Here is a 72,089-nt window from a genome sequence, read left to right on the forward strand (position 1 = left end):
TTCGCCTGGAAGGAGAGCCAGCCTGCAAGGCAGATGCTTACCATATCATGGCAGCAGTTGCCAGTTTGAAAGGACAGCCTGCTACATGAAAGGAGGTCTGGAAAAGAGATGTTGAATGGACATCTCCGAACAGGCCCCCAAAATATGGGAGTGTATCTTGTCCCAGTAGAATGGTCCAGAGTTCCCACTGTGGAGAAGGTCTAAGTATGCAGGTGAAAGATTGCCGGCCCTGTGCCTTCCCCTTCTCCCAGCCACCCTTGTTCAAAGGCCTCGGGAACAAAGTGGCCATGGTTGGAGGGATAGAGATAATGCATTGGCCCAACAGGGACTTCTCCTCACCTGAGGATGATTAATTTCCAGCAGCAGTGACCAACCCTGGGATTTGCTGTGATGCCACATCCTGGAGGGGAATTATAGTGGAGACTCATCCCTCATGGAGAGAGCAATACATAGTTTGTCCTCACTGTAATAACTACTCTTTCTGGATTTGGCTTCTCCAGGCCAGCAGCACCTTTCACTGTCTTGATCTCTGTCATTTATTTCCATGCAACAATGTTTCTCACCAGAGTTCAGTTACAGTGGTGTGAGTGAGCCAGTACACCTATGCTCATAGGATTTCTAGTCTTACCAAGTACCCCATCAGCTGAAACAAAAGGCCTTATGGCATGGCGGGACAGCCTATTAACACTCAATTACTGTGCCAGCAGGGAGGGAATTCCTTGAGGGGGTGAGATGCCTCTCTACTGGCTGCTGGGTGTGCTATGAACCAGCAACCAATACAAAGAGCAGTGTCTAATGCTCTTTATCCTGAAGTCAGAATAAAGGGACCAACAGGTGAAAGTGGGAGGGGTACCGGTTACCCCATCACCTCTAATTAAACAGGCACCATAATGGAACCCACTTTCTGGAAGAGTGGCAGCAGAAGCATCTGGCCTCAGGGGTCAGAAGGGACATGGCAGCATTCAGGGTACAAATCAGTGGTGCAAGCTGCAGTGTGTGTGCCCAGCAGAGGCTGCAGGGGGTCACTGTGGCTTATGGTTTCTATGGCGTCCTTAGTTGGACAGCCACCCAGACTAACTTTCTGGCCCTCTTGAACCCCTTGATATATTTTCTAATAAACCCCTTTTCTACTTAACTACCTAGAGTAGATTCTATTGGTTATAACTGGGAACGCTCTCCCACACACCTAGGTTACTGAAGCACACTCTTGCCATGCAGGCACTGGCCCTCTCGTTCTCGGTGAAGAGTCCCATATTTCGCATTTTCCCTTTTGCCCTATTTCCCAGGTTTCAATTTTATAGTCTTTGCTGCCCCTCCCCAAATGACCTTTAATGTTTGTTCTCTCAAAGACTTTGAATAATATAGTCTCTGTCATTCTGTGCCTAAGTTTTACTTGCAACTTCAGGAGAAAAAAGAAATGTGTGGGAGTGGACATCTTTGTGTATGTGACCAGGAGGCAGCAAATGGCAGGTAGAAAACGGCATTTCTTCATCGATTTGAATGACAGTGGTGGACATCATAAGAAGCTGTGGCTCTAATTATCTTGGTACCTCACAGAAGGAAATCATGGTTTCAGTTTCGGCTGAAATATCTTTAATATCAAATGCATAAAGCTTTTGGAGAATTTTCCAAAATTTGAGGATATCTTCCAGTTGGAATTTTTATAGTATTTTTTTTCCTTTGGCACAAGAACAATTAATATTTCTTGAACTAAATTAAAATGGTTCCTTAGAAGGGAACAAATAAATGCCTGTGGATCTGAGGGCAGTGAATCAAAGGGACACTCAAAAGAAAGTCATGCAAGAGACAGACATCAGCCAGGGGAGATCCCTGCTTTCTATGTCACCTAGAAAGCTAAGTCTCATTGGGGATTCAAAATATATTGATTTTCAAGAGGAACCTCTCACTTAGATACTAGGTAAATATGATTATTCAAGGAGTTATGCAAGAAAGCCTGTGGACTAAAATTAGGTGAGATCCAAGGTCTTCACAAAGATATCCAGGTAATTAAGAAATCTCCAGTGAGTACTTTTACACATGTTATACAAACACTCTTTTTCCAGTGCTTGTAGCTTTTTCAATTCTCTGATTCTTTCACTCATTCATTTACTCCTTTGTTCATTTAGCTATCAAACACTTACTGAGTACTTGTTATGTATCCAGCTCTGAGGGTGCTTATTGGTAAACTGGTCTTGCCCAAAATGTTCCTGTGACAGCTTTCTAGAAAGAGAGGTAAGCAGGGGGTGGGAGGGCACCAGCCAGAAGTCCAAGTTTATGATAGATAGGATTATTTCTGACCTCTGGAAATGGAGGAATGAAACCACGCTGTAAAAAAGCTTGACAAAGAGAGAAAGATAAACAGAGTTCAGGAAAATAGTTCAGAGAAAAAAGTAGGGATTTATTGGGTGTTTAAAGAAATAACTGAAAACTTGGCCTACGTACATGAAGAGCTTAGCTTTAAATCAGACAAGCTCATTCAAGAGAATCAGGAGATCTGAAGTATAATTTTGCCATCTGAATGCCACAATCACTTAATATTGTCAGTTTTCATCAAGTTCCTTCAGCAGTAATTGCCTTCTCAAGGGTGTAATAAATGAGAGCAATTACTCCCTGTCCCCTCCCTGCCTGCCCTCCTCTCTTTCACACATTATTTCTACTGTTTAGTTGTCATCTTTCTAGTTGCCCTTTTGTGACTCCTGCCCTTGAGATGTCTACACTATTTGAGATTGAGTTCACCTTAGACGAGTGGGCATATTAACCATATATTCTGTCAAAGAGCTCCAAACACCCAGTACCAGACTCTGTATTAACCTGAGAACCAAGGAAAATTAATTGCCTGGGCCAGAGGTTTTGGCTTTTTGTTTTTATCTAAGTCAGATTATATCAGTCTCCTGCTCAAAACCCTTCAATGACGTTCCATTTTACTCAGAACAAAACCCAAAGTCCTGATCTGGACCCTGGTACCCCTCTAATTTCATCTCTAACACTCTCCCTTTCACTCTGCCCCCTTGCTGACACTGGAATATGCAAAGTTCAGTCCCATCTCAGGCTTTGATATTTGCTGTCCCATCTCCCCTGGACATTTTCCCACATACCTATATTGTTCAGGCTCTCTGTTCAGATGTTCCCGTATTAGCAAGGCCATCCCTTGTCCTCCCTATCTAGATGAGCCACCCCTCACCCTTCACACCCTCTTCTCCTAGTCGTCCCTCTTTCTCTTTATAGAGCCTATCATCACCACAAACCACATGTTTGCTTATTGTCTGTCTCTCTGACATTACAATGACAGCTCTGGAGGAGAAAGGCTTTGTTGGTTTGCTCACTGGTTACCTACCCCCAGCACTGAAGTCAGTCTCTGGAACACACTAGGCGCTCAGTATAGATCTGATAAACAACCACATGCAAGTTATTTTTCATGGTCATCTGCCAGCCACGTGAACAAAGCCAGAAAGTTCCAGGATGCTAAACCAAGTTCCCCCTCACTTTGACCAAATTCATGTATTCAGTGTCACAAAGGAAAAAATTTTTTTCAACTGTTATTGCCTGAAGGAAGATTTTTTTCTTTTTCCTTTGTGACATTAGAATGTATGAAATCGTGCAGTACGGAACCAGTTGCTCAGTCGTTACTAGGTAAAAGCTTGACATTTTCTGTGACACCCTTCTCGATTATGTAGGTGTATCACAGACCCACAGGCTGATTGCTTTAAAAGTAATGAAATTGTACTAAATTTCATCTTAACCCGTTGCATTCTTCATTCATCTGGCTCCCTGCAGTAAGTGGTTTTTGGGGTTTTTTTTAACAAGTTTATGGAAAGCGGGCGTCCACATGTCCCATTCCACATAGCTGTACATGGCTCTCTGCCCATCAGCCTGCCTCACCCCAGCTCACCCTCTCCCTTCCTCTCACCTTTGCTTCAGCTCTCTTGAAAACCATTCCCCATTCCTGTGAACACTCTTTAAATTGTTACTTTATTTGGAAAATTCTTTGTTTAAGAACTGGCTCATCCTTTGAATCAATAATGAATTAATCACTTGTCTTATCTCCCCCAGATTACCTTTCACGGTTGATTTAGTTTCAATTCCTGAGTCCATTTTATTTGAGAAACATGTTGGCATGATAGTGATTTACTATAGTCACAGCAGAGGCATATAAAACAGAGGCTGAGGCTCCATCGACATGTTTGCAGGAATATAGATACTCAGATATGTCAACCTCAAAACCTACTTAGCTCATTTGCTAGAGAGTTAGCCGTCTTGCTAGAGACAGGCTGAAAGCTCTTGGGGTAATGCTGGGTCTTGGTGTCCTCCCTAGTTAACAGGGATGACAATCAGAGCCTCCATGTACCTCCCAAGGCTGTCTTGAGGTTTGGTTTGGTTTTGTTCTTAAGTCACTTGATAGCAACCAAACTCTTGAAGAGAAAATACAGAATGAAGTACTCTCCCTGATGCCTAATAAAAAACTGGGAAGAAGTTCTTGTCTTGACTGAACATCAGATGGCTTTATTACACTGTTTGTGGAACTTACATGCTATGTTTTTAAACATTAGTTCCTGTTCAACTTGGATAAAGAAAATGAAAATCTTATAGAGGTGTTCAAAATACTCCATGGGCTTCTTAAATGTGTGGTTATTGCCAAGGTCCCTGGAAAGCACAGCAGCTCATGAACATCTCCAGAGGATCAGAAGTGATGATGGAGTTTCAGGGCCACACATCCAGACAATCACAAAACAAGGACTAAAATTCAGGTGTCTCTGAGTTCCCATCCTATCTCCAACCACAAAGCCATCTAGCCAACTTTTTTAAATAATTGCTTTCATTTAATAATTTTCAAAAGCCACCGGGAATGCTTTTACAGGACAAAGTAAGGAGGACCTACCCACTTAAATATTAATCTTGGAGCAGCCCTAGTGATGTGGGAATTTCTCAAAATGCTCTGGACGAGGAGTGCCAAGAAGTTAATTAAAATTGCTGTCATACCTTTAGGCTACTGCAGAGTACAGGGTCTTCTGAAGGGCAGTCATGTAAGGAGAGGTTCTGTGCTTATAAAAATAGGTCTGGCATTCTTTACAGAATTACAAAGGGCAGTGTGTGCTCTGGCTTAGAAATACAGCAGCTTGATTAAAAACTGCAGAGCAGTAACTTCCAAGGGGAACCATGAAAAACACCGAGGAATGTGAACCTATCTAGATGTATAAAATTTTGAGAAATAAACTCAGATACGGTTAAAAATGCACTATTGGTGTTTGTGCTGGGTCTTGGGTAAATGACATACATCATTTACCCAAGAGATTGGAGAGAGTAGAAAGAGTAATAACTTTGAAGTGAGCAGGCCAGAATCTAAACCTTGGCTCTGCCAGTGAGTACCTTAGGGAAGGTTATTTAACCTCTAGGAGCCTTAGTTTCTCCATCTATAAAGTAGGAGTGTTTATAAAGAGCATCGCTTGGAATAGTCACAGAGGAAACGCTGAGTCAGTCCCTTTGGTGTCTCATCAATACCAAGAGACAGAACTACAAAGGATTTGAAAATCAGAGCTTTCTTTTCCATTTATTTGTATCTAACCTTTACAAGAATGAATGAGACCTAGGAATTCACTGGACTGGGACTGTAGCACCATCTTCTTAGACTCAAGTGCTTTAAAAGAGGGAGGTGGGTTTTGTTTTGGGGTTTTGTCGTTGTGTTATTTTTGTTTTTGTTTTGAGCTCCCAATAGAGTCCAGAATTAATAAATGGAAAACCAGAGGCTTGGGGAGAAATGAAAAGACCTTAACAATGAATGCAGTTCTCTGGATTCCTTTTGTATCCTTATGCTTAACAGCTTCAATTGCTGTGATGCGATATGATGTGAATTACGTGTGGGGAATGAGGTTGAAGCCCACTGAAGCCACAGCTGAGTCAAGTTTAGTTCAGGCATGGCCAGTTTCTAAAGCAAGTATTTATGTGCTTCTCACCTGACAGACAAAGCTATGGGAATAAAAATAAAAAGTTTTTTCTGATTCAAGAACTAAAGGTTCTGAGCTTCATGTCTGGTTGTGATTGTGAAGGAGCTACAGTGTTCAGGGATCACAGTCAATGAGTTCCAGGCCCTTCTTCTCAGGATCTAGCAGAGCCTCCAAGAACCCTTGCAATAGCAAGGCTTCCATGCATTTTCCAGAATTCCCAGAGGATGTCACTCCACATCTTTGCAGATAGTGAGTAAATTTACCTCTAAGATCCTGTGTAAATTTAGAACATTTCCTAAAGAACTTGAGGGTACTGTTCCCGCATCCTCACAACCCACACTCAAAAGGCATCATCAGAGTAGAATCATCCAAAATGAGTAGAACATGGGGCAGTGGTCTGTGCATTTTATGAATGTCATCAATGCCAGCCCTAAGACATGATTGGGGCTTAATGAATAGTTTACCTGGTGGGATTTAAGATGGGGGTGGCCAATGTGTGACATCTGCCTTTTCCATTCACCCACGATCATTATGTCCTTTCCCCCTGGGCCAGGACTGAAATCTCCCCAGTCACCATTAATTGACCAAGTTCACACTCACATTGAATCCTATTTGCCAATCCTGGTAGAGGTAGCTTCTGGAGAACAATTAGAAATCAAAGAGGGTGAAGCTGGCAGTTGGGTCAATTAGATAGAAGGAGCATGAGGGTCATTGGACCATAAACTACAGCTTTTTAATCCTGGGCTCCACTCAGCTAAGGATTAATGCCAACCTATGTGACACTGGATTTACCATGAAACTTAGCAGTTTTTCCTTTTTTTTTTTTTCAACTTATCTTATCCCCTCTTTGTTACAAGAACCATAGTATCCTTAGTTAATAACCTAACTGAAAGTTGCTCAGTTGTCATCTTTGATAATGTCCCTTCTTCCCCCACCCTCCATTCAATTTACCAGCAAGTCTTGGCAAGTCTGTCTCGTGAAGGAGACCAAAGATGGCGGAGTAGATAAACACTGTGTGTGTTTCCTTCGATGAACACATTAAAATTACAACTAAATTACAGAACAATCAACCTTGAAAACCGTCTGAAGCATGGCTGAACAGAAATGTTATAATTAAGGATATAAAGAAGAAGCCACATCAAGACTGGTAGGAAGGATGGAGACACGAAACATACTGGTCCCAAACCTACGTGTGGCCAATGAAAATTAAGAGGGATATCTCAGCCACGCAGGTTTCCCCCTGGAGGAGCAAAGGACCCCAGCCCTACTCCAGGCTCTGGTGCAGGGAAGAGGAGCCTCCACAATATCCGGCTGTGAAAAATAGTGGGGATTCCAACACTTCAGGTGGAATGGAAGGCTGCAGGAAACCTAGATGTCCTTTAAAAGGGCCCGTGCACAGACTCACTCGCTCACAGGCACTTACCTTGGGCTCCGGTGAAGGGACGGTGACTTGGGGAATGTCAGAGGCATACGGGGAGCAGACTGAGGTGTGTGGCTTCGAGGTCAGGGCTAGAGAATAGTCCCAATTTCCCTGTGAGCGATCCTACTACCGTGCAGCAGGCAGGCGGCTGCCATCTTTAATGTGTTGAGCCCTCCCCCTACGCTTACGGCCAAACCTCAATCTAATTGGTCTGGTGAGCTATGGGCTACTCCCTGCTGACTCTCTGGGACCCTGCCTCATCTTACTCCCTCAATGTCAGAGGCACTGTCTCCAAGGCAGCCAACCCTGCTGAATTGCTCTCTTTCTTGAAAAACTATTGGAATCTTCAGGACCCACATGAGCAGCAGCTGAACTCAAGGTGCTCTGAGACTTTTGCTGAGTAGCTCCAGGCTCAGCCCTGGCTCTGAACTACAGTCTATATTAAATCTGTTAACCACAACTCTTCCCACTCTAGTGACTCCCTGAGACCCTGCCTCACCCAACTCATGTACCACATGAGGCTTTATCAGAGGCTGAACCTTAAGGGAGCTGACAGGTGGCAGCAGGCCTCGGGGTGTCCTGGCTTTTTATGGAGCTACCCAGGCCCGGTACTGGCAGCCATACTCAGATCGCAGTGTGGCCTCTCCCACATACCTCCAGGGTTAGTGCAGACACCAAACAACCACAGATCGCTTTGTAGCTTCTACCAGGTAGTCCCCACCCAGTCACAGGCAGTGGGTGACATGGGCCTGCACTGGAGACCCTTCCAAGAGGCCCCTAAACCAACATACTTGAAGGGTGGCATTAGACCACAGCAGAGCAGCACCCAATTAGCCCCACAAGTGGCACACCAAAAGGGTGGTCTCAACAGGCACCAGAGCCCACTGGAGTGAATCCCACTCAGTGGGGTAAGCCCCCCACACAGCAGCCTGTAAGCTGTGAACATGGTGAAACCCCACAGCCAATCATCCTGAGAGTCAATCCCTCCCACTGATTTAGCCAATAGCAATCAAGACTCAACTATAACAGGAGGGTACTCACAGCCCACACAAGGGTCATTCCTGGAGCACCCAGAGCAGGTGACCAGGGAGACTGTGGCAGGGCCCCATAGGTCACCTACTACACAAGGCCACCTGGCCAAGACTGGAAGACATTGCAGATCTACCTCATACATAGAAACAAATAGAGAGGCAGCCAAAATGAAGAAACAAATACATCCCAAATGAAAGAACAGGAGCAAACTCCAGAAACAAACTAAATCAAGGCAAGAAACCTACCAGATACAGAGTTCAAAACAACGGTTATAAAGATGCTCAAGGAACTTAGTGAGAACTTCAACAAAGAGATAGTATACATAAAAAATAACAGAAATCATAAGAAAGAACCAGTCAGAAATGAAGAATACAATCACTGAAATGAAGAATGCACTAGAAGGAATCACCCGCAGACTAGACGAAAGCAGAGGATTGAATCAAAGATTTGGAAGATAAGTCAGCAGAAAACAATCAGAACAGCAAAAAGAAAAAAGAAAAAAAGTGAGGATAGTTTAAAAGATCTCTGGAAAAACATCAAGCATAACAACATTCGCATCATAGGAACACCAGAAGGAGAAGAGGGAAAGCAAGGGATTGAGAACCTGTTTGAAGAAAGAGTGACTGAAAACGTTCCTAATCTGGCAAAGGAAATAGAGAAGTCCAGGAAGTGCAGAGAGTCCTAAACAAATGAACCCAAATAGGCCAACACCAAGACACATTATAATTAAATTCCAAAGGTTAATGTACTGTATAGTGAATATAGTCAATAAAGTTGTGATTGCATAGTATGGTGTCAGGTTGTGCTGGACTTATCATGGTGATCACAGATATATAAATGTTGAATAACTATGGTGTACACCTGAAACTAATATAATATTGCATGTTAGCTATATTTTAATAAAAACCTTTAAAAAGTAAAATAAATTGAAAAAAAATAGTCTGTCTCCAAAATACATCCACCCACTTCTCTCCATCTTCATTGCCACCCTCTTGGTCCAGGCCACCAGCGTGTTGCCTGGACTCCTGTAACTCCCTCTTCCTTGACAGCTTCTCCACCTCCAGTCTTGGCTTCTTCCAATCCATTCTCTAACCAGCACAACACTGACATTCTTAAAGTGGAAATCAGATCATATCCCTGTCCTTCTTTAAATACTTCCATGCTTTCCATTGCCAAAATAAAACCTAGCCTCCTTACAGTGGTTAGCAAGGCTCTGCCTATCTCGGCAATCTCACCTGCTCCACTGCCCGCTTGCTCTCGCCACTCCGGCCCCACAGTCTCCTCTCAGTTCCTGTCTGCAGAGAGGCCCTAAAAGAGGACCTGAAAGAGGACTGTGTGTAGCCGAAGGCCTTGCACATAGCAGGACGTGTTTTATAGTACTAACATGCTAATGAGGGAGACATGGGAAATAAAGAACAGAAAATTATCGTATTTTATAGCCAACTAATTTGTTTTCCTCCAAGGAAGCTTCAAGAAGACATAATCTAATAGGTTTAGGGCAAGTAGAAATTGTGCTTGGAAGGCTGGCAAAATTTAGGTTGTACATGGAGAGGAGATATATTGGATAGCCATTTTCCCAGTATGCAATGGGGCGCCCTGAGCATCTTCAAGCATTGGTGGTTGCCCTGCAGCAAGGAGAACTTCCTCTTTCTGGTCAAAGGACAAGACCCTTGTGAAATTTAAATAATTCCATTGAAAAGGCTTCTTGGTCAGTATAGCTATTTGCATTTAAAGGAAGTCATTTTTGAAGCAGTCCTTTCAGAATTCTACTTAGAAATTTAAAACATACCCACACATAAATGAGAACACTTTAAATTGAGGTGTAAAACCATATTGAGGTTACTAACTTAATATTGTTTGAGCCATCAAATAAATGTTCCATAGTATTTAGTTCATAACACATTTCAAGTTATATCTGGGTTAGTTTGGGTTAATAGTCCCTTTAATTATTCTAATGAGGCGTACTTGCTGCCAAAGCTATATTCTTATCCCATTTAGCCTATTATACTACTGTATATTTTTTTATGGGCTCCCTAAAATTGGTGCTAAGGGAGTCAGTTCTGTCCAGGGAAGATGAGAGTTTATCTTTGTGACTCTGAATTCATGTTTTTATTCTGCAAAGATTTCTGAGCACCTACTGTTTTTCAGGGAGAAGCTTTGAGAACAAAACATGAGTAAGACAGAGTTTCCACCTTACAAGAGTGTTTGATCCAGGTAGGGGTGAACAGGTGATTAGCATGCAGAGTGTAACTGCGTGCTACACTCATGTCAGTAAAGGCGTTAAAGCAGTGTGGTATGCTTAAGGCAGGCTTCCAGGAGTGTTGTGCTGCAGCTGAGACACAAGGGAAAGTCAGCATGAGCCAGGCGGAGGAATGGGCGGGCCCAGCAGAGGAAACAGCCTGAGCAAAGAAAGCCATAGAGCGAGCAAGCAGCATCAGCATCCCACATACACTGGCCTCCACTGGGTCATTTCTCTTGACCTTGTGGCCTGAGTCTCCAGGATCCCAGGTTCCTCTTCATCCTTAACTCTGGTAACTGAGGCTTACCTGTGTAATACACCATTTTCATTCTCAGATTTAAGTTTTCGATGGGAAATCTTTAAAAGGCAAAAAAAGTTAGTAATGTACTTTTTATGTTTCTGAGGATAAATTCAAATAATAATGATATGAAGTAAAATCAGCCAATGAAAAGGTAATTCAAAAGAAACTTATTTTAAAAACTGCATCGAATTACTTTAATCTGGGATTTAGGAAATCATTTAGGGCTTGAAAGGACGACTTTAATTTTTTCACTTGTACTTTAGTGCATATTATCAGAATAAGCTTCACAAGGGCAAGAAACTTTGTTTTGTCTCATTGATGTTTCTCAAGTGCCTAGAATAGTGCTTGGCACATAGCAGGCATTCAATAAACATTTGTTAAAAGATAAAATGACTTTAATGGAGAAATTACATTCTACATAAGTTTCCTACATCCTGGACTCTTGACTATCAAGGGTCCATGTTGCTCCAAAGGAGGAGGTAGGGTTCGCTCAGCGTGGGCAGCAGTGGTTCTAACATTGCAAATAAACCAAGGACGACACTGTTAAAAGGCGGGGCCTGTGGGGCCTATAGTTATCTCACCAAGGTAGATGTCTTGTAAATGTCTATACATGGCAGACAAACGTGATTCTTGGTTTATAATCCCAGTTGTTCTGTAAATCCACTTTCTATTCAAAGTCCTATCTTGCAGGACGGGGAGGGGGAAGATTTACCCTCAGTTGTTATTGGGGACACATACACACAGTGTGTCAATGTCACTGGGCCTTCCAAGGGTCAGGCTGGCTACCACTGAGAATCTCATTATTCCAAGGCTGGTCCCTCCCAGCCCATTGGTTCTGCTATTCATGGTTGGCACATGAGAACTATTGTACCAAGGGCCCCAGTATCCTTGGAAATGCCACACAGCCATCCTCTCTGATACCTTCAGGGAGCACGTGGCTTGCCATCCTTTTTTCTTTCCAGTCTCTGTGCTTTTTCTTTCCCTTGAGCACTTATAACCCATAAAGTCAGTGCTCTGACCGCCCCCCCCCCCCTTTCTGGACCCTCTGCATCCTCACTTCAATGAGCTCAGCTACCTCTGCTTTCCGCCCTGCAGAAAACCTCTGAGGCAAAGAAATACAGGCTGGCTATAGGCATGTGGAGGTGGGACAGAGAGAACATAGGGAGAAAAACAAATTATCTCAATAAATTATTCTGCCCCACGCAGTACTGTATGGCCATTTCAGTCATTCTTTATTCATAAGCCAATTAAGAAAATATCCCTAAGAGAAGCCCCAGGGCTGGGGGCCAAATGCCCAGCTTTGGCAACATTTGCTCACTCTTACCTGACAGTAAACAGAAAGCAAGGAACCTTGGGCACGTAGCTCTTTGCTCTGAGCTCACTTTGGCTGGAAGGCAGAGGGACTCTGTTCTTGCCAGCACACATTTAAATCCTGACTGAACTTTTCCTGCTTCTGGGCAAATCTTTCTGGTGCATGAACCCTTCAACCTTCTGTCACTCCGAGGCTTTCTTCCATTCTCACCTCAAATCCCTAGGAAGCGTCTCAGAAACTTCAAAAGTCACTCACTCAGATGCTGCTTTGGTGGTTGGAATATAAATGTTCACGAGTCTTGACATCTTCTATGGGAATCTATAAGCAAGACTTCAAAGAAACAGTGCACCTGCTTTGAGAATTTCCCACATAAGTAATAAATAAAAATAATTGCCTCTTTCTGTATGTCTCTGATCTCATCCAAAGGGATGGGTTGAACAGCCCTGAAAGATTGCCAGGGATTATACCCACAGGCCTTGGCGAGAACTCGTGTGGTCTCTAGGATCATCTAACCTCTTCCAAAAGGCTCATGTGACAATATATGGACACTGTCACTTGGAAATCAGGCTTTATTTGGGAAGGGGATGTAGATGATCATTTTCCTTTTATGAGTACCAAATCAGTTCTTATAACGAAGAAAAAAATGTATCCTTTGCAAAATTAAACAGTGTACCTGCAACTTCTGGGTATGGCAACTTCCCCTATTTTAAAGAGCCTTTTTATCACACATTGTATATAGAATAGAGGATAATGTTGGAGCTAAAAGGAAAAGCTTAGAAATGAGCTGGTGCCCCCCCCACTCCTTCCACCACCACCCCGCCCCCCCATTTAAAGATAAGGAAACACAATGGAAGGATTTTAACTTCTGTCCTACATCCACACATAAGAAAAGGATTGAGAAGAAGAGGAAGCAAGCATTCTGAGTCTGATCCTCAGCTTGCTCATCAAGAAACTGGAATGATAGTATGTACCTACCTCAGATTGCTGCAACCAACGAGGATTAAATGAAATTATACCTGGAAAAAAACATGGCCCAGTTAGTGGCCCATAGTAAGAGCTAAAGCAGTGTCAGCTGCTAAGGAGACAACGGCGGCTCTGGCCAGAGCTGTGGCTTTCTGTCCCAGCTGCACATCAGAATTATCTGAGATGTTTTTCAGAAATACTCAAGCCCAGGCCCAGCCACAGACGTTCTGAGTCAGCTGGTCTGTGGTGGAGTCCAGTTCAGGTACAGCTGGAGAATCAGGTACAGCTGATTCTAAGGGGCAGCCAAGGTCGAACCCCACTGGCTCAGGAGGTCCAGGAAGAAGGGCAAACCATGTATCCTTATTACTGGCTAAACACCAGGGAGATGGTAAAGAGAGAGGGAGGGAAGGATGGAGGGAGGAAGAAGCGGAGACAGAAAGAGATTTAAAATACTAAGGTAAGATTGTAAAAGAAATTTGAAAATGACATCTTTTTTCAATACAAAGTGGGTGATTGCTACAAAAGATAAATAATAATGACTAACCCAATGGAAATGAAGCAATTAGTAAGGCTTAATCATAGTCTTATTAAAACAGGGTTCCGGTCTGTCCATATAGTCAGGGAGACCTGTTGCCACAGCTGAAACACAGGAAACACACACTCAGATTAACAAGAGGGCAGTCGTTTAATGCAGAAACCCAGTTAACAGAGAGACAGAGGTTGAACAACAGATAGGACTTCAAACAATACTGCATATTGTCATGGATTCGCTCTTACACGGTTGATCTGTTTTTCTTATGATCTTGATTCCAGTACAAAGACAGAGCAGAGACTTCAATTAAAACAATAAATAAATAAGGCAACAGAAGAAGAATCTTCCTGTGACGAGGAACATCCACAAGCACAAACATTTGGTGCCGACACAACGAGACCCCATTCGGACAAGTGCTGAAGATGCTGCATTAAAATTTAACAAGCATGGTACAATGACAAAAAAAAAAAAAAAAAAAATTATACTTGCTTTGTTAGGAATCCGTTTGCAAATAGAAATGACTCTCGGGTCATTGTTATATACAAACTTTCTGAAATAAATGGCAATCATACAAATTTTTTCCATTGCAATGTCTTCTTTTTTCTAAACCTAGAAATAAATGTTCCATGGCACTGCTTCCCTATTCCTCACAGTCGAAGCATAAATAGTCATTAAAGCACTTGAATCCACAGTAGTCTTGTCCTTAGAAAGGTATGGAGGTTTTGCATGAGTTTTATATCAGTCATCCAGGAAGGGCTGGCAGGCAACAGGTTGGAATGTCAAAGAGCGCTTTGTGCTTGGGATCCTGATGCAAACTCCAGTCTCTTCCCCTCAGGAGTCGTCCGCCCCATGGACGGGCCCCCGAGCAGTGAACTTGAGTGTGGACAGTCATACCGTGGAGTCCCTGCCAGACTTTAGATGTGCAATCTTGGTCCGGCTAATAAATGGATAAGCGATGCAGAGACCTCCAGCTGCCACAATAAAGCCTAAACTACACCAGGCGCAAAAGATAGACCAGCTGTAGCCATGTTCCACATCACCAGGCAGGCTATAAATTAGCTTCGGGAGCCGGTTCAAATCATAGGAGATGCTGGCAGCGTAAGTGCAGAGGGAAATGGTGCAAAATATTCCTATAAATAACGCAAAAGGACGGAATGATCAGTTACAGTTTTGCCTGCTACAGGGCAAATGCCAGGTCGGCCGTTGTGAAAATCAAATCAACCGATGAGGCAATCACTCCAAATTAATACAGGATCTCAAATTCTTTAATTGACTTGAATTACTTCAACAAACAGGGGCAAAACCTTTATGTGTCAGACCATACGTCAGGTACTGGAGATATAGGAATGAAGAACACGGGAAAATCCTGATAACTTTAATTATTCAGAATGATCTTGCTTGAATGGTATATATATTTAAATTTATATATATTTTTATTATTAAAAACAACTTAATAAAAATTCTAATTATTTTTAAGGGAAAATATCTGCTATAGTCACTCAAAGCTAATAAAATCTTTATTTCCCCTTGATCTATACCTGATTTGACACATTTTTATATTGTTGCAATCATACAAATTCTGCTTTTTAAAATTACCATTTATCATTAATATTTATCATGTTGCCTGTAAATAACATTTTGAATGAATTTTTACAAGCGCTAAATCATTTTTAAGGCACAGAGCCTGGCACATACTAGGACCTCAACAAATCATTGTGAGGTTTTTGTTTGTTTGTTTAATGGGTGAATAAAAGTTTTAAGTAATATAAATTAAATCCAGGAAATTAGAATTAATGTAAAATAGCTGAGTAAGGAGGTCATACATTTCAACCACTCAGAATGAATGACCTAAAGATTTGAGTGACATAAAGAAACTGGACAGACCCAAAATTTTACTTTTTTATACCAACATACGTATGCAATCCTTCCAGAACACTAAAATCAGGATTCTAATTTAAAAAATGAAAAAATGCCCCAAACACCGGATTTTTAGTACTCAACTGATTCGCCAAGGATGTAGATGCTTCTATTCCACCACAATGGACTCTCAAGGATGCTTTTTTCGGATGGGCAGGGGATCAGAACCAGGCTGCTGCTAAGCTGAAGATGGGTAAGAAAAACAGAACCTGGCCCCCAGTGACGTGTCAGAATGTCCAGTTCTGTTCTGAGTCCTACGACATCTCTTCTTCATACTTTGGTTTATCCCTGTGTGCAGTGGGGGTTGCAACTGTTTGCTGGAAAATTACTTTGGTGACCTTAGAGATCTGTGCAGCCTCTCCATAGGAAACAGAGACACAGATTTGGGAACTAAAGAGAGGGGACTAAACGAAATGGATTACCACCATCACCGTTGCTTTTTAATAGAGCTTTGGTGATCAGAAACACTACCAGAAAAACAAACTAAGAGCACATAGCAATTGGGAGAGAATGAAGATCACGTTAATGCCAAAATTTAAGAGCTGGAGTTCTGCCTCCACTCAAATCAAGTAAGAGCACATCGCCTGAATCCTTTCCCACATGTGCACTTAGAAGGGAAATGTTTTAAATTAAGAGGACACTTGATCGGAGATAATTTGATATTTCCTACTCTTTGCCTAATTCTGTTTTTAAGTTCTAAAGTGATTCTGTTTTTCTAAAAAGGATTAAAATCTTATCTTCCAATTTCTTGCTCCACATTAGAATGGCAAACATATCACTTTGAATTCTCTAAAGAAAGATCATGATGGAAACAATTGTTTTGTAAAGGAGGGAACCAGTCCAAAAAGATGACTCCTCTGCTCTTTTCAAACCTTGTGAAAAGCAAATGTTCTTACATCCACGTGAATGTTTCCACTGGCACCAAAATAAAGACAGTGTTTGTATATAACAAGGTCCTTCTAACGAACGTTGGAAATAGAACAACAAGGCAGTTAGAAAAAAAATTGATCTCTGGAGTATCAACAGGTACAATATAATAGTAGAAAATGGCCTGTTCGCAGAAAAAAAAAAACTCCATTCTGCATTTAACTGTCTGCACACAGCTGAATGCCTAAAAGCAAGGCTTTTTACAAGTAACGTGGTTTTAATGACCTCTGAAAGCCTGAGTTCAAACTGAGACTTTTAAGCATCCTTTGATGTCCAAATGCATTGGGCTGAGATGCAGAAAACGCGTATTCTGGTCCCCAGATCTACTACTAATCACTGTGTGACCTTGAAATTACCTAGCCTCGCTGAGCCTTGGTCTCTCCATCTAGGAAAAAAAAATGGGGGACCTAGTTACTGAAGTCCTGTACTACAGAATTCGATGTCAGAATTCTACGATTCTGTTATTCCAAAACATGGTATAGAGCAAGAACGTTTCCCAAAACTTCTTAGCGAATCTCGTACGTGGTATTATGCCACTAAATAAAAAATTGATGATCTTGGAATTTTTCTTTCTGTATATACTCCTTTTGATTTTATACTAAATGTTGATATTATTAGCATCTCTCCGCTGCCAACTCCATAAGATTGCTTTTGGTGAAATAAAGGTTAGCATAACACCACCAGTTCACACAGAATAGAAAAAGGAATATAAGAAACAATCTAACCTGAGGATTTAACCGGGAGGATGATTTTCTCTGCCCTCACTGGCATGCACGCTTGTGCTTACCTCATGGACATGGAGAATGATGTCACTAATAAAATGTCTTTCTTTGACCAAGTTGCCAGAAAACTAAAACTCCCTAAAGCTAAATCAGGGGCCCACCATGAGCAAAAGTCAGGGACTTCATGGCATGCTTTTTTTTTTTTTTGCTAATGTCACCCTTGGATCCATTTGCCTTGCAAACCTGATTGCTCCTTTGTCTTATTTTTATGACTTATTTGCATTTCTCTTATCATGAAATATATGCATCTCTGTGCCACTTAAGTTCTTTTTGGAATAAGGCATTCATCAAACCTTGGTGAAAACCTGCTTCATTTTCTTCTGCCTTTACTTACTCAGCTGAAAGAGGTGGAGAGGGTAATTAAATATGTACCCAGGATACCCTTCCCCTTTCCCACAAATGTCCCCACAGGCTGCCCTTCACTGGCTTTTTTATCCTCCTTCCAAGATGCTTTTGCAGTCATTCTGAGAGTAAAGAAAGATTAACAAAAGAGCATATCTAAGAGTCCCTCCTTTTCAGACCTTCACACCTCTAAGAAAGTTTGCAAATACTTAGCTGCCACAGCTATTATTTGTGGGATGGACAGGATTACAAGCAAATATACTGAGAGGAGACAAATCATTGTTTCCAATATTTCCAAAAAGCTTTTGTAAAAGAGGCCTAACCCACTCAAGACATTTTAAGAAGGGAAAAAAACAAAAACAAACAAAAAACACCTTCAAAGACACCAAGAAAAGGTGTTGGTTAAATGATGAAAACATCTTTGTTGTACCTGGATTATTAGCTCAATTTTGATACTGTGGAATTCCCTTTTAGTTACGTACGTATATCTTACAGTAGTCGTGTATGAGTCTGCTAGGGCTGCCTAACAAAGTACCACAGACAGGGTGGCTGAGACAGCAGAAATTTATTATCTCACAATCCTGGAAGTTAGACGTCTTAAATCAAGGTGTGGGCAGGGTTGCTTTCATCTAAGGCCTCTCTCCTTGGCTTGTAGACGGCTATCTTCTCCCTATGTCATCACATAGTCCTTCCTCTGTAACTGGGTCCAAATTTCCTCTTCTTACAAGGGCACGAGTCATATTGGATTAGGGCCCACCCTAATTACCTCATTTTAATTACCTCTTTAAAGATCTATCTCCAAATACAGTCACATTTTGAGGTGCTAGGGGTTAGAACTTCCACATATAAATTTGGGGGGCACATAATTCAGCCCATAACGTCATGTATGTGTGTGTCTGTGTGTGTCTGTGTGTCTGTGTTTGTGTTCAATGTGTGAAGCATATTTCTACCCCTTTTAGAGGCCTAAGCAAGATTTCATTATTTTAAATGTTAATCAGTTTTTCAAGAATTATTTATCAAGCCTCTACTATGTCCCAGACCCAATTCTGATTATCTTAGAGGTCGCTTAGTTGAATGAGTTCTTGATGGTCACTGCCATATTTGGTTTGACGTTGATGTGATTAGGACCTCAAGTGTTCTTTCCACTCCACTTTCCAGCACGTATTTCAGGGAAAGGTAGCAGAGATCTGTCAGACTTCCTGTAAGTTCCACTCAGAGTCTAACAGAGCTGAGTACATGAAGTCAACAAAACCTGCGGAACAAAACCAAGTTCTGCAACACACTGAGTTCTTCCAACCTAAGAACCAGTTCATCCCAGATTGACCCATGTAGGTCTTATCCATATAGCAAATGATTTCAAATAATGCTGCATTGTTGTCAGTAGGAATTTAGTTAATGCAAGGTATGGGACGGGGGCATGAAAGATAAGGTACCACCGCTGCATTCAAAAGTTTCAAATCCAATGGTCCTTCCTAAAAATCCATGAGGGGGGAAGTCACCTCTGCCCCATTCTTCCAATGACTTTTCCTTCCCTTCCACTTCTCCCCTGACCAGCTAGGAGTTACCTGTGGTTACACTGATACTCTTCAGCCCAGATGGTGGCGCCCAGGGAGAGAGGTTCTTGACTCCCAAGCTAGGTCCTGGCTATTGCTGGTAGCACCTTCAAAAGGGTGAATAACAACTCGTTCTGAAAAGCACTGTATGCAGCTATTTTCCTTATAAAATATTAAAAGGTTTTTTTCCAATATTCTTAATTAGAAGATACCGTGACATTATAGAATTTTAGGGACAGAAGGGATATTTTCAGATCAAAACAGAAGAAAAATTATGCTGCCATTCCAGACCATCAACCTAATTTCCTTCCCTAAAACCTTCCTGGTGCCTGTGGTCGGCTGGTAACATGTAATTAGGGTAACTGGCCCCACTCTTTGGACCATCCTCTTTTGATGTGCTTGAAAGGCTGAAAGAAGTGGAAGTTACTTCACCCTGGTTAGCCTGCTTGATAAATAGCATAACTGCAACGCCCTAAGGCATAAACATTGATTTTTTTTTTCACTCCTTCAAATGGTGAGCTGCCCATTATTCTGATCTGTTTGCAATTATAAAAAAGAAAAGAAAAAACTCATGCTACTTTTCACACAGATCACTCAAAAAATCATTCCTAAGTTGTCTTAACTAAATGACTGGGCAGAATAATAGAGATAGGCAAAACTTTACAAAAAATAAACAAATAAAAGACCCACAATCTGCAGTTATGAAATCCAGAAACATCCACTCTTTTTCTGAAAGATTGCAGCATTCTCATTTAAAGGCAAAGCCTGACCTAGTGTGACATAAGGCTATTTATAGTTCTTATTGATCCAGCTTAGTGTGAATATTCATATGTTTTGCTGCAAAAATGTTAATGTATTTGATTTCAGACCCTGCTGAGGGTGGTAAATAATATACGACATATGCACCATGTTACTTTTCTAAACTAAAATTTTAAAATCCTGAATTCTAAAACACACCTGGTCCCAAGGGTCTCAGAGAATGCATTAAGGATCTGTAGTTTTAAGTTATAATCAATGGATAACCTAGATAATTCAATACAGCTACTAACTACAGCAGTCTTTTTTTCTTTTGAAGGCACTGAAGCAAAGCAATGGATACCCTAATGTGGGTGTTAATTGTCCCTGAGCTTTGCTGGGACAGCCCAGGCTCTGTCTCTTCTTTGTCTGCTGTCAAGACACTGGATGTAAGGCCCTGCCTCACTGGCTGTGGCCATTCATGGCACAGCTTCTGAAGGGGAATGGATCCAGGGGCAGTGAGGCCCCCACCAAGGGAGGACCATGCTTTATCCAATTTCTGAAACTCCCCGTATAGTAAAAGATAATAAAAACTTTCCAACAGAGACATAAAAATTGTATTTAAAAATGTTTGCTTTGCATAAATTAACCCTTTAAAATATTTATCTTCGTAACAAATTATCATCCTAATTACATGATAATGGCCATCTAATGAAATTAGGTTTAATGTTGATGAAATACTCAGCCACGGTGCCCTGAAAGCAGTGTGTTCTAGTAATGGGCCCTATTTGACAGCTGGAAGAAGAGTGTCTTATTCCCTCCATCCTCTGCGTCCGCCTCTGCGACCATGTGTGTAACCTCAGAGGACAGGAAGTCAAAAGGCTACCTTTGGAGCTCCTGCCCCTGGTCCTTCTGAAGGACCCCTAGAGAGGCCCCAGAAAAAAGCGGGCAGAAAAGAGGACACAACCTGGCTTCCCGATGAGAGCTGACAGTGGACAGTACTGCTGTTCCACTTGTGGGTAACCAAGAACTGTCTGTATGCAATAAGGCAGAAAGAAAGATTGTTTCGAAGTTTCCATTTTAACATCTCAAACTGTCACATCACTGATGTTCTTCATTGCAGGTTTGGCTAATAAGTTCAAGTAGAGAATGAAGGTGCCAATGCACTAGAAGGGGCTAAATTTAGCATCAAAAAATCTGTGGGAGTAACTGTGTCAAGGGCTGCTGAAGGCACCTCGGCTTAATTAAAATCAATACTTTTAACCCTTCTGGCTCTCGTTTCCTGTTACTGCAGCTAATTTATCTCATGCAATGGACTAATGGATTAACGTAGTCATCTCAGTGTTTACAAAGGAAATGTAAAGGCATTGTTTATAGTAAGAAAACAAAAAGGACCTCCCTACATCCCACAGTAAGGGAACAGATGACTCTTCCGGGGTAAGCACATGCAGCTCTTAGACACTGAGTAGAGAACAATGCAGCGACATGGGGAAGGAATCCTTATGGTGTGATGTCAAGTGGAAGCCCAGAAGACTAAATACTTTCCATGTGATGGTGGTTGCAAACATTTTTCTTTTCCTTTCTTTCCTTTTTTAATGAGGCAAACACATGGGCAATATTTGGCCCAGAATAAGGAAAATATTTAAACAACCGAATTTTTCAAATGGTGGGATCTGTAAGTGAATTTTCCCTTTCTTCCAAAAATGTTGTTTGGGCAACCACAAGCACAGGAAGGAAAACAATGTTGCATTGTGTCTGTCAGCCCTTCAGGACTGCTCATCAAACTTCAAGTTCATAGATCTGGGGTGGTTTTTCTTTTTTGGCTATTATGGGTTTTTATTATTGAGGCTATTGTTTTGCTTGTTTTTGTTTAACAATTGCACAGGGGCTTTTGATGATAAATCCTGACCCTTGAGCCAGTCTGGCCCGGAATTACAATCCACATGTGGATCAGAAATAAGGGCTGAGCAGGGAAAGGTGGAACTAGCTCAGGAAACATGCGTCCTAGCTCTCCTCTGAGTAGACGCAATGCTGAACTACCCTCCTTTCACTTAATACCAAGCCAGCCCCTCAGCCTCCCAAGGAAAACTCACTAGGCCTGGCTTTTACGGCCTTGTGATTTATTTCACTGCTCACAGTTGTTTTATATGCTGAGAACATCCTAAATTATTCATGTATTACCCACATTAAACGTGTCCTTTAAAAGCTACAGGCATACCTCGGAGATATTACGGGTCAGTTCCAGACCACTGCAATCAAGTGAGGATCACGATAAAGCAAGTCATAGTATTTTTGCTGGGGGAAAGTCTTGCCTTTAACTTACAAGAAAAGCAACACCTGGGGGATGCAATAAAGTGACGCGCAAAGTGATACGTGATAAAACAAGGTACACCTGGACTTCTGCGGAGGTTTTTGTCATCTTGTTGTGCGGGAGACCTTGCTCGCTGCGCCATTTGTCGTGCGGAACGGCCTGCGGGGTCTCTGGTCCCGCTCCCCACATAAGAACGCAGGATATGGTGAGGCCAAAAAGGAACACCCACGGAGCCATAGGTAGGGGAGTCATACCACTGTGGTCTCACTGGAGGCTGGGTTCACCGGACGTGCGAGCTGCTGTCCGCTTTTCTGCCAACCGACCGATGACTCTCCTCCACTCCCCTCAACTCTGTTCCTCTGCTCTCTTCCATAGCCGCAGCAGTTATATTAGTGGCCAATGGCTCACTGGTTACAGCTGACAGCCAATCAGCCACAGCCGACGGCCATCCACCACCCGAGCCAGCACCCCTCCACGTGAGGCCGAGAGCCTGTAAACTACTTTCTGGGGCTCTGTCCCCACACATCTACAGCTTCTCTCATGTTCCTGACCAGGGCGTGTGATATGGGCCTTTCCGAGGCTGGGGGGAGTGAATCTGCAGTGCTTTGATGTGGGACAAGAGACAGGGAAATAGGCACTCGACTAATAACGGGAGGGAAGACAATAGGGAAGATTTTGAACGACCACTGAGCCCCCGCAGAAGCATCAATGAGTCCTCTGATTCTTTGCTGCCCTCCCCCGCTCATTCTAAAATTTGGATTTTAAATGAATCCCTTCGGCAGGCACCCGATGGCTGTTCATGAGGGTTCAAATCTTCCTCCAAAACCTCAGGAACTAGAATTTTAGCCTCCCTGTGCTATCGACGTGGCAGCCGCTGTGTATTCACCAAAAGCTGGAAAACCTAAGTTGGTTTTGTGCTCACAACTATTCAGGGGCCATGTGACTTCTGAATGCTCTGTCAGGACGCTTGCCAGGATGATCCACATTGGGCTGGGAAAGGAGCAGATAGGAGTTAGAAGAAGGGCCCCTGCCTGGGAATTGAGTTTCTTAGGCTGATTGGTTGACCACGCCAGAAAGCCAAGTGCCACCTCTCAGCCCTGAAAGACAAACTGATAGAAAATGGTGTCGTCCACAGAGGGGTGCTGCTGCCTCCAGTTAACTCAGGTTTGAGTGACCATTACAGTGAGACACGCTGGACCACCCACTTGTCACTTGAGGAACAGAATACCAGGTTAGTAGAAATAAGCGTATTCAAAATGGTTACGTAGCTAGAGTAATATTAGTTCTGAGACTGAGCCTACTTTTTGAAACTCTTAATTTGGCATTCACTAATCATTAATACACTAATTTTCTGTGAAGGAGCGGAAGGAAAGATTTCTTTCTTGTAAGTCAACTTTGGTCAGTGTTAGCCGTGAACTCAGCTTCTAACTCCTCGCACCTGCTAATGAAAAAGGCCACACACCTCCCTTCTCGTCTCCTGCTTTAAGGTGAAGTCACTTCTCTGCTTAAAACCTTCTGGTGGCTTCCATCACCCTTAGATTAAAATCCATGCCATTGCCTGCCTCTCCCCTCTCAGGTGATACTATCCTTCCCTTCCCTGCCCTCCAGCCACACTGGTCTTTCTGTAGCTCAAAATGCACCAACCCACCCCTGCCTTAGGACTTGGCACTTCTGGCTTCCTCGGCCCACAGCACATTCCCAACCTTTGGCTGCTTCTCCGGATTTTACTCAGAAATCACCGCCACAGCAAGGCCTCCCCTGAGTCCCCTGTTCCACCCTGTTTATTTTCACTATAGCTTTCATCACTATCATCGATTATTGTTTATGTCTCCCTAAAACAAAAATGGAGAAGGATTTCGTCTGCCTTGTCTCTAGTACCCAGAGCAGTGCCTGGGACACAGTAAGTCCTCAAAAAAATCTGTGCAGTGAAATGAATGCATGTTTTATTTGTAAAAATGACACCAATGACGCCATCACTAAGAGATGTGCTACGAGTTGACTTGCAGCCTGGGGGGATGGGCTGTACTGATCTGTCACCCTCTTTCTCCTCAGGGCTCTGGATAAGCAATGGTCCTTGTCTGCCAAGAGTCCAGGCCAGGGTTGGGGCACAGTATGAAAAAAAAGGGACCGAAAAATCAGAGCTGACTCATATGGAGATTAAACCCAAGACACTTCCATCTAACCTTCTAACAGGCCACAGTGAAGGACTCAGGGATGCATTTTTGACACTGTTGTTTCTTTAAATTCTTCATTACCCACCAAAGCCTGATGACCTTGTAGGTGCTTTTCTCACACGTGAAAACAAAATAAATGGAAAGATAACAAAGTGAAGCTAGCTGCGTACAGAGTAGCCTTCACTTTTGCTGGGAGAGACATATAAGGGGTTCAGCGTACCTGTCATGAGGAAAAGAAGGCCAGCCACGTGCTGGGTCAGGCTTTCCTCCCAGAAGAAACTGACCGTGGCCACAATGCAGCCACACAGCAGGACGGCTACGGCCATGCCCAGGAAGCCAGCGGTGATTCTTCTTAAATCTAATCTCAAAACACAAACAGACATGCCACATAATGAGCAGAAGAAGGAAAGGTAGTGACAATTGGAGAATGAAGAGCTTTGTACGAATGTATGTTACGAAAATCATTAAGGTACATGGACAGGCTTGGGGCCTACAGAACAGAGGTGATTTAGGACATCCTCTTCCCAGGTATTTCATAAGAGGAACGAGGGGGTTAACTAATGGAGGGCTCAGAGTCTACCCTCTCTGAGTTCATGGAAAAGTCCATACCAGTAGAGAACCAACCAGAGGACAATGCCAAGGTCAACTTGGGTAATGGATAGCAAGTTGCTTAGTAAACGGACAGCGAGGTGGCTTTAGCAAGTATCTTCATTATCCTTAAAAGAACAATAGAAAGGTAGGTTACCACCACAGCAATGGCTATAATTAATCTGACTTGGGAGAAAGAGCCTAACGGTGAGCTATGGTGAAATATGGTTTTACCTGAGCACCATCGATGCCAATTATTTTCTTTTTCATTCATATCTACTCCTGCCTATTTTCAAAAAGGATTTGGCAAAATGAAGGCAATCGAAATAGGGCCCAAAGTGCACACATGAGACATCTGTTCATAACCGCCCTCTCCCTTTAAACATAGGCCCCCAAACCCAAGCACCCCTTTACCCAGGTTAAGGAGGCACTGTTTCCATGGGTCAAGTGTCCATCACTGTCAGGTCTGATCTATCACAGAAACACAATTGTGACGACTGGGCCAGGAACACAGCCCCTCCCCCACCTTCTAGGCCAAACCCAGCGATGGACTGACCCCACATACCCGGACACACTTCCACTCTGATTGCTACCCTAAAGCAGCACTCTGATTGCCCCACTACTTTTAGTCTTCTTCCTTCCTTTTTTACTCTGAACAAAACCAACTTCAAAAAACATGTTAGCTAAATTTCTATAATCCTTCTTAAAGCAGTAGATCTCAAACATAGGTCTGCAGCCCCTGGGGCCAGCATACACATCCAGCCAAAATGAGGGGCATGCCCCACTGTTTGAAGTGTGGGCTGCTCCACTAAGGTGGAAGGACCCAGGCAACCTCCACAGCGTTATGCGTTCATGGGTCTCCTTGCCATCTCAGGGGTGCTGCATAGAGGATGGATTTATGGTAGCTTCCGCTCTTGGACCTAGTCACACGTGGACCATCCCTTTCTTTTAAGGAAATTTGTCACTTCCAACTCAGAGCATCTAAATTAAAGCAGGGCTGCCTAGAAGAGCAAGTGTAGACACCACAAAGCAAGGGGCCAGGAGCAGTGATAATTTAAAGGGGCTGAATTTCATGTTAAGGGTATAAGAAGTTTTGAGACCTCCCCTCTGAGCAGGAGAAATGTAATAATAATTCCGCTACTATTATCTCACAACCTCCTAAATTCCCTGTGGCTCAAGTTGTATTTTCTATGACCATGAAAAGGCATAAGCTTCAGGTATAATCCACACGGGATTCGCAATTGTACCAGACAGGTTAAGCTTCTCTGGTAAACATGGTACAGATCAGCAAGTGTGACTTTCTAAGAGCCACGCATAAGACTGCTAACAGCGTATTTTCATGAGAACCTCAAAAAGGATTAAAAGGAAAATGCTCAAATACTGTCTTGCTGGGCAATAACATGGTACAAACTCTTAGAGTAAAGGAATGAGGTTCTTTTTCAGGATCCTGGGGTGATCTTTTCTGACCTGTCTAAAACCTGAGACTGTGGCTTTCCAGACAGATGATTACAGCAAAGAATTCCAAACACGCTCACAAAAATTAAGACACAAGACGGCTTAGGTAAGACTCAGATCTGCTGAGAAATGAGAGTTAACATCAGCCAGCAAGAAAGAATTTTCAGGAAGTCCAACTATTAAGACATAAACCACATTTTAGCCAATGACTTTCCCAGTCCTAAATTTCTCGATCATAATATTTACAATATTAGACCACTGCAATAAAGCTTCCATTTATGCATCTGAGATTCAAAACAGAGCCTTTTGATCAGCAGAGTTTTACTTTGAAAATGAGACCCTCCAGGGTTTTCTGCAGTGGCTTTAGTCAGCAAACAAGGAAGTCTTTGCCACTTATTTCATCGGAAAAGGACAATGTCAACCTCTGATTAGGGTAAACAACAGAAAAGAATTCAGTCTATGTTTTGCTTTCCTATCTATCACCAGGCAGCATGAATCAACAGTTTATAGGTAAATATCAGCCCTCTTAAGCCTCACAATGATCCTTTCTGGAGTTTTCCATTTTCCTGACAGTGAAAAAGGGTCGCATCCACTGTTGAGATGCAGAAGTAACAGACACCCCCTGAGACAATCACGACATACACTCATACAAATATTTTAGCAGAAATACCAACGTCTGAGATAAACACAGTAATCAAAATGAATATTGTATAAACACCACAAAAATAAGAGTACTAAGGTATAATCTCCTTGGTTTACTAAGATAAGTGACAGAGCAGGTCCTTACACCTGATGACTTGATAAAGAAAAGACTTGTGTACAGAAGCCACCAGGGCAGACACACACACACACACACACTGCACTGTCTCAACAAAGCCTCAGTGCCTGATTTTCACACATTTGATGTGTAAACAAGTTGTGACAACAACATAGTGAAATGACTCCCTGAGTCTCTCTCCAAGTCAAATTGGGCCCAGAGGCCCACATATGATCAGCCCAATATTTTTCAGTCCAAATCTGAGAGGCCTGGCGGGAAATATTTTTGTTCAGAAAGACACCATTTCCCCTCTGACCCTTAACCAGAAATACTCACGGAGCAGGTGCCATTCATCTTGCTGTATTGTCTTGGTTAAATTGAAAGGAATGTTTCGTAAGCGGATTGGCTGAGAAAAGTGGTACTTGATAGCTGTGCATCGCTGCGCAATACCTTGAAGGAAATAAGAAATGTGATTTACTAGGCTGTGCATTTCTAATAGAATTCTGGAGACCTAAGGCAAAACAATGTATTCTAAACTGGGTGGACTGGGGGAGGGGATAGGAATTTCCTGATTATTCTCACTAATAGAGGCAAGTCAGAGCAGTGAAAATCTAAAACATAAAAAAAAATTGGGGGGGCAGCCGGGTGGCTCAGTTGATTAGAGCACAAGCTCTCAACAAGATTAACCGAAAATGGCAACTGGACTTGGAGCTGAGCTGCACCCTCCACAACTAGATTGAAGCCCTGGAAAGACACATTGTTCTCTAATAAAAAAAAATAATAAAATAAAAAAATTTTAACCCTGCTTCATTTTTGAATGTATTAAATTTGATAAGTATCTAAACTCCCCTAATTGAGTTACAACACTGAGTTTGTATTAACTAAACACAAAACTCCTCAAGGACAAATGGCCTAAAAGTATACAGATGGTTGGGAGAAATCAGCTTGAAATATTAAGTTAACACATATAAATTACATGTGTCTGAATCTGATCCAATCTCTAACTCTCAGATGGGTTGCATCAAAAAGTTTATTAGGAACTGTGTAATCTGAAAACCAGAAGCCATCTTTTTTGGTAAAGATAATCTTCTACATGGTGGTTTAGGTGGTGATTAGGTCTCCAGAAAACCTGCAAGAGCCTATTTTACCCCAGGCCAGCTAATGTGATTCCTTAATACAAATTTCACTGACCTGAATTCTGGGCCCTGAGAGAAAGGATAATATTGAAAAATGTCCTCCCTTTCCTGGTTGCACATCATCCCAACGCACAATATTTTGAAATGGGCAAATGTACCCATCGCTTTGTCTAGTACTTTCTCCTACCCTCCCTCCCAACCCATACTGCAATCTGATTAGATTAATTTAAAAGCGATGTGGATGAATGTTAATCCTTTAATCCTGGCAGCTGTTTAAAAAATATTTTCATAAATGAAAATAAATCTCTAATTGGTGGAATTTGAGTAAGTATAATACTTAATGCTGGAGATGGGGTGTGGACGGGAGAAATTGTTCTCCTATATTCAGAGGGTCTGGCCCTAGAACAACTGCTGTGCTAGGGAAATATGTGGTCCCCTTTATATCATTGCAAATATTCTTAGGCACATCTCCCCCTCTGCCCCTTGCTGGGAACAGGCATGATCCCAGTGGGCAGGGAGAGAAGCAGAAAGGAGGTGAGCAGGCGGCCCAGTGCTCTCCCACTTCCCCAGGGGAGTCCTGCATGTGCCAAGTATGAGGTAAGCAGTGCACACATCACCAAGTTTCCTTTCCCACTAGGCTCCCACTAGGCACCACTCAGAAGATCCCTGAAATGAGAAGAGAAAGGAGGCGGGGGGAATGACAAGGCCTGGCCTTGACAGTAACAAGCAGTCCTCAAAGATCCCAAGGACTGGGAGTCTGGTGGTGAGCCCAGAACTCCTCAGCGGAGTTTGCAAGAAAATGTGCTACAATCCCGGTTCTACTCCCGAGGAAGATAAGTAGAGACTTCAGGCAGAATTAGAGGAGAAAGTGGGAGTGAAGGACAGGTCAGCAGCAGTGTCAGAGGCCTGCCATTTGCTGTGGGTTTTTTTTTCGTTGTTCTTAATACTTGTTCCACTGTCATAGTTGAAAATCTAATAGATTCAAAGAGGAAAGATTTGGCTTCCTATAGCATACACGTAAAACTGACACAATGAAACTTGACAAAAATCACACAGGAGAAGACCTGTAGTCGCTTGATGGCTTGCCACAGTCAAGTTAGGTCCTCTTAATAAAAAGACAAGTAAGTATACATATATACTCAGATGGTGGTAAAGACAGAAGTTCCATGCAATGTTATGTTAAAGAGTGATACTGTGAAAATCCACAAGGAGGCATTAGATTCAAGTTTTTTTCAAAGTCATGCATGCAAACTTTGAAATTAACTGGCTCTCTGGGTTTAGAGAGCAATGAATCTGGCTCTCTGAAAAGGAACACAAAAAGCATGATCTCATAGCACCAGATGGCATCACACAATGGGGGGAGGAAACATGCAGAGGGTTGAAAAGAACAAGTTGTGGTCTATATTTAGTGATTAATGAGCTTCTTAAAGAGCCAAGTAGAGCCACTTTAATGATGATATAAACCATAGAATAAGATCTATTAATATGCTGCACAGGGGTTAGGAATGGGGTTTATGGCCTGGTGAATTTCTGTTGTTTCTGATGCTTAAAGAGATGAATCAAATTCCAAGCTAAGTCATAGAAATCCATACTCTAGGTTAAATGAGGGAGAAATGTGAGAAACAGCAGAACATGCTGTAAAAAGTCATTAGTACCAAACAAGATGAAGCAGTATATGTGGTAGCTAAAGGCCTTGCAGTCAGACAGACTTGGATTTGAATCCCAGCTGTGTGACTTTTGACAAGTTACTTAATCTCTCGGAGCCTCGGTTCCCTCATCTGAAACAGAGGGGGAATAATGGCAGATACTTTATGGGATTATTATGAGGAACGAAAGAGGTAACTCAATTCAAAGACTTAGCATTAGATGTAGTCCACTCTAAGCACTCGATAAACGTCAACATTTAATGATGAGCTATCTCTTAGCAGCTGCTCACGTTCACCATACAGAACCATTGCCACACACTGGGAGTCTGTACCCTAAACAGGCATCACGGATGAACCCAGACAGACACATGAAACAGCTGCCTGAACAATGGCCCAACCAATGGCTCTCATGTTTCCTCTCCATTCTCACCACCTCAGTACAAGACACCCATCACTTTACTCCTGAAGAGTTGGCCTACTGGCCTCCTTGCCACCATTCTCTCCACTCTCCAACCCACCCTGCATGCCTCTATTAGATAAATCTGCTGTGTGAAGATTTGGGGCCTCTGGAGCCTCAGTTGCCCATCTGTAACGTGGAATATGAAAACCTTTAAGATTTTTGCTATGTCCACCTACCTTTTACAGTATCATTAACTTACGATGTGTCTTTAGACTGATTACTTTCAGTGGAAATAGTTTTACTTGCCATAATGTAAACCTGTATTTATTTTAGACTTACGCATTTATTTAAAAATAAAGTGCCACATAGTAAGTGCTACATAGTGGTTTATTAAATAGCTTGAATGCTGTGCCAGGGTGTCAACTTCCACACTTAGGCAAACAGAAGATGAGACCATCTGAGGGACCCCTCTGAGGTGGCCCCTCAGAGCAATGAGCCTGGGTTTTCATCGTCCGGTTCTGCCTTGCCCTTGTCCAAAAACATACCATCAGCTTCCCCCTGAATCAAACCTAAGGTCTAAGTCCCTATTATCTATTGCTTCCCCTCACCTCAATTTCACTTACCTGTGACCGGTTCCCAGGATCCCCCACAGGCCTCCCAGACATGTGCCCTGGCCATGTGGTGCCCATTTCTTCCTCTGCCTACAGCTCTCACCTTGGAACAATCCAAAACCTACTACACCCTTCAGGCCTACTGCCTTCATTCAAAAGACCTTCCCCAAACACAGTAGCCCACGTAGCTGACTCCCTTCTCTGGCTTCATTTTGATATTAGAGGAAGAGCCACACCATCTGGCTCTTGCTTACTCAGTCTTTGTCATTTCCTAATAGATCAGAAAGTCTGCCTCCCTCTGAACTTCCTAAGTTCCTTAAAAGTTGAGGCTGTGACTTCTTCCTGGGTCTGTGACGGTTAAGACGTACGTCAACAGCAGTTGCTGACAACAGCAGAACAACTGAGGCTTCAGGTTCTCTTCGAGATGAAAGGGTCGGTGAAAAACAGTCTTCATTGTTTCCTGGAACATTTCAAAGGCAACTTGGAATTCTATAACAGGCCTGTGGGCAGCAAAGAACTCTTTTCCCACCTGCTCTGCCTGCACAGAGCCCAGTTTAAAAGGAAATATCAATCATGGGGTCACAGGGCAGGGTAGCTGCCATGTTCTTGTCAGAGAGATGTAATTTCAGAGGAAATCAGGTGCTAAGCTGACATAAAATAAAATAAAATGTTTTACTCACTACCTCCTTTCATGGATATGAACAGCCCTCACTTAGATAAATAAATCAAGTACAGTAAGTTTAGAGGCTTCATGCTGACTTTTAAGCCTCCAATGACCAAAACAAGGCCTGAAAGTGAAGCCCCTGAGGGTAAACCCATCACCACATCTCCAGAATGGAAAGGAAAGAGGCACAAAATTAGTAAATCTAGACTGGCACTGTCCAGTAAAAACATAGTACAGGTGATATACATAATTTAAAATTTTCTGATGGTCACACTAAAAAACCAGGTGAGATTAAGTTTCATATATTTTCGTTTACCACGCAACATTTTGAAAATTACTGAGATTTTCTTATATACTTTTTTTCATCCTAAGTCTTTGAAATCAAGTGTGTGTTTTCCACTTACAGTGCACCTCCTGTTGAATAAGTCTCCTTTCAAGTTCTCAAGAGTCTTGTGGCTGGTGGTGGTTGTACTAAAAAGATGAGATTTCCAGATGAAGGTAAGACTCCAATTAAAGCAAAAGCAACTGAAAGCAAGAATGTGTGATGTAGGAAGTGGCTGAAAGGTGTGAAAGTTATTCCTTGTCTAGCTCTTCTCTCCACAATATACTCTCTAGTCTGCTTTAATTGTTTCTTGTTTCTAATGCAGAATCAACTTCTTAGGAGTATGAAGCATTAGGACCTGCATTCACTCTAGATTCTCTTTGGAGCAAGACAGTCTGGATTTGCACTCTGGCTTCACCACTCACTAGCTGCAAGCCCTTGGCAAGTGACTTAACCTCTCTGAGTAAACATCATCACAGGAAGATGGTGTTTTTTTTTAAGTGGCAGTGGAAAAACCAGAAATAACAGTGTTCAAACAGGCATGATCTTACGCAAAAGTGGAAATTGTCATTGGTTTAGGATCGTGGATAACCACTGGTTTCCTGGATTTAGTTTTAAATTTTCTTTAATGTGGTGATTATTCTGTATCTACAGTAAAAAGTAATACAACATTTACAACTTTACAGCCAGAGATTCTCAGCTTCGTAGAATCATCATGGCACCCGGTAGGTGCCTTACCTGATGGGATGGATATTTTTGATCGGAGGCTAAAGAGAGAATGTGATTTTGTGTGGCTTGGGGGGATTTCAGTCCACCTGAGGGCTCTCGGCTTCTGTCTCCCTCCCCATTCTCTTTTTCTCCTCCCCTTTACCCTCCCTCTCTTGCAGGAGATGGGAGGACAGTGTGGAAACAATTCGTATTCTTTTTTCTCCATCTCAGAGTTGCCAATGTGGGAAAGGGGATAGAACTATGCCATTGGAGTATACCGTTCTTTCTGTGGAAAGCAGACACAGGCAAGAACCAATGCCCCATCCCAAACCTTGTTCCCTGAACCCTGACTCATGTGAAACCGAATACAGCCGTCTACTCAGTGGACGCTGGACCACAACACACTGTGGTATTTCCTTCCCACAGAGGATACCAAGTTACAGGGATGAGCTGACAGTCGCTGCTGGTCATTCTTGCTCTAGTCACAACATGCTGACCTAAGAGAGATCAATACAGTCTGAACAAAAGCTGTCTTAATCATACATGGGTCTCCAGGTGTTGTTAATACACACCCAGAGTGAAAATCTCCTGGATTCAGGAAGGCATCCAAACAGTCCGTTTGGGAAGTAAATCTAAGCTTTCTTCCCTCTCCAGTATGACTTTTCAATTAGTGTGAATATATATATATATATATATATATATATATATATATAATCAAATGGTGAAGCCTGTGTACTCTCAAATACTGGGAAAAACTTAGGAATATGGGGGATTTTTGTGCATTTAATACATGTGTGTGTATAAGAAGGGTGTAAACTAGAATATTGGCTTTGGAACCAGCTGTGTGACTTACAGCAATAAACTCAACCACTCTGATATCGTAAAATAGAGGTAATACAAGTTCATAGAGTTGTCATGAGGATTGAACAATATACAGTTGACCTTAGTACAAGGCATGGGGGGGGGGGTTAGGGTGCTGACGCCCTCCCAGTTGAAAATCCTCATTAACTTTTGACTCTGCAGTGGGCGCTTGGCATCCCCAATTTGACAAACCGTGGATCCCAAATGAAAACAGCACTTTTGATCTGCAGTTGGGAAACCACGGTTGGGAATGTGGAAAAACTGTTTTCTATCCATGGTTGGTAGAATCTGCAGATGTGAAACCTGCGAATAGCAGGGCCAATAGTATTTAATGGGGGGAAAATCCGCATATAAGTGGACCCATTCAGTTCAAATCCGTGTTGTTCAAGGGTCAAATGTACCTGTAATTTCACCTTCATCTCCAGCATTTGGGAGAAAGTAAGTTGCCAACTCTCAGTCACTACTCTTTTGCCATCAAAAGTCAATCATTTATTTTTTCTTTCACTCATTCATTTATTCGTTTGTTCCATAAACATTTATTTAGTAAGTGCCTTTCAGATGAAGGACCTACTTTCCGAATCTAGAATATGGTACCACAAAAGTCAAAAATGAACAAAGTGAAACTAAACTGTAATTCTGAACCGGGGAGAGAGGAAATGAGGAAGGGATGAAGGGAGGGAAGAAGGGAGGGGGGGAGGGAAGGAGGGAGACAGACAGACAGAGAGACAGAGAGAGAGAGATGTCTCCCACCTGTCACATGATGACCTATAAACACTGGTGACCTTAGCAATTTCCCAAATACTCAAGAAAGAGCAACTTACTGGGAAAAGTCTGCCATTTTAGAATGGGTTGGCAGTGTTCCAGGCAAATTATACTTAAAAACAATGCACTCTTGGTCACTTCCAGGTGTCTTTACAGAATCCTTCTAATTGAATTACACGTTCAGAAGTTTGTTTCCTTTATGAAAATGATCCCTGGATCAAGCTGAATTGACTAATTACTACTGCATACAGAGATTAGGAAGGCAATATTTGGTAGAGGTAATTTATGAAAATATAAGCAAGGGCAATAGCTCTGCTCAGACTGTGAAAAAAATTTAAACATATTTGCTACTGTGAACAATGCTCTCATGTCCCCTTCACCAGATGGGCTACTGGATTTATGAGGGGATGTGTCACAGACACATATCAAGATAAATGGAAAGCAGGCGCCCCTTTGAAGCAGCCTGCAGGATCTAAAGGCAGAGCCTGTTCTGTGGCTCCCTCCCCAACTGATAGAGTTGTACTCCTGGGCTTTGCTAGGCTATGGAAAGCAATTTCAAAAAACAAGCTCAACTGATTTTAAGCAATATTTTCTACTTTTTCTAAGTCATGATCAAGGCTAAGCAGTCATCAAGCAAAAGTGACAAATCTGAACTTCATTTTCTTTAACTTCTTCAGTCCATCCTCTCATGGTTAGGTGGCCTGGTAGGTACCAGAGACAAGAAGTGAACTCTCCAGATTGAATGGATGACCAAGGGTTCACTCCAACAAGGGCAGAAGGTGGCACTCACCACCTTCCAATGGCAGAACCTTATGACGGGAAGAAGCCAAATCCCAAAGCCACTTGCAGCAGCCACAAAAGATGACACGGTGGGGCCCTCTGTCTTTGGCAGCCTTTGTCACGATTTCCCATCTGTTCTGCTTCCTCCAACAGCTCCACAGACATCACTAAATCATGACATAAATCTGCAGCAGATAAGCACACTTTTGAGACTACCAGGATTGTGCTAGTGTGGTTATAGGAAAAGGATAAGCATGCTCTTATTTATTACATAGCCTCTTCTGCCGTTTTCAGACTGCCTTCTCCCACATCTCTGTCGGTTGCAGAAGCCAGACATCCTTCCCTTTTCACAAACAAGGAGAACAAGGCACAGACCACTTAAGTGGCCTGCCTACGGCCACATTATGAAATAGTGATGATAATTGACTGAGGGCATACCCCACGCCAGGCTATTACATGAGAGCTTGACTCACATTTCCCCCATGAGACAGGTTCTATCATTACCTCCGTTTTACAGCGGAGGAAACTGAGGCTCAGAGAAGTTAAATAATCTGACTGAAGTCTCACAGATAACAAGTGACAGAGCTGGCACTGAGTTTGCCTCTGCCTCCAAAACCAGTTCTTAGATATACTAACAGACCTTGTCAGATGAGGGTCACTATGATTATGTCTGATCATGTCTAATTAGTCCCCTTACATGGACAAGGAGAAAGCAGGCAGGGATGGATTGACATGTGGCATTGCTTTGATCATAATATTAATCTGCGTATTTCCACCCCTTTTGCTCTCACACTCCCTCCATCCACAAAGAGCAGACACAAGGCTCCAGGAAAGCACTGTCCAAAGCTCTGTGGGCAGATTTCTTTCCCTGTTTGCTGAGCAGGTGTTCAGATGCCTACACCCGACTGGGGCAGAGGAAAACCCAAAGGGGCAGAGGAATGGCTGGGGAGAAAGAGGAAAGCACTGGAAGGATGGGAGGGGGCAAAGAGTCCACCTCTCTGTAACCTCAGAGCCCTAGACATAGATGAGTCCCAGATTGAAGGTTGGGGCAGACTGGGAGTATGATTAACACCTAAAGTGAGGAAAGTAAAACCTCACCCTTGACCAAGTGGAACTGCCCTGTCCTGATGGGAATCTCTCTATGTGTGGGGAAAGAGCCCCCCCACTCCAACTGCACACTCTAAGCTGAAGTCCCCATTCTTCCTCCTATCAGAACTCACATAATTCAGTCAAAACAACCATCAGGTGCTTGCACTTGACATATAAATGTACTTCTGGTCCAGCTCCAATGACAGTGTGAAGGGGAGCTGTAATTCTTTGTTTAACACCTGTGCTTATCACATCTCGCCTTAACAAGTCTTTGTCGGAGGACAAAGAGAGGACAAGATGTGTATAGTTCAGAGCTGTACCATACTACCGTCCTCATTGCATCTTGTCACAAACACACACACACACATACACACACACCACCACCACCACCACGACCACCACCAACAACAACAATGACACATTTCAGCCCGCATCTCATCATAACATGCCCACAAAATGTTTCCAGCCCTAATTTTACATCAAGCACTATGAAGGACATACACAACCGGGCAGAAAAAAGAAAAAGTGCCAATAAGCAGTTTTACTAAGCATCACTTCAATCAGCTATTTGGGGATATAGCAGTACGAAGGGGAGGGCAAGCAGAGTTTCACAGAATCACAAAAATTAAAGGTTAACACCCAACCCCCATTCACCCTGTGGGTCAGCGGCCCTGCCCGGCTGCCCTCCATCCCGCCCACAGGCCTGGGCTCAGGGAGGCCGCTCCCTTCTGCCACCGCTCAGCCCAGCACAGCACATTAGCATTCTTATCAGTCCCCTCAACCCAAGGGGAAAAACTGTCAGCTGCCTCGTACTTCAGCATCACCCTCGGCACCAGAAGCCTGAGCCTGTGCATAATTGACAAGGAATATGTTGATAAGGAATGGGACTGTTCCAAGTTTCTGAAGGATAACTAGGTAATTAAAAGAAAAATCTAATTTAAGAAACTCTGAAGAAATTCTTTTAAACTCTCTGGCAACATCCTTTATGGATTATTCTCTTACCAGTGATTTCTGTGCTGCCTTCGTTGGGTTCTCAAAGCCTGCGGCTCCATGTTCCAGGGTATCCCCCAGTCCTCAGCCTCCTCGGTGGCCAACTTGTATACAAAGCCCCGGACTAGAAGCAGAAAGGCCACCTCTGTTTCCTCGTTCGAAGTCCGAGCACCTGGTGACTTCCTGCTCAGGATTTAGCACAGTGCCCTCTGAGAACCCCCGCACCTGGGCCAGCAGCTGCCCCCGCTTGTGCAGAGCAATGAAAAGGTCTCCAAAGAGCCCCATTAATGACCAGGAGCACAAATGTGCACAGATGAAATCAGCCTCTGCGGGGCTCCCTGCTTCTGGCGGCACCACTGGGCTGCCTGGCTGGTTGAAGTGCACACAATGCACCAGCCAGCTGCCAGACACAGCCTGAGCCATGCAAACACACATGTGGGACTCCTCAGCCAGACCCCAGGAGGTCTATCACTTCCTAACAGACAGCCTGGACCCCCGTGTTCATCACCTCCCTATCCTGGAGGTTGGCTTAACGTTGGATGATGGCCCTATCACCTGCTCCCTTTATGAAATTCCCTGTGTCTTAATTAATCTGTAAGATGAGGCTGGTAATATTAATTTCATATGGTATTCCAAGGCATTCTTTAGGCATGATCATCTTTAATCCATGCTTCCTGCATCACCCCACTTGGTCACAACTTAACTAACTAATCTTACCCAGCTCAGATTTGTTGTAGAGCTTGTCTAATCTCAGCTATTGAAACTTGTGATTTTCTTCCAATCCAACCCCACCCATAAACTGAATGAAAACAAACACAGGCCTGCCTTCAGAGAGTTTAGAGTCTAGTGAAGGACACTGGCATTATAATAGCACTAATAGATGTGAAATCACAACTCTGACATAAAGGAGATGCATTCAGTGCTCTGACACCACCGAACAGGAGGCACCCTGAGAAGGCTGACGTCCCAAGGATGAGCAGGATTGTCCTCGTGAGGCAGAAGGAAGGGCACATATGGGGCTTTGGAGAGGAAGGCCTGCAGGACTGGGGTACAGGAGGGGAGGGGGTATCAGGGAAGATGTTGCTCGAGAGGAAATTGAGGCCTAGACCACAGAGGGACTGAAGGCAAATGGAGACCTGGTCTCTGTGGTGAGCCTCAATGGAAGTCATCACAGATTGTAAACTAGGAGCAGTCATGATCAAAATGGATTTTGTAAAACAAACAAGCATAACACACTTCACTCTTGCCCCAGCGTGGAGGAAGGGTTGGAAGGGGCTAGCGGTCATTTGAGTAATGGAGAATACAAGCAGGCCGCAGCAGAACTGCCCAGAGAGACAGGTGCCCAGTGAGGGGAGGTCCGAGAAGGCCTCCTGGAGTGAATTTGAAAACTGAGTCAGAGTCAGCCAGGTCCAAGGGCAGGTGGTTGGTGGCGTTTGGGGAAGGAATAGGCATTCCAGACAGAAGAGCAAAAGTGAGGGCAGGCGCTGATGGACAGGAGGCTTGGTATCGCTGGTGTATAAAGTGTGAGATGGAGAGTGATCAGAAATAAAGCACTAAGGGGGAAGATTGGCAGAGACCAGACAGGAAGAGCTCCTTCCCACACTGTAAGGCCTCAATCCAGTAAGTTATCAGGAGCCACAGAAGGGTTTAAGCAGAGAAGTGATATGATCAAGTTTCATTTTAGATAGATGATTCTGTCGGTTGGGAAAAACGGGGAGGGCATATGAGGAGATAAGGGAGCTGGAAAGATTCATTAACTATTCATTAACTATACATCCACAGTTAAAGTACTATATAAGTATTAAAAATTATTAAAATTGGGAAATTCTCATGGCTTAATCTTAAGATACAAAGCAGTATGTATCGTATTATGTCAAACACATGCTTGTGTATATATTTGCATCAAGACTGGATGAACATAAGTCCTAATTTTTACAGGGTTATATAACTAAGTTGCAGGGTTATAGATGATTTCTGTTTTCTTCTTTGCAGTTTTCTGTATTTTCTACAATGAGAATGTATTTACGAAAGTTCACCATCAGAAAAAAATGAAGATTTCAACTACATGAAGTCAGCATAACAGCCCTATCAAACTGATAGCGACAATTTACATTTTGCTAGTGCCTGATATTTAGTGACCCTACATCTTAAGCCACAAGGTAAATATCATTCTCTCTGTGTTCACAGAAAGGAAAATGAAAAACAGGGAAGCAACATGATTCATTTAACAAGACACAAAGGGCTAGAGGCAGAAGTAGACAGGCATTGGGCAGATAGACGCATGCACTCCTCAACTGGTTCAATTCTATCTGCGGAGAAATGATTTGAACAGAACAGATCATGCACAATCCAATAATTAAGATAGCCAAAATAATTAGAGACAGCCCAACAGACTGCATAATTATCAGCCTAGATCAATAAAGAAGTCAATCCACAACTTTGAATAAATAAGGCCGAGGGCTACACTGCTGCAGGGACTGTTATTCCAGAATCCTGTGCTCAGTGATGACAGTATTTTTCTAGAAGTGAGGAGGGGCCAGCAGAAGAAGGCAAGAAAGCAGAAGGTGCTTGCACACTGTGCCCATCCTCACCCATGCTGATTGTGCTAAAAGAGAGGATAAAGTTAAGAGGAACACAAGTGGGACACAAAAGTGACACACTCAACTCCCATGCCAAAAGGGGTAATATACACAGTCCCATTTCTACAATTACTCATCACTTCCCCACATCTCCCCATCACCCTCAAGAGCTACATAAACACAATCCTAGATGAAGCCAGAGCTGCAGATGTTAGAGCCCCTGGGTCCTGCCTGCCCAGGTTGAGCTCCTGTCCCCTCCTGGGCAGGGGAGCTGTGGTCCCAGGAAAGCACCAGGCCTGACTGCTTGTCTTCATTGTGTACCCAGAAAACACAGCCAAGATCACCCCCTGGGAGACTGGCCTATGTGATAATTATTTTTACTTATTTATTTTAAAACTTCAAGAAAGCTTTAGAGAAACCCAGTGGTATTTTTATAGCCTAACATAACGTTGTTGGCTTTGCTGGACGGGTGAGGTGAGACTATGGGGAGGGAGGATGAGAAGGGAGGAGGTTTCCCAAAATTGCCAAGCTTGCAGATTAAACAAGTGCAAATTAGTCAGTGTCCAAATTTATGCTGAAATGGACAATACTGTGTTTTGCAAGCCAATAAAGTGACATTTACATGTAAATACACAGAAAATGAATAACCAATTTACATTTCCTTAATCTACTGCAAGTGGCCCTGAGGATCGATAGGATAACAATTAACTAGAAGTTCAGCATCCGTGGATCCTAATTCAACCTTGCCACTGCCAATCCCCCTGTATCTGCTTTTTCTAAAGGAGGTGGTAATGGGCTGTCACAAGAGAGAATGTCTAACAAGCCACGGCTGTGAACAGAAGACGGTAGGTTGCCCTGCAAATGAGAGCTAGCAGTGCCTGTCAATCATCTGGACACTCTCAGAGACCCACTCATCTGCCCATCCGGTGACCCCTCTATTTCTGAGCCCTCCTATTGTCCCTTGGGGTAAGTCATTCTTACCCTGCTCTCATTCTCCTTTTCTCCTCTGGGAAGGATGGTCACAGCTTTCCATCATTCCATAAATAGGAAGTGCCATATACCTTGATACTGTAAGACTCACCTATTGCAGCACAGCAGAGCACCCCAAAGGCCTCAGGCAGGGACAATAAAGTCCCAAAGTCTTCACTTGCAGGAGTACCTCCTGAAACCTCACCTTAAGACTATCTGTCCTAACTTCAGATATAATTCCAACGTACTTCATCTTTGGCCCCTGTTTCTAGCCCATGAGAAGCAGCAAAGTAGAATATAAAAAGGGGCAGCTAGAGATAGACAACGGAAGCAGAAGGAAGCGATATTTAGAAAAGCAGCAAGCATGAAAAAATCAGAACAAGCACAATCATTTTTTTAAAGGAGAGTAGACTGTGTCACTTAGTTTTGAGGCAAATAATCTACACGCCTCTATATTCCCTAAGGAGACCTAGGTATTACATCATAGTTTATAATGAAAACCTTGAGTCATTAAGCCAAAGTTAAATTTAATGCTCTGTTTCAGAAAGCAGAGATGTGCATAAATGCATTGAATAAATATATCCATCCAGTTAAATAAAAACAAGTTTGACGCACATAAAGTTAGGTTTTAGCTATCTGGAAAACTTACTCTTTACTTCCTGATGCTCTAAATAAGTCATAAAATGTAATAATTTGGAAAACTCTTAGAAATCATGAAGTCTGACCTTTCGCTATTAAAGTGGGAAACTGTGATCTAGAGAGATTTAAATGACTTGCCAAGGTCCTCCATGTACATGTAGCTGGAGGACCCCAGACCAGGCCTGTAGTGCCTGGTACCCGGGTTCCTCATCTCCCCCCTATGACATAGACACATGCCCTCAATATACAAATGGCAATTACCAGCAGTTCCAGTGTTATTCTCCTCCATCACATACGCATATGCTTAGTCAGGGAACACATCTCCTTTTTCTCTCTGTAAAAACTGGTTAGAGTTTTGTGGCGTGATTGTGCTGGGAACGTCTAAGGTACTTTTTCTTATATTCCATGGGTATTGCACTCCTTGTCATGGGCTACTACAGAGTAATTTCACTTCCCTAGTTCATAATCTCCCACTGATTTTGTAAGACTCTTCCCTATTATTACTGTTTGTAAAAGGAAAGAAACAAAATCGCAAGAGGATGAAGAAACTTTCTAAATACATTCCCAAAGCAAGAGACCAAAGTTAAGACCATTAACTGATGGCTCTCCTCTCATTCTCCATGGAATTGCCTTTCCTCCATCCTCCCCATCACCGTTCAGTGTAGGTTAGTTGACCTTCTTTCAACTGGTTTCTTTTCCTCCTCTTAGATAGTCTTCTAAGTAAGTCTTCCAAACGACCAAAACGTTTATGACAGGCAAAGGTGAGGTGGTCCACTCAAGACCCAGACCATCTACAGTCTGTCTTCTGGATATCCCACTCTGACTCTCTCAGTAAGAACCAGCCTGACCCTGATGGGGATGGCACAGATGACCCGTCTTGTCTACCTGATCTCTGCTTTGTGTGGGAGGATTTAAGTAAAAACGACTAGTCCTCTCAAGGATCAGAAGGTGAGCAGCACATCTGCCATTATAATCATTGCCATGGATGATGAAAGAGGTTACCTGGGTATTTCCTTTTCTCTGCATAAAAGAGGAAATTTGGGGTCAAGGAAAGTCATGGCATGTTCAAATTTTTTCAATAGGGCTTTCAGTGAAATTAACTATTATGCCAATTACACTATGTGGCTAGCCACCTAAACTATCATTTGAGGGGAAAAAAGAAATTAAAATGAATAACCTAGATTCATAATATGAATTAAAGTGATCAAATATAACTTCTAGTGGATTATTAAATTCAGAAAGCGTATCTCTAAAACTTTTGAACAAAATGAAGCATAACCCATAATTGTAGACTTCTCATTTACTTTATGTGGATAATGAGTATTAAATACTCTTAGGAAGGAAAAAAAGAATACACCTAGAATTTTTTTCCTGTGGTAACAAAGAAAAAGTATATGGTTTCTTTCTTTCATCAAGATCTTTTCAAAACGTCTTCAAAAAAATTTTAAATGAGCAAGGCAGATTTAAATTAGGCTATGCAGTTTTCCAAAGGGTACTCCTTTTTTTTGCTCTGTTATAAACTCTAACTCGAGTTCCTAAAACCAGATATAACTTATTATTACCAAGTCCCTATGAAATCACCTAAGAAGAAAAAAATTACACAGCTGAGTCCTTCCAACCAAATGGCAAACATTGCTCCTACAGAAGAGAGTTGCAGGAATAATATAGAAAGTCCCGCTTTCTCCTTTGAAACCCTCAGGAATAAAAAAGAAAATTAGCAATAAGAAAGCTTGTCACATTCCAAAGGGCAAAAGAAAGACATGTGGGTGAACAATCTGAAAACAGGAAAAGGCTCTCGAACTTGGATTGTCCTAAGGCTTCCTGCTTCTAGAGAGAACTGACCTTTTCCTCTCCTTACACTTTGCTGAGTTAATTAAGCTGCTGTTATCTAGGCATTCTATAATTACAGCCGGTTAATGCTGCCAGAGACCCAACAGGTTACACGGATACAACCTCTATATTTACAAATGAGAAAAGGAAGACCTGGAGAGGTGAGGGGACTTGCCCAAGGTCATATAGCTAGTTAATAGTAGAGGGAAGAAGATGCCCCGAGTCTCCTGACTCCTGTCACCTCAATAAACTGCAAGATAAATTTGCTAGGAGGGAGATCACTTTAGAATGTCAGCAAAGCCATCGGTCTCTTGGAGAGCTAGCTGTGTGTGAGGAGTCGGAAGAACACTCCTGCGGCCCAAGTGATTCTCCAGTCTTTTTCAGTATACGAGACCCTCCCTAGAAACAAGGCTGATAGAGTAGCAGAATAGTTCAGTGAACAGACTGACGAAGGGCAGCAACCCAGAGTCTTTCAGCAATTTGTTTCAGCTATTCTGCTTTCTGGCCAAAGGAAGCATTGGACTTGCAACGATTGTATTGGGGAAAAAAATATCTAATATGCCAAATCTGTACATGGAAATACTTAGAATGAACTTGACAAAACACCATCTATGTATTGAGTTCCTAATTATTTGAAAATCACCCCAGTAGGTCCTGTGAGAGAACAGAGACAAAGGAACTGTTCCTTGGAGATAGGGACTTCCTATGGAGATAAGCATAAAAACAAGAAAACCTCAATAATAATATAATCCTTTAGTTAAGGATTCAGAACACTTGATGAGAAAAATCCCTCATAAAGGAGCACTCTGTTAATTTTACACTGATTTTTTTTTTAATTCTTCAAAAATAAAAGCATACCACAATGTTTTTTTACATCTACTACTATTTTTTTTAAATGCCAAGTACTTTGCCTTCTTTGAATTAATTATTAACGTCCTAGTCTTTGAAAGCTGAGAATAATTCTCCCTTCTCCTTGTCCTTGAACTACATGAAAAACTCTGAAGTGGGTGAGAAGAAAATGGACCACATATAACTGATTTGAATCTATCCAATACAATTTTTTTCAACAGCCATTCTGTAGAAAGGTCACCATGTGTCAGATACTGAGCTGGGCGGCATCTGTCCCTGGCCTTAAGGTTAGGAGAAAAATGGACAAGAAAACAAACCACAATGTAATATAGAAAGTACTGTAATAGAAGTATGTATAAAGCACATTGGCTCCCAGCTAATAAAGCAATTCATTCTGCAGGGAATGAGGGGCTAAAGGGATAGTCAAAGAAATTTAGAAAGGAAATAACAATGGCACTAAGCTTTCAAGGAAGAGCGCCCAGATGGACAGGAGGTGATGAATTCCAGGCAGAGGAAATAGAATGCACAATGACACAGAGAGCGAAGAACATATGTTTTGAGGGAATAGCAAATGGGCTGGTGTAACCTGATCCTAGATTTCATGGAGAGGTGGCTGGGGTATACACAATCAGAAATGTCATTGGAAGCACACAGTGAAGGCTATTTTATGACTGCTGAAAAGTTTAGGCTTATAGCTGTGGGCAGTGAGAAACCATCAGAGATTTTTTTCTCTTTTACCATTTTAAGGATAGGATCCAACTTCATTGAGTACCTTGTGTAGCCATTCCCACTCTCTATTTCCAGACCATTTTATCAACCCAAAAGAAAACTGTGTACCCATTAAGTAGTCACTCACTCTTCCTTCCCCCTTGTTTTCTGTCTCTGTGGATTGGCCTGTTCTATAAATAGAATATTTCTATAAATGGAATCATACAATACATTGCCTTCTGTGTTGTGTCCGGTTTCTTTCACTTAGCAAAATGTTTTCAAGGTCCATCCATGTTGTCGCGTGTGTCAGCACTTCATTCCTTTAGTGGACTGAATAATGGTCCATTATATAGATAGACCACATTTGGTTTACCCACTCATCAGTTGATGGACATTTGGGTTGTAGCTACCTTTTGGCTAATGTAAATACTGCTGCTATGAACATGCACATAGATTTTGTTTGAGTTTCTGGTTTCAATTCTTCTAGGTATATTCCTAAGGGTGGAATTGCTAGATCATTTGGTAATTCTGTTTCATTTATTGAGGAAACCAACAGACAGAGATTTTTAATAAAAGAAAAAATATGATAAGATTGCATTTTAGAAAGATAAATGTACCTAATAGATATTTAAAGAAATAAGATCCCATCGAGATGGTTCTCCAAAGATCCACCAAGTAGCTGCTCATTTGCTCCTTCCTGCTTTCCTCTCTTTCCTGCCTGCTCTCTTGCTTTTTCTTTCTATTTGAACCTTCAAATTGGCATGCAATCTGGTGGTCCAAATATATGTCCACCCACATACCTTGTGGATATACACCACCTTCTGAGGCTTCTGTGCTAAAATCCTGCTAGCTCAGCCCATCTGTAACAGTTCAGATTGTTTTTCTTACTTTGAAATTCCTGCTGTAAAGAGATATCAAGCTTTAATATATAGGCCTCTTGGTTTCAAATGACAGGTCCAAGAGGAGCACAGCAATTCCATCAGGAAACGTGAGGTGCCCTGCAGTGGTTTCACACAAACATCCTGCCAAGAAGTCTGGGGTTCATCTTAATACACTCTCCCTACATCCCACGCGCCCAGAGAATCACACACTGCTAAACAACCACTTCCTCAGGTGGCCTTCCAGGTTTGCAATTTTGAAAGCAAATAATTCTTTACAGAAATTTCAAGGATTATTCAAGCCCAATACAGACACAAGTAAAGTGGCTTTTTTTCAAATTGGTCAGTTTCTGAAATTTTGAACATGTGCCTCTATCAAGGCATCAGGACACAGGCAATAGCAAAGAGTGATTTTCTCATTTTCTTTCTCAAAGATGCCACCCCCCTACCCCCACCAGTAAAGATAGAAGTTAATCACTGGAGACAGCTCTAGATTCTTATCAGCCAAGAGACAGTATCAGAGGAATCTGCATTTAAAAAAAAATGCTAAAACTAATCCGTATCTACCATGAATTTCCCCCATGTATTTGCCTTCCCACAATTTGCCAGCCCTAGAATCTCAAAGTCCTTTTCCTCTGTCTTGTCATTTCTCGAAAAACGTATTGTTCCTTTGATAAGATGCTACATAAGCCCAAGCTTTAACCACCTCTGTGAGTTATTCATCTCTGAGTACTCCCATGTATATAATGATACATATGTTAAACTTCTGTTCGTTTTTCCCTCATTAATCTGTCTTTTGACAGTCTAATTTATAGGGTCCAAACCAGGGAACTTAGGAGCGTAGAGGGCAAAAGATGTTTTTCCTCCCTTATGCGCACCAGGGCAGGATGTGGAGAGACCATAGTAAATCTGGAATAGCTACAGGAAAGCTGGGTTCTCCTCTCAGTCCTGTTTTACCTATGGGATGACCACAAGTAGGACAGGACTGCCATGTAGATTTCTCTGCTGTGACAGTCGCCATGGTTGTGTACACAACAGTCATACTTCCTTCGCTAACAAAAGCCGGATTTTGTCCAGGTGTCAGGCAGCCAAGTGCTTCCAGGGAAGACTGGGACCTTCCCCAGCACCATGGAGGAAGCTTGACTGGTCTAAAGAAATTAGGATAATTCCATTCCACTTGTCAGGGATTGGCTAAGGAATGGTCATGTGACATAATTCTGACCAATGAGACCTATGAGAAGTCTGCTGAGAGACCTCTGGGAAATTGCATTTATTGTATAAAGGGTTCACAAAAAAGGGGCATGGCCTCTCCGGCTTCCTAGTCTTTAAACTGTTGTTGTGTGAGGCAGAGATTCATTGCACTGCTGTGAGCAGGAAGAGATAAGCCTAAAGGCAAATCATCCATGTTGGGGCTACTAACGCCCAACAGCATTGAATCTTTAATCACCCCAAGTACAGGCTTCCTCCAGACTTCTTGTTTTGGGAGATAATACATTTTCCTTGTAGGTTAAACCATTTTCATTTGGATTTTCTGTTATTTGGCACTAAAAGATCCTTAATTGATAAACCCACCTATATGAGTGGATAAATGTCTATCAAGCACTTTCACTAATTGTGTTTTTAAACATTAGACCCACAACCCAAATTATGTTTCATACTTATCAGAAATGCTGCTGTACCTGACCTTTTCAGAAATAAAAACAACTCCAGAAAACTACATATATGGGAGAATACTTGGCCAGGAAAAAAAAGAAAAGTCTGCCATTTTAACCTGCAACTAGAACTAGAAGAGTGCTACAACAAGAACTCTGTGATCATTTAGAAATAAAAACCTGCTCTAAAAAACACCCATACCACAAATTTTCAAAATGAAAATCTGGGCCTCTTAGTAGCACTCAATTTCCCCCACGGCATCGTCAAAATATTACTGCGGAATCACCTATCTGTGTGGTTTAGAGAATAGAGAACTTCTCTGCCTAATGCCTCTCAGGGCCTCTCAGACACCTTTTTTATTTTTCCAGTTTTTCTTTTTTTTGTTTGTTTTTAATTTATTGGGGAGACAATTGTTAGTGAAATTACATAGATTTCAGGTGTACAATTCTGTATTACATCATCTATAAATCCCATTGTGTGTTCACCACCCAGAGTCAGTTCTCCTTCCATCACCATATATTGGATCCCCCTTACCCTCATCTCCCACCCCCCAGCCCCCTTACCCTCTGGTAACCTCTCAGACACTTTTGTTTTAATAACTCTGTCATATTTGGAGGGCATGCAAAACTGTGACCTTTTATGATTTCTCCTGTCATTAAAAAAAGAATTTTCCCAAATCAGGTACGTTGGGATCAGTTCAGAAGACTAACAGGTCATGAATTATTTGTACAGCTCCCAATTTTCAAATCAATGATTGTACCTGGGGATGACTGAAGCACCCATGCTCACAATATCCATCAGCTCCCCTTAAACCCCCACCCCTGAAAAATACCCCATCTGGATAAAGTCTCCACCCCCACCGCCAATCATATTGCTGTCTCTAAGCCCCTTCTACAAGATTGGAGGGCCTCCCTGTCCAAATGATAGACTGTTTTATAAAGTAAAACTAATTCGAGATTATGCTGATAACAACATCCTTTCCCTCCCAGGCATTCTGATAATACTCTTTGGGAAAGCAAAGAATGGGGTTAGAGGTGGCACACTAGAAATTTCATGTAATTGACAGGAGTTGACAAACAAGTGAAAATCATCTATCAAGGGCATAATAGTAAAAAAAAAAAAAGGGGGGGGTAAGGATAACTACTCAAAGTTCCTTTCAACTCTATGAGTCTCTGATTCTACAGGTGCTTACCCATTTTCCTCCTATCATTTTGAGTTTCAGAAAGAAAAGTTATCCTTGAGGGGAAAAAAAAGGAAAGAAACACAACATGACTTTAATGCTTCTTCAGTAGACATCTTCTGGCTGGATTTTATCTTTTACTGCTGAATACTAAACAGTTTCCTGTGTGTCTAGAAACACAACATGACTTTAATGCTTCTTCATTGGACATCTTCTGGCTAGATTTTATCTTTTACTGCTGAATACTAAACTGTTTCCTTGTGTCTTTTGTTTGTTTCCAACACCTGAACAAAAAGACAGCATTTTTCCAAAACATTCACGTTAGCAGTCATTGTTTGTCCTGTCAATCTTGAGTTCAGCTTATCTCTTCATTTTTCTAGTATTTGTTAGTTTTATGTTCCTTCAACCAATACTTCTATTGCCTGAACACCAAACAAAAGTTTCCCTACGATATGTTAAATGCTAAAGATTAAATCACCTGGATTAAGTGATTCTTAAGTATCAGTGGCATGAAACAAACACTGAGTTCCAACTGGTCGAGACTCAGTTATTCCCATTGGCCGTTATATTTTTGGTTTCTTCCCCCTACAGTTTATTTTCTATGTCAATTGTCACTCTGATGATCCAGTTCATAGTTTTTCAATCACATGACAAGTGATCTATTCCGTTGTTTTTCAGGATAACTTCACTGAGTACCATTTAACAGGATGCACATACTTAAAATTCCATGACAACTGTAAACATTACTGTGAGCAATTTTCAAAATTGTAAGAGGTTAAGAAATGGCATTCAAACACAAATTAACCAACAGCACCCCCCACCTATTCCCACCCCAGGCTTCCTTACTGCCCTGGGTGTGGTTAAGGAAAGCATAACCTCAAGGGACAAGGAGGACAGAGCACCCATGTTTGTCACTATGTAGCCTCTTATTTTCAAAAGCATTTCTTTTCCAACACTCACTAGTAACATGTGTTGGCTGACTGTTGAGTGAAGCAAATGCTCACATCCCCTACACCAAATAAAAATTCCTCAAAATGTAGACAAAGGAAATCAAAGCCAAATACAGCCTCCCACATCCCACTCCCCACACCCCCTACGCTGCCTGTTCCACTGTTATAGAGCCTAAGTCTGCAAACCAGGGCTTACTAGCATGGCAGATGAAAGCATCAGTGTTGATTTGCAGTTCGGTGACCTGTTGTAAAGGGACAGTTAAGCCTTTTGGAATTATCTATATATTCAGAATTTCCCACTTGTATTTCTGGAATCTCTTCCCTGTCTACTACCTGCATAGTAACAAACAACTTAGAGAAACCAAAAGGGAACATATTACATCCTTTAGATCCTTAGAGGAGAAATGAGTTGATTGAGTTTTCACCAATGAACAAAATATTAAAAACTCTGAACACTGGGGGACATCCAGAAAGTTAATAGAAAATAATTCAATGTGTCCTCAGTAATTCAAGATAACAGGAATTAAAATATGGTTTGTATTGTTCCCCCTTTTTTTTTTTTCACTTGCTAATGCATTCCCTGATGGGTGCCCCATGACATTTCTGTTTGGTCTGCAATCAGCTTATCTGGCTGAGTTACAAGAAAGATGGAGTACAGCGTGTAGTTTCCAGTCACTCTGCAGCAAACAAAGGCTGTCAGCTTCATGCCGGCTCTCTCATGTTCCAAGAAGTTCAGATACTTCCTTTTAGTTAAAACTTTGAAATAAAACAGATTAATCACTGCAATCACTTTTAACCACAGGGAAATACTATAAGAGAGCGAAAAAAATAAACTGTCGTGAATTTGACCAGGTTTTGAAGATAAAGTCCAAACAGCTTTATTTTGATACAAATCTTTACAACCAGTTGTGGAAAGCTTTCAACAATATCAGTGGGGTGGTGCTTTTTTAAAATAGTAACTGTAGAAAATGCAATTTTATTAAACCTAAAGTAGGTCTACATAATTAAAATGATCTTATCTGAATTGCCCCCCAAATACTGAGCTAATGCTTTACTACAAAATAGACAGATTTCCTGTTTGCATTATTTGCCAATCCTCCAGTTTGGTTGTTTTCAACTATTTCCTTCCATTTCACCAGTTGTTTTTGCAAATGGGTGGGAAGTGAGGAGGATGACCAAATCTGATTATTTTTACTCTTATAACCAGCAAATAATACAAGAAAATGAGCCCCAGATGTTCACACAGTTGAGTATTAAAGGACAGAGGAATCTCCCTGAAAGATAAGGTAACATGGAAAGGTGGGCTCAGGGAATAAGAAGACAGACAATCCAAGGTCACAGTTTGCTTGGCAGAGGTCACAGATCAGTAATCTGGGGTATACTGCACAGCAGGTATATTCAAAGATGAAAGGAGATTTTCATTCTTGGTAACTGTTGGAAAAACCCTAGGATCTGCCTAAATTCCTTCAATGTTCCCATTCCTCATGGTTTCCCACTTTGTATTGACATTGGGAGTCTCCTCATTCCCTCAAAGGAATGTAATGTCCAGATGCCCCCCCAACAAACGCTTATCTTCTATGGCAATCAAGAACACTTGCAATTATGAGCAGTGTGCCTGATGGAGGTTGAGGGCTCTTTTGAAGCTTTGAAGAAGAAAAATCAGTAGCTAAGGAAAAAAATCACAGCAACTCGGGTATAATTGGATGTGAACTTTCTATGACATACCAAAAACTCTTCTTTTTTCCCCCCCTCTCAATTCCTGCTAAATGTTACCCATGAAACATGGTGGATACAAATGTCATTGATTCTGGCAATTTTGATCACAAACCACTTAAAACACCATCAACTTTTGTGTTTATAAATTACTTTAAAAGACAATTTATGTGTGCAAATGGAAAGAATAGAAGCAAATATCTTTTTTTGATAGGAGAGTGGCAAGTAAGAATTTAATTTCTATTCAACATAACCTTCAGGAGTGTTAGCAATAGAATGTGTCAGAATACAGAATACCATACTTGGGTACAGCGAGCCTCAAAACACTGTGGGATAAAACTACAAATCTCATCATTAAGTAGTATGAGCTGGCAGTTGTTTAATTGAAAAGGGTTCATTTATTCCTATGTCTAATGTCTCAAATGATACAGAAACAAAATGCATATTCTTCTTTCCCCTGTGTGTGATATAACAGCGCACTGGGAGACTCACCATAAATTTCAGCCATGACAGGAAAAATCACTCCTTCCTTTGCCTAGATGAGAAATTTGGCAGTGCTAATGAACAGTGAGAAAAGCAGTCTTCAACATGGAGTTGTGTACGTGCCCCCGGGCTACACAAGCAATCCTTTGGAATGCGGGGTGAAATAGTTGAACTTCCATTTATATCTATTTATTACCACATCCCTTCAAAATTTGCTTTTGTCTGTGTTTTACAATGGATGTGTTCGTACAGCCCACGCACGTGACTTAAAAATGAATAAATTATGTAGAATGGTGCTCAAAACAATTTCGGAGACCACTTGCCTTGAGAAATAAAGAAATAAAAAGGAAGTCTTAGTGATATCCCCGACACCCCCAAAAGTTTTGCCAAAAGCATCTTCTGGTCCAAGAGAAGGTCAGAGGATAATATCTGAACTGATGGGTCAGGGGGGAGAAACAGTGCTAGCCTCTCAGCATTCCTAGGTATATCTGCTCTTGGGAGATAATTATTCCAACACAAATGATACTTTGGTCTACAAATGAGCTGAAGAAAGTCATCAATCTATCAGGTAGAACTTGGTGGGTCCTGTACGGACTATTAATTTCATGGAAAATAAGCAACAGGGGAAACAGATAAATCATTAGCAGAGTGAAAAACAGACCCAACGAATTCCTACCAATTCTCCAACTTTTTTTTTGTTGCGGAGAGCAAAATGACAAAGTATTTATGTCCCATTGCCTTTGATATCTCTGTTTATCTCATTAGAGGAAAAATGCTTCTAAAACCACAAGGACATGTTCTATTTCAAGTTTCAAGAATTCAGTCCCCAATGATTTACACAAGTTAACATTAGGCATACAGAATTATAATCTTCATATGTCTGAAATTCTATCATTTTAAATTTCATAAAAACAAAACACTACAGCATTAATTTTCCTTCAGTTTATTGCAGGCAATATATAATATTAGAATTTGATTTACATAAATGAGGTACACATATTTGAAAAAGCAATGTTAATTGTTTTTAATGAAAAATTTTAATTAAAAAAAATTTTAAAGTAAAGTTAAGGCTGGCAGAACAATTGGAACTTTTGATATAATTTCCATGACTAATTCCTATTCAAACTTAATTTCTCCAAAGTTCTACATAATGTATTCACTAGTCTCATCAATGTTTATTTATGAAAGTCAGCGTTTTCAGTAACTGAAAGAAGCATTATATAATCTTTCCAAGTGCATCTCCTTCCATCTGTCCTCCTGTTTTACTGTTCATCCAGCAGTTTAAACATAAGAATCACACTTGGAACAGAACAACCGGGCGTCCCCCAAAGGGTACAGCACTCCATCACTTTGCACTGTGTTCTCTGTCATTTACCTCCCAATGCGAGCAGCCTTCCCAAAGTGCTCATCCCATAACTTACTAAGAGTAGTTACTATAAAATCCACTAGAAAATAAATCCACTACTTGACATAAACTCAGTGAGGGCAGACATTTTTATCCATTTTGTTCACTCTTGTATCTTCTGCACCCAGAACAATTCCTGACTCTCAATATATATCTGTTCAGTAAATAAATTGGGGGAATGAATGAAATATTATCACCTCCATTTGACAGATTAACTAAGACTCAGAATTTCATAAAGATAGCAGGTGGTAGGGCCATAATTTAATGTAAGCCAACCTCCAAGACAGGAGGGTGATGTGGAATGAAGAACCTATCTTTAGGTCACCTCCTCTCATTTCCTGGGCTCCTTACACAATCTGTGCCACACACCCCTGCCTTACTGACTTTCTGTGACTTTCACACATAAGAAAGGCTTCTTTCACACCCATGGCAGACCCAGTGTCACTGAGGGGCCTGTGGCTCTAGCTCTAAGTCCATTTTCACAAGTTCCTTACTACTAGGCTCCCTCAATCTACCCCTCTTATTGCTGAGTGGAAGATAACTTCATTTGCATACTTATCGGAGACAGTTTTTACCAGCAAAACTGACCAGCAAAGCTTCCTTAGCATCAAAAAGTTAGCTGCAAGAAGGGCCTATATGAAAGTATAATTTAGAGTCAATTGACCAACTCAAATACAAAAGAACTCCCACATATGTAGCCAAAATCTTCCTAATATTACCTGGCACATAATAGGCTTTCAATGGGCATTTATTGCATCAGACAGTAAACTATGGAAATAGAGTGCAGACCTAGTGTCTCTAAAGCCTTTGTAATTTCCCATGTTATCCTAGTGGGCAAGATAGTGAAATGTGGCTTGGTCAACATAGTGTGAGTAGCAGGACTTGTGGCAGGAAATACAACTGTATTTAAACTGTGCTGGTGAATGGTCGTTTGTCAGCCTGATAGAATAGCATAGGGTTTTCTCTAGTCTTGGTTCTTAATGGGTTTATCAATAACGTCACCTCCATTCTCATTGAGGTAGCTAGTTCAAGGTCCAATCTAGAACTTCGAGGGTCACTCTGGGCTACAAGTGAACTAGAATCATAATGAAAGGGTAACAATCAGACTTTGATGGTTTTTTCCAAATACTTGTCCCATTGAGAGAAATGTTTTTCTGGCTCATGCGATTTCTCTTAAGTAGATTAATACTACAAAGTCTACACACTTCATTTCTAAACAATCTCTCATTGTTCACATTGAATGCTTGTCTCCTCTACATCTCTCAAAAATACCTGCCTCCAGTAACAGGAAATGCAAACAATTCCAGTTATAAGAATGTTTTCCATATTATCAACTCTACATTTTCCTCTGCAACTTTCACCCACCTCCTGGCTTTGCTCTCTAAGTCCAAATGAAGAAAGGCTGACCTTTTTTTTTCTCAAAAGCTCACTAAATATGCCAGGTGGTTCTTGTGACCCTTTCCCACTCCTCACCACTCTCCCATTTGAGTCTCTTTTTCTTCATTCCTTATTATTAAAATTTCTACATGTTAGGACTCATAAACAAGATAATTTAGAAAAGAAAGTAAGAATGGAACTTGGGATCCTAGTTATCTAGTTTTTTTAATTAGATGTGATGTAAAATTCTAATTAATATGTGACTCATTTAAGAAATTCATACCACAGCCACTAATGTCAGATGCCAAAACCAAGGTGAAAATGTTTACCTACTACAATTGCCAAAGTCACCTGTTTGAGAAAGGAAAATGTTAGTGATATTTTCCTTTCTCAAATTATTCATAGCTGTTCATTTTAAAGCTATGTCACCCTTTCACTTCACAGATGATGAAACAAATCTAGAGGAGTTGTGGAACTAGCCCAAGGTAGGTGAGTAGCAATGTTAAAAGTGCTTCAGGCATTTTTGGCCATCTTCCAAATAACAAATTATGGTCCTATAATGTACTGATGTCTGTCATTTTCTCCAAACTCCTCGTGTCTTAATAATGTCAGCTCATTAACTTCCCAGGAAACTAAATTTGCATTGTTATTATTACAACAATCATAGAATTCAGAACTAGAAAATTCTTTAAAATATATAATTTTTTTAGTTTAGTGGTTACCAGAGGGTAAGGGGGGTGGGGGTTGGGGGGTGGGAGATGAGGGTAAGGGGGATCCAATATATGGTGATGGAAGGAGAACTGACTCTGGGTGATGAACACACAATGGGATTTATAGATGATGTAATACAGAATTGTACACCTGAAATCTATGTAATTTTACTAACAACTAATACTACAGACAAGAAACTGAAAGCCAAAGAGGCCCGGACACCTGTTGGAGGCCACACTGCAAATGACCAGCAGAGCCAGCAACAAAGCCCATGTCTTCTGATTACAACCTAGAACTTTTTAGTGTTCTGTACAAAGGATTAGCTAAACATCATCGATATTATAAACCTGAGTTTGTTTTAATCTAAAACATTGCATTCATCACATAAAAATAGAATTCCTCTAACTAGTATACAAATTCCGTCTTATGAAAGTGCTACTCGTAGGCTGGACAACCATTTGTCAGAAAGACTGTAGAAGAAGGAATTGAACAATGGGTGGCAGGTTGGATTCAATGACTTCTAATGTCTCTTCTGTCTTTAGGATTTGATTCTGGATTGCCTAGGAGCTAGGCACCTCAGCCAGCCAGGGCACCTGAACAGGTGGGGAATGTGCTGTGTCCAGGAGCAGGGTCCCTCTCCTGCTATTGGGTTGGACTCTGCCCCTATGTTGCAGGCATTATTCTATATCCAATTTACATGCAATCAAATACTCTAGGCATAGAAATAATGTAAAGAAATACAGGTCTGTCATTTCCAAAGACAAACTACACTGCTTAGCGTTCAAAATTGCCTTGCCTAAATGAGCATTCCATAACAAGCCTCCAAATTCAGCTTTTACGGTTTATTCATGTACTATGTTACTATCAGAATTAATTATGCAGCATCTTTATGAGGAGAAATCAGATTTGGATGCAAGTTAGGAGAGGAAAGAAAAAGGTGCACTTTTTCTTTGTAGGAGAAGTTACTATATCTGATTCCCCCCAAAAGCTCTGGAGTCCTTCCATGCACAGACAGGTTTCAGATGGCAGTCCCCAGCTGAGCTAGCCATGGGAAGGAGGAAGTTGACATGCTTAAGAAATGAAAAATATGCCAACTAATAAGATTCTGACGGCCAAAATGTTATTAACCCCCTCCTTTCTGAGTAATTCCATTCCAACCTGTAATTCAACACAAGTCTGTTCTTTTGCTTTCCTGAGTGGCTACTAAATAATAAAATGTACTGGTTGCAGACTTTTTCCTTTTTTAGCAGTAATGAATCCAAGGGAAAGATGGTTTTCTTTTCATCGCAAAGAAAAAGAATGTATATTAAGGGTGGAGCTCTGCAATTTAGAAGGAAGCTTCCGCAATAGGATTGTCACAATGAATATTTTTACATGAGCGTACCAAAAAAACATCAGACTGTCTGATTACAGGCACGGGGACCAGGTGTTGCATAGGTTTTATAAGAGTACATTGATGCTCTACAACTCAGTGCCAAATAACAAAACAGCAACCAAAACAGCCCTACAAGGTATGACAAACACATACAAGAGTGATTATGTAGAGATTCCATGTGCAAACCCAGAAAGCGATACTTTGAAGGATTTGGGCATGTTCTCGCCTCTCCTCACCCTGGTGTGCCTAGACACCGAGGGTGGTGTGCCCAGATATCCGGAAGGTTGAAAAAAGTGGATGTCCTATCTGAGTCCAGCGTCCTCCACCCATGCACGGATGGTGTATTTGCGGTCTAATCCATAAGAACCCTGCACTTAGGGGGTTTGCAGGAATAGTCCTCCGGCCTCCTTAGTTCCCCATTAGCCTGCCAGCTACCACAGCAGTTCCATCTGCTACCAACTTCAGCTCGACACAAGAAAAAGCCCCTTCCCCCCACTTCGGAGGTTTGCACCCCTTTTCTTCCAAAGGTTTTTCTCAAAGGAAAGCACAACTTGAGGGAAGGAGCTCGACTGGGAAAGCTCAGGTCTTTCTGATTGTTACCCCATGGGGAGCACCTTCAAGAAAATCGACACATGCCTTCCAAGTCAGGCAGGCGTACAGACAGCGAAGGATGCGAGGAGAGGGAAAGGAGGCAAAGGAAAAAGCAGATAAAGGCGGGGGGCGGGGGGCGCTAAAGCACAGACTTCAAGGAAGGGGAGAAGGAAGAACAGGATGAGAGGGAAAGAAGAGTCATGGAAAGAAAGAAGAGCGAGAGAGAGAAGAACGAAGGAATGAGGGATAAAGAAAGGAGGCGGCGGGGAAGGATGAAAGAATGTGCCTGGGAGCGGAGTGCGGGGACGCGGTGGGGGTGGTGGCGGCTGCAGGGACCGGCGCGCCCCTGGGGAGCCGCGGGCTGTGCTCCGCGCGCGGGCCGCTCACCTTTCAAGATGAGGGTGTCGATGTCGCGGTCGATGCCCAGGAAGTAGCACTTCCTCCAGAGGCCCGAGTAGGTGGCGAAGAGCGGCCGGCCGCACTCGGCGTCCAGCCCGCCGAGCCCCAGCAGAGAGCGCCAGGACTCCGGGTCCGTGCGCCCGGGGCCGCCCGGGAGCAGCCGGCGCCCCAGTGGGGGCGAGTCCCGCAGCGGCAGGTGCGACAGCGGCATCAGACGGTTCTTCTGGTCCGGGGGATCGGCGCCCGACCGGCTGCGCTCGCAGCTCTCCTTGTGGCGCCGGGGGTCGGTCTCGTACCAGTGGTCGGTGAAGATGGCCGTGACGAGCAGCCCCAGGGAGCAGAGGCTGAGGCCGAGGCTGAACGCCGTGATGAGCGCCCGCGGCTCCATGGCTTCCCGCCCCGCCGCAGCCGCCGGTGGGCTCGCGCGCCGCCGCCAGACACAATGCTCTTGGCCTCAGCTCTGCTCCGCGCTCCCTCCCGCGTTCCCCACCTGCCCCCCACCTCCCTCCCGCGGCCTCCCCGCCCCCGGCTGCCGGCCCGCTGGCTCCCTCTCCCCCTTCCCTCTCTCTCCTTCCCACTGCCCTCCCGCCCTCTCACCGGCCCCCGTCTCCTCGCCTTTGCCCAGCTGACAGCACTTTCTGGCCCCCCTCCTCCCCGCCAGCCCCCTGGTCTCACTGCGTTCCCCCACCCCGCTCACTCTCCTCGCCCCTCTTCCTTCCTCCAGATCTAACAGTGCTCACTTCTCTCCAGTGGTCCGCCTTCCCTTTTTAATCCTCCTCGCCGCCCTCACTTTTCTCCCTTATCCTCCTCTCTTCCCTTAACCCTGTCCCTACTGACCCCTTACTTTTCCTCAACTCTTCCACTCTCTCTTTCCCCCACTCATTTGTCCCTGTTTCCCCGCCCCGCGCGCGGCCCTTTATATCCCTGCCCTGGACCCGATGCTTCTCTGCACCTACCCCAAAGCACACTGCCTCCTGTCCTTTCCCCTCCAACGACCTTAAAAGACATCCACCAGCATCAGACTCAGTCTTGTCACTTGTCCAACTTGATTTTGCTCAGTGTCCCGTTTTGTACCCAGAAGCAAATCCCATACAGGTCGGGCTGCGTCGTAGTGTTTAACTCCTGGAAATTTTGATCTGGAGCTGAAGACCCTTTCTCCCGCCCATTGGCAAGCTCTCTGTTGTCTTCGTCTTTCCCTCTCACTTGCCGATTACAACCTCATTGCCCAAGCATTCTCTCTGCTCCAGCCCCTCTTCTGAAAGAAAGGACACCGACTGTCACTGAAGCGACAGACTGATGCCCCCAGTGTTTCTCCCCATTTCACTTCAGCCTGCACGGAGATGGACTTCTCCTTCTTTGATTACCTCCATCGCCCACCAGACTGACAGCCTCCTGGAATTTCTAGAAGAGCATAGGATCAATAAACCCTTGCAATGGCACCTGCTCTGTGAAGTGATTATTGCCTCTGAATAAAGAAATCCCCCAGGAATAAATCAAAGTAATGATTTTTCTCCTGGGCAAGTTTCTTGCACGGACTGGGAAGAACAACAACAAAGCAAGGCTACACACCAAAGTCAACATGTCAGCTCTCTTCCATTCAGAAGAGACACAGCAATCACAGATGGTCATTCTGAGAATGGCAGGAACATTGACATTTTCTAAAACGAAGAAATGTTAGGACCCAGGGTACTGAAAGAGTTAATTGCTTATGTTGTGTATTCTTACAACAGAGGTGCAGTACCCTCATGCCATTCAGTGCCCTGGGGGGCCATGTCAGAGACAGAAAACCATGCTGCATGAGCCTAGGGATGCCAATTCTTATGTTCTTATGCTATGAAATATTAATGATCAAGAGATTATGAAGCATTCATTAGATGCTAAATGTCATTACTCCACAGTTTAATGGGACTTATTAATTAGTGCCCTGCATCAATTGGTATTAATGTGATTTGTATATTTCTTCTGGACTGGCACCTGTAAAGGTGATACGAGAGTCTTGCTCAGATTTATTTTCATTGCTGTTTGTGCTCAGTATCTTCAGAGGGTATGTTTCTGATGAAGACTTGTACCTCCTCTGAGCTGTTCAGTTCACAGATCACTTAAGCAAATCTTTCAGTCATATCAGACCCCCGTGCCAATTTCTGCTGACCTGACAATGTGAATTATTGCTTGGATTTTCTCACAGCTTCAGCAAGATCTATGGTGAGCTCTAGTCTAATTAAGGAAGACAAAGAATTATAATTTTAGTGTTCCTCTCACCTATAAGCTTTCCCTTAAAAGGAAATGCTAAGCTCATCAAAGGAGTCTTATCTGGACTTACACAAAAATGATGAGACTTAGAAGCTTTCTTTTCTTTATACCCAATAATATGTGTAAAATCCTAGATCTTTATGGATACACAGAGAATACCGTTTTAACTGGGAGCCTGTAGTTGACATTGGAAATTCACTCAAATTGTCATGTGTCCTTTTATTTTTAAAAACTGCCTCTTGAGATAAAGTGATTGCAAACCTTGGTCAGAGACTTGGCAAGTCCTCGCTCCCTTTTCAAACACTGATGTTCTGCAGGAAACGAATATTCTGCCATACTTCAGAGTCACCTGACTATCTTCACACAGTAACCCTGTCCCCAACTGGAATAGACACAAGGAAGCCTCTTTTTTCAGGCACTTCTGGTAAATTTAAGAGAAGACGATGTTCTGCCTCATCTTCCCTGCCAGAACTCTTGGATCATCCTCTCCTTAGAACATAGCATTATCCTCAAAGTTCATTTATGGCTATGTTTAAGATCAGTCTCAGCATATAATCCAAAGTTTATGATGGATTACCCTTGACAGCATTTCATAAAAAATGTCACACATTACAAATACGGGCCAGCAGCACGTAATGAGCGCACTGCCTCTGCTGGTACAGTGTTAACGCCATCAGCAGAGATGTGACATATGATGCGGACACAGGCTTTGCTACGGCAACTGCACATTGCTCCATCCACGTTCTTAAATGTTCTCTTTTGGATATTTCCAACAATAAAATGCCAGCCACTAACCCTCCACACTGGTAGGGGAGCAGGAAATGCAAAGATCAGTAAATGGCTCCCATCTTCAAGATGCTCCCCGTCTAGTAGCAAGAGACAGACACACAGACTGTTCTATGTGCTCGAGTAGAAATAAGAACAAAGTGTTGTGGGAACATGGAAAATGAAAAAATTAACTGCTTGGGAGAGTCAGGCAGACGACTTAGAGATGGTAGCTTTTGAGTTAGTTCTCAAAGGATGAGTTAAATTTTACCAAGAGGAATAGATCAGGCATACTGGAGTTACAGTTAGACTATAACTCCTTGATTTGCATGTCTGCCTCGCACATTGGAGGCTTCGGTATGTTGGGCCACTGCAAAATAAGAAGTTTTTCCCCTTTTCCTGCCTCCCCTCAGCCCCAACTCCGGTTCAAGCCGTTGTTTCTCAGTCTAGTTGTGTAGGATACAGCTCCCTGGCCCATGCTGGTATTATGAGCCTTGTGCCCCAGGTCGGATGACCTCTCATGATGGTGTTCTGGCAGCACATGGTAGCCCATGCCAAACTCCGGCAGCCCACAGCAACTCAGCTCCAGTGAGAGCTGTTGTTCACAATCTTAGCTGTAGAGGGCACAGCTCACTGGCCCATGTGGGAATCGAACCAGTGACCTCGGCAGTGGGAGCACAGCGCTCCGGCCACCTGAGCGACCTGGTCAGCCCAAGAATTTTTCACCTTCTTGTTTTTAAATTATAAAGTCGTCATGTGCTAATGCCTGCCTACAAACTACATTCTTACAGAGGAGTAGAAGCAGAAGTCTGAGCCAGAATACAGTCACTGCATGAGGGCATTTAGCCTGGCAGGAAGTCAGCATGCTGTGAGATCAAATATCCAACCAGAACACTGCGGCGTATCTCAGCTGTGGCTGTGCTGTGACCTCAATGTTTTCAAACTTAGCTTGTTCTTCACTTGTCTTAAATTTCTCTCTGCTGTCTCCAGATCCGAAATCCCCCCCATGCATCTGATATCCCTCAGAGAATAACAACATTCAAAAATGACAGAGATAGAGCCAGAGAATTTCCACCTGGGTGTTTCAGTGTATGATTGAACTCAACATGTCCAAAAGTAAACTCTGCCCCTCCCCACTTCCCTCTCTCTGATATTGAGAAGTCATTCAAGTCACTCAGACTCAATATTTTAGAATTATCTATCACATTCACAAAGGGGTGGGGATTTTTCCTTTGACATGTCTTTTATAGCCAATTTTTCCTGTACATTTCTTCCAATTGTTGTCACTATGCCTCTCTCGCCTCACATTTGGATTATTATTACAGCTTCCCGCTGGTCCCCACCATTTTAGGAACAACCCTGCCTGGGCTTATCCTGGATACTTTTGCCAAATGCATCTTCCTCAAATGTTACTTTGGTTGTGTCATTCTTCATCTCCCAACTCCCCTTTCTAAATTAGAGAGAATTATATCTACTGTATTACTCTAGAGGCCTTCTTTGTTTCTGTCAGTATTCCAACAGCATTTCAACATTCCAATGTGTTGGCCATATTTAAATATTTAGAAAACAAAATATTTCGCCTGCTCCAAGCATACTTACCATAATATATAGGTGCTTTATGACATTCATTGTATTTCTCTTTACAGTCAGGAAGTTCTTAAATAAATGTTTTCTTATAAAAAGGTTTATACACACACACACACACACACACACACACACACACACAGCTCCAATTATCACAGAGCTATGGCAATGATTTGTTGACATACCTATGCTAAGCTAACTATGAATATTCTAAAAAGCTTTCACCCTTCACCCCAGTGCTAAAACCAAAAGCAATACCCTGCCTCATTTCAAACATTTGGATTCCATAACATTTACCCAATGCAATTTAACCAAAACCACACACTGGCTCTCATAAAGAGTAGGCATTTTTTTCTTGGTCATATCAGACTTGTTTTTTGTCGTTGTTGTTGTTGTTTTAACATTTAATGTAAGGATGTAGTCCATTATGTTGTTGATCTACAATATGTCATTTCTCTAAATAACGGAGGTACCTTATGTTAAAGTCATGATTCTATATTGTTTCCCTAAAACAATTTTATTTTCATTCAGCAACATACAGTGAGCACCTCAAATGTAAGTCACTATGCTAGGTCCCACTGGATTTTGCAAAAATGCAAAAGCCATGGTGGTGCCCTCAGGGAGCTACAGATTAGTGGAAGAGAAAGATACCGTGTTTCCCCGAAAAGAAGACCTAGCCGGACAATCAGCTCGAATACGCCTTTTGGAGCAAAAGTTAATATAAAACCCGGTCACTTATAGTAAAATAAGACTGGGTCTTATATTAATTTTTGCTCCAAAAGACGCATTAGAGCTCATTGTCCGGCTAGGTCTTCTTTTCGGAGAAACACGGTAGAAATGCAAGATACTAACAGACAGCTACCTTGGATGAGTGTTATCACAGAGGTGCAAACAAAATGCAATAGGAAAACCTATGACAGAGAGGTTACTTTCCATTGGGAAGACTATGGGTCAACCAGGTGGATTAGATGCTATCTCCGTTAGGCCTTGGAGGAAAAGGGCTATTTTCTATATGTATGTCAACTTAGTCCAGGGCAAATCCAAAAGTAAATTTTAGAAGGAGCGCCTACCACGGGGCTCTTCTCTACCCCACGCATGTGGTAAGCCATCTTGGCAGTACCATTTTGTCACTAACTAGGAGCCTGGAACCATAAAATACCATTAAACCCCCAAAATAGACAGTGTCTGATCAGTTTCTCATTTCACTGACACACTACAGAATGTCACCATTCTTTTTCACATTCCTGTTTCCTTTTTAGAGTCTTTAAGCACATATGGTGGAAAAAAAAAAACAAAAAAAAAACACACTTTCAAAGAAACCCATAACCATGTTAAGTCCCACTCAGAGTGTGATGCTTTAGCAGATGGTGGCTCGTTAATTGCCATACCTAACTGTATTCCCACCTTATCTGTGTGTGCGGATACTGGGTTTTGAAGTTGGGTCTAATTCAGCTCATGCAGACCCTGTTTGACAGCCACAGCATTATTGGAGATAACTAAGATGTCCAGTCTCTCCAACTCACAGCAGCCAATGATGCTTCCAGTGTGAACAAAAAGGCAGCGTTTCCAGGTGTGTCCCCTTTTTCTTACCCTCAAACCTCCTTCCTCATGTGTCTGCTGCAACGCACCAGGATCTAGGGACCACACATGGTTGCTAGAGTCAGACCACTTATAAATTCCAGATCCACTGCTTCCTACCTACTTACTCTTAGCCAGTTACCGACCTAACCTCTCCAAATCACCTAAATTCTGAAAAACAGAGATATCAGTATCCACTTCACAGGATTAACGATTAATGATTATCACAGTCTAGGTGTGTTTCCTCTCCCACTCCTGCTGCCTTCTCCTCCCTACTGTATCCACGTAAATATATAAACACATTTCATAAACCCATAACCTAATTATATTAACCCTGTATAATTTAAATGTCATAAATACAAATGGCTAAATAAGTTATGATTTTTTCATATTACTTATTATTTCTATTAATCATGTAGGCGAAGCGATCTACTATTTTTATTTGTTCAATTAACATTTATTGAGCACCACAGGCCAGGGAGAGAGCATTCCAAGAAGAGGAAGCAGCCAATTCAAAGGTCCTGAGGCACAAAAAAGATTTGTACCACTGAGGAACTGAAAAGAGAGTAGTGAACGAGGCATGAGATTCAGGTGCAGAGTTAGCCAATCATCAGATTGTACATGGTCTTGAAGGGCAGCCTATGGAGACTGGACACCAGTCAAAAGAAAATCTTTGAAGAATTTTAAGCAGGGGAGGGGCATGAGTTGATTCATGCTTTAAATGTCACTCAGAAGACCATGTGAAAAATGAATTGGGGCTGAAGGCAGAAATCAGGAAACCAGTCAGGAGGATATTGTAATAGTCCAGACAAGGAGTGTTAGTAGCTTAGAGTACAAAGACAGCAGTAGAAACAGAGAAGTGGATAGAGTCTGAAGTCACAGAATTACTGGGAATCCAAATAAGGAAAATGAGAAATCAAGAACCATGCCTACATTTCTGGTCTCAGTTTTTGAATGGTGGTATCATGACCTGAGATGTGGAACATGCTTGGGGAAGAAGGAAAAAAGAAAATCTGTTTTGGACTGAAGTTTGAGATGCCATTTGGAAATCTCCATTGGATATATGAAACTGAGAGTAAGGGAAGCAGGCTGGCATGGAGATTTAGATTTTAGAGATGTCAGCATATAGGTGTCGATATTTAAAATTCATGGGACTGCGGAACACCGAATGGAAACAGAAGGATGTAAAAATAAGAACATGTTTTCTTAAGTCTGAGCCCTCGAGACCTATTCTGCACTTAATGAAACAGCCTCTTGGAGCGATACCTAGCCTGCCATCCAAATCAATCTCCTACACCTTCCCCTGAGCTCCTGCATTGAGTCCACACTGTAGGTGGCATGACAGCCATGTCTTCCATCCAGGCGCCCCTTCCAGCAGCCTGGTTCCCACAAGGCCCATGTGTAGCCAGGACTCCTACACTGTGCTCATAAAAAACAAAACAAACAAAAATTCACAGGACTAGATGAGATTGCTTAGAGGAAGTGTAGCTAGTAACTAACAAGTTCAGGTCAAGGCAGGCTCTGAGGCAGTTGAGCGTTTAGAGCTCATTGGCAAATGAGGTGCCACAAACGAGACTAGGGAGGAAGCCAGGAGGGAATCCAAGAAAATGCACGGACCCAAAGCCAAGACAGGGGCGTCTAATGATGTGCTCTGATGACATAGCAACAGAACATTATAGAGTCTGGGATGTGGAGTCATAGAGAGTTTGGTTCAAATTCTAGTGTGATTTTTTTGTGGGGTAGAGGGATTTACTTAGCCTCTCCAAACCTCTGTTTCCTTATCTGTGAAATGGGGATCAGAGTAACAATATCCTTCTTAGGGTTGCTCTGAGAATCAAACATAGTGGATATAAAACACTTAGAAACATAGTGAATGTAAAGGCTGACATATAATAAGTGCTCCATATATAAATGACAGCTGTTGTCATTGTTCTTATTTATCATCGCCAACAACAATATTTTGTGACTGCTCACATTTGCAGGTCATGATCGTAGGTACAGTACAGAACATTATTCTCCCAAGAATTGTGCCTTAATGAAAAGCAGGAAGGCCTACCATAAGATCCCTAAAAACATAAATTGGCTATAGTATTGGTGGAATGATGGATATTCAAAAGTATGAAAAACCATTATACTCTCTCAATAGCCTATTCTGTTATGAACCCATAACAGGGGTTTAATGCTGCTTTGTGAATAGCCGAAATAAGCTGTCAGAGTACGATAAGGTATCTCCATTTCTCAACGTCTTTAAATGGACTAGATAGAAAAGCCTCTGCAGAAAATGACTGCCCATAGCTACTGCATTTTGGGGGTACAAATCATAGCTACTGCATTTGGGGAATATGAGTGCCTGGACCTTCCCCTCCCCGTGCAAGGGGCTGGGGAAGCCCTGAGAGGACAAGGGGACTTTAAGCCAGCTGTGGATAGATGAGAGGAGAAAAAGAGACAGTCTCTCTCTTAGAAGGGCAGGGAGAAAAGGGTAAAGACTCAAGGAGGACCCAAGACTCAGCCAAGATGCCACTGCTAGAAGCCAGAAGGCAGCTCTCCATGAATGATGAGAAATCCAAACTTTGTCCACATGAGCGAGCTCAACATTCCAGATCCACAGTCTCAAGACCAGGAGACAAAGATTGAGTCAGACCTCCCAGAAAATGGTGAATTCAACACAGGTCAATAGGCATTTGCCTCCACCTCAGACAGCAAGGCCAGCACCCTGGACAACTCTGTTTTTATCTTCAATTCTTGATTTGGATAAACCTTTAAAAATTACTGGAGTCCAGGTCATCGTTAGCCAGTTCATGAATAGCTATTACGAATCAGATACTCTCAAGAGTATGTAAAAATGTGTTGTGTTCTTTACAGCTCTCAGCAAGCCAGGATTTCATCAGGCACAGTGGAGTGTAATCATCTGATGTGCACAATGCTTGGAGAACCATCCTGTTCTTTTGGAAGGAGTAACCAGTTTGGCAGGACTTGGCACACACCTTCCCACAGCCGCACCTGAGCCCCTGTAATGAGTGGGTGCCATGTGGCATTGATGGTCACTCAAGTGGAGAAGTAAGTGAAAGCTTGAGGACAAATTACTATTTCACCTCAACTATTGGTATGGAGAGGTAGGACCTTGTCAGAGTCAGATTGATGAGGCTAATTATAAAAGAGGGAGAGAAACAGAGAGAGCGGAAATGCACCAATGGCCAAAAAGGAATCCAAGTAGGTGGCTTTGATGTATGAGTTCCATCTGCCTAATTTATTTGGTGTCTGCAATCTCTATGTGATCAAGAGCCTTGGACTGCGTGACTGGTAAGTCAGGGGGGGGGTTGGCAATGGGGGTGATGTCTCTTAGTGTTTTCCAGCCAGGTCACCATGTGCACTTATGAATCCCGCTGAAACAAACGAACAAACAAAAAACACAATGAAAAAGGGATTTTCTCCTAAGGCTCCTCCTATTTAGCAAAAAGACATCCCCAAAGTTTTAAAGATTGAACTTGAATCCTAACTTTAAGAGGTTACTTTCTGGATATTTAGGAAAATTCTTTAATTTCTCAATTTCCTTTTCTGAAAGCTGTCTGAATATTTTGGTCCTGAATTTTGTAAGCATGGTTTTAATTACTTGTTTTTTCCATTCTCACTCAGCAGTTTACCCTTTCCCATTTCATACCAACCATTTTTGCTAAGAAACTCAGGTTCTTTGTGTCAATAAAATAAGAACTTAAAATGGCTCTCACAGCAGTATTGTTAATTGCATTTATAGAGTTCTTTTAAATCTTACTATTTGTAGCAATGACAGCAAACTGGATGTAAAATACTGAAAGGGGGAGGTCAAAACCCAGAATCTAACCAGGATGAGGACTAAGACTGTCTGAGTTTCATGGGAATGGAAAGGAAGTTTGAAGAAGAGAGGCTATAGAAATTACTCCCAAGACAAGCAGGAAAGAGGTGACAATAGTAAATAGTACATAAACAAGAAATGTTAGCTATGTACCACAGTTGACCCTTGAGCAACACAAGTTTGAACTGGATGGGTCCACTTATACATGGGTTTTTTTCAATAAATATACAGTTGACCCTCCATATGCCTGGTTTTCGTATCTGTGGGTTCAACCCAACACAGATGGAAAACAGTATTTTCTATCTGCGGTTGGGAGTCCATGGATGTAGAAGGCCAACTGTATGCATTTTTCTACATCATTTTATATAAGAAACTTGAGCATCATGGATTTTGGTATCCACAGGGTGGGTGGGGGAGACGTCCTAGAATCAATCCCCCATGGATACCAAGGGATAGACTGTAGTTAAAATTCTGGGGGAGTTAAAAGTTACATGCAGATTTTCTACTGCACTGGGGTCAGTTCTCCTGAACCCCGGGTTGTTCAAAGATCAACTGTATTATTCTCTAGCTCTGTAGAGAAAAGCTGTGTAACATAAGCAGTATACCAAGCAGTTGACTTAGGTAGCTGCATGCAGAGTTTCTGCATTTCACAGTAGAAAGAATTGAGGACGTGGTGACAGTTGCACGAAGAGGGTGGGTGGATGACTGGACTTCACAGAAGTTCTCTGCTGATCTATAATATGTTCAGCAAATGTTAATGTGTCCAGAGGAAGGAGAAATCTTATAAATAGAGATGGCCAAAAAAGTACTGATGGGAAAATTGGGACTTGAGATTTGAAAGGTCTATGACAGTAAATGGGTAGAGAGGAAGGAGTATTTCGGGAGTGGAAAACCGTGTGAACCCAGAGACAGTAACGAACAAGGTATGTTCACAAGACTGTGAGCATCTTCGTCCAGCTAGAATGGAGGGCTTGCGATGAAAAGTTTAGGAACATTTTGAAAATATTCATGAGATTCAGACTGGAGAGAGTTTAAACAACATTAAGATCTCAGGCAATGAAGAAAAGAAGAATGGCATGATAGAATAAGACAGATTAGAAATTAATCGAGTAGTGGTAATAAAGTAATTGGCGAGAAGAACTTCAGATCACCCAGGCCTGGGTAATAAGAGTCACGATGGTGGCATAGGAAGGATGTCAGAAACATTGTGGATAAAAATTGTGAATAGGTCAACCAAAGGGGGGAAAAAAGAGTCAGACACAAACACTGGAGATTCAAGTCAAGATGAGTAGGACAATAATGGTTCTGTTGACTAAAATAAATAAACCAACTTTATATAAGCAAGTAGGTAAATAAATCAGGATGGAAAACAAATTTGGAGATTTAATTTCTGGCCATTTGTATTTGAGAGGACAGAAGGGTATCTTTATAGAAATATCTATCAGACAGAAAAGGTGATGTGGCAGGTATCCCCCTAGAGGCAACTATGTCGAGAAGTCTGTGCGAGTAGACAGAGAAAAGAAGAGCAGAGATTGTATCTGGAGGCAAGGGGAAGTGGAGGACAAGGTACCAGGGTCTGGCAGCATGTTGTGAGTGAATCAGGAGAGCCACACAAGCTTAGGATGGAGAGTTTCTGGAGGGGCTTGGTCAGTGGTATTGAGAATTGCAGGAACATCAAGCAGACGGTAGAAGAGAGAGAAAGGGCCTCAGTGCCATGATGCCTGGGGCCTGCAGCAGGTCAGTGTCCACAGAGCAATTAAGGCAGATCAAACTTCCAGGGTCTGAGGAATGAACAGAAGGTGAGGGTTAAAAATGTTACGCATGTTGATTCATTTTTGGAGAACATTGGCAGTCAAAGGAAGGAGAGGAATCATTCTATAGCTAGAGAGCTCAGGAATAGTCAAGTTTTTTGAAGGCAAAGAAAGCTCATGTATGTTTAAAGAAGAGACATGGAGAAAGAGAGACCAAAATTACCCCTAAAACTGAAATTAAAATAATGATTTGAATAAAGAAAAATGATGATGATGGTATCATCAATAATATTACCATTGTTGGTCTACAATAAAGTTGCATTTGTCACAGACTAATTTGATGCCAAATGGAGAATTTGTTTAAAAATCTACAGATATCCCATTAGATATGAGAGAGACAAAAACAATAGGTATGAAGGTAGAAGCTTCCTTTTTCTATCTCAGTGAGATCATCAACTTTGTGGTTGTGGTAACATAGAATAACTCCCCTCTCCCCTCCCTCAATCTATGACTATATCACCTTACATGACAAAGGAGACTTTATAGCTGTGATTCAAGATTTTGAAATGAGATTATCCTGGATTATCCAGACAGTTCTAACCTAATTACATACATTTTTAAAACCAGACAATCTTTTCTGGCTGGTCAAAGAGAGGTGTACAATGGAAAAACAGAGTTGCATTGTTGGTGGCTTTGAAGATAAAGGAAGTAAGCCACAAGCTGGGAAATACAGGAAGCCTTGAGAAACTGGAAAAAGCAAGGAAACAGATTCTCCCCTAGGGCTTTTTGAAAGAAATTCAGCCCTGCCAATGCCTTGGCTTTAGCCCAGAGAGACTAATTTTGAACTTCTGACCTACAGAACCACAAGATAATAAATTGTCTTCTTTTAAGTCCTTAAGGTGGTGGTGATTTGTTATAGCTGCAATCAGAAGCTAATACAGTGGTTAAACGGCTTCTTTTCTCAGACAGGTAGCCCACAATTCAGTACTACTTCCCCTCCTCCCTTACCCTGCTCCCTCTTTGATCATGCCCCAAGGGTCTACTGAATTCCAAAAGATATGACAATTAAAATTCCTAACAGCTGGAGGGTGAATGTCTGAGCCAATCTTTCTGACCTCCGGGCGTCCATTTTCTTCAGGCATTTATTTCGGCTGAGCACTCATTCCCTCGCCCAAGGTGCTGCCTTATCTGCCATCCAGGAATAGAAATGATTGTAGCGGATGCTCCAGAAAGCCACAGAGAAGCCTTAGTGCAAATGATTGTGTCTGTTACAGTCACAGGAGAGATGCATTCGATGTGTTCTTCAGATTTTTGCAGAACCATGAACTGTTTCCTGTATCAGAGCTGAGAAGATCTTTTTTTTCTTTCAACTTCACTTTAAATTCAATCAGAATAAATTTCCACCCTGCATGTAACAGAATGAAGTATATGTAGCCATAGCCCTAATTACCTGAACCCAAGTTATCAAGGCCCTAGAGGTTGCTTTTGGACTCTGAATATGGACTGTGGGGGAAAAAACCCACGTTTGTGTATTTTTTTTTTTAAGTAACATATAAGTAGATATATAGTGAGTGAGCAGTATTGATCAGAGGAGGGATTTATCGTACAGGAGGAAGGAAAGACATCAAGGTTAACTAGGAAAATAAAAGAAGCTAAGTTAATAAATCCAGGGGAATGTGGACAGGTCATGAATACTTTATGGAGAAACAGCCAAAAACAAGCAAACAAAAAAACACGAGAGGAGAAAAGAAGCATATGTATTCTTAGCGCCATAAAAGTGAAAGGTGTCAAGATCACAGTTGGGGTTTAGACATAGAGGTGAACTGAAGCTGAATTACACCTGCCCCAATCTCTGTTGCTTCGGCAATGGGGCTTATTTCCCTTGTTAATAATGTTCTGATAAGAAAAAAGTACATTAGCTAGTTATCAAAAGTTGGGCTACCTGGGTCTAGCTAGCACCATCTTGAGAGGAGATATGAGTAGGGATTTGGAGGAAGGCTGGTTGTACAGCCATGAATGAGGTCATGAAAGAAAAACATTATTTATGTCTAACGGATTATGTTGGACCCTTCCAGCAAAGAGAGCTTCTGGCCTGAAGACCTGTTGCATCTCTGGTTGAACAAGCAAATGAACACATATAGGCATTAAAAATGTGTTTGTATATAAGGCTTGTCTTGCCCATCCTGCATGGAAGGAAATCCTCGGCACATAGGCCAAGGAGCAGTTCAATACCCAGGTGCTGGGTGGAAGCGAGGCTGAGAACAAACACTGGTGGCAGCCTGAGGCTCACCCTACCTCACTGGTGTTCAGGTGGCGTCCCCGCCCAGGGGGGTGTGTATAGAAGAGAAGAGAGTCAGTGGCACTCATCATTCGTTGTAAAAACAAGACCAGTGTTCAATAGTCTATATGTGGGCTAATTTTTGGTGTAGACTCACTTAAGGGTCCTGTAAGTTACAGCAAACAAATCTATTGATTTTGATATCTTCACATAAATCAATCCTGACAGAAATAAAAGATGTGTGCTTATTTGTACATTCTTCAGGGACCTTTTCTCTCTAACTAGACAAGGGAAGGGGCCGAGGGGGTGGAGGAACAATAATGTGATGTATCTTTTTCAACTTTAAGATGCATTTTTGTTGAAATTCTATGGTAGTTACTCATATATTAAGGTGTATGTTTTATCTTCCCTGATAAAAGGTAGACAGTGAAAGTTGTGTTGATATCAACTTGTGCACACACACACACACACACACACATCTGTTAATATATACTACCTCTCAACTTGACAAGTGAGT

General features: G+C 42.2%; 1 protein-coding gene across 1 annotated transcript; it reads right to left on the reverse strand.

Moving 5' to 3' along the window:
* Nucleotides 1-13,872: 13,872 nt before the first annotated feature.
* On the reverse strand, nt 13,873-58,020 carry TMEM178A (transmembrane protein 178A). The gene is made up of 4 exons (XM_019742645.3): nt 57,526-58,020; nt 27,616-27,729; nt 24,700-24,837; nt 13,873-14,868 (listed from the first exon to the last, which is right to left on the reverse strand). The coding sequence occupies exons 1-4, from the start codon at nt 57,923-57,925 to the stop codon at nt 14,627-14,629; spliced, it is 894 nt and encodes a 297-aa protein (XP_019598204.1). The 5' UTR covers nt 57,926-58,020; the 3' UTR covers nt 13,873-14,626.
* Nucleotides 58,021-72,089: the final 14,069 nt, after the last annotated feature.

This window comes from Rhinolophus sinicus, chromosome 2, assembly GCF_057876585.1.
Source record: "Rhinolophus sinicus isolate RSI-liver-muscle chromosome 2, RSI-T2T, whole genome shotgun sequence".
Classification (NCBI taxonomy): domain Eukaryota; kingdom Metazoa; phylum Chordata; class Mammalia; order Chiroptera; family Rhinolophidae; genus Rhinolophus; species Rhinolophus sinicus.

Coding starts and splice junctions, on each gene's coding strand:
- TMEM178A (XM_019742645.3), bottom strand. CDS start 57,925: ATGGAGCCGCGGGCGCTCATCACGGCGTTCAGCCTCGGCCTCAGCCTC. Junction 27,730..57,525: donor CGACACCCTCATCTTGAAAG/GTGAGCGGCCCG, acceptor ATTTCCTTCAAG/GTATTGCGCAGCGATGCACA. Junction 24,838..27,615: donor AGATGAATGGCACCTGCTCC/GTGAGTATTTCT, acceptor TTTTGAGATTAG/ATTTAAGAAGAATCACCGCT.